Source organism: Stylophora pistillata, chromosome 7, assembly GCF_964205215.1.
Source record: "Stylophora pistillata chromosome 7, jaStyPist1.2, whole genome shotgun sequence".
In the NCBI taxonomy this organism is placed as follows: Eukaryota; Metazoa; Cnidaria; class Anthozoa; order Scleractinia; family Pocilloporidae; genus Stylophora; species Stylophora pistillata.
Window position 1 is genome coordinate 15,934,717 of NC_142525.1, and position 72,089 is coordinate 16,006,805.

General features: G+C 38.7%; 4 protein-coding genes, 1 long non-coding RNA gene and 2 pseudogenes across 5 annotated transcripts in view; 2 read left to right on the forward strand and 5 right to left on the reverse strand.

Annotated features, from left to right (window-relative positions):
* Positions 1-5,052: 5,052 nt before the first annotated feature.
* Positions 5,053-6,241, reverse strand: LOC148726835 (uncharacterized). The gene is made up of 3 exons (XM_088726381.1): positions 5,905-6,241; positions 5,457-5,632; positions 5,053-5,331 (listed from the first exon to the last, which is right to left on the reverse strand). Exons 1-3 carry the CDS (start codon positions 6,239-6,241, stop codon positions 5,053-5,055), a joined length of 792 nt encoding a protein of 263 aa, XP_088582507.1.
* Positions 6,242-8,961: 2,720 nt separating this feature from the next.
* On the reverse strand, positions 8,962-48,448 carry LOC111340177 (uncharacterized). The gene is made up of 22 exons (XM_088727622.1): positions 48,271-48,448; positions 43,910-44,263; positions 38,314-38,556; positions 36,294-36,563; positions 31,853-32,107; positions 31,157-31,423; positions 29,343-29,594; positions 29,015-29,109; positions 28,084-28,145; positions 27,466-27,686; positions 26,902-27,015; positions 26,795-26,816; positions 25,558-25,588; positions 25,027-25,333; positions 21,891-22,001; positions 19,951-20,141; positions 15,352-15,474; positions 11,595-11,665; positions 11,311-11,351; positions 10,673-10,769; positions 10,275-10,374; positions 8,962-9,937 (listed from the first exon to the last, which is right to left on the reverse strand). Exons 1-22 carry the CDS (start codon positions 48,326-48,328, stop codon positions 9,872-9,874), a joined length of 3,351 nt encoding a protein of 1,116 aa, XP_088583748.1. The 5' UTR covers positions 48,329-48,448; the 3' UTR covers positions 8,962-9,871.
* LOC148726836 (uncharacterized) lies at positions 16,716-17,310 on the forward strand (annotated as a pseudogene).
* Positions 23,143-23,595, forward strand: LOC148726837 (uncharacterized). The gene is made up of 2 exons (XR_015989796.1): positions 23,143-23,320; positions 23,550-23,595. It is a non-coding gene; the product is annotated as an uncharacterized LOC148726837 (long non-coding RNA).
* An 8,940-nt stretch (positions 48,449-57,388) lies between the features above and the next one.
* Positions 57,389-66,272, reverse strand: LOC111340178 (proto-oncogene tyrosine-protein kinase receptor Ret). The gene is made up of 12 exons (XM_088726382.1): positions 66,119-66,272; positions 65,518-65,536; positions 65,375-65,405; positions 63,518-63,821; positions 63,233-63,343; positions 62,687-62,877; positions 61,589-61,711; positions 61,282-61,352; positions 61,117-61,157; positions 60,809-60,905; positions 60,624-60,723; positions 57,389-58,187 (listed from the first exon to the last, which is right to left on the reverse strand). Exons 1-12 carry the CDS (start codon positions 66,270-66,272, stop codon positions 58,122-58,124), a joined length of 1,308 nt encoding a protein of 435 aa, XP_088582508.1. The 3' UTR covers positions 57,389-58,121.
* A 1,562-nt stretch (positions 66,273-67,834) lies between these two features.
* LOC148726838 (tyrosine-protein kinase receptor Tie-1-like) overlaps positions 67,835-72,089 on the reverse strand; it is a 4,543-nt pseudogene continuing 288 nt past the window's right edge.
* LOC148726839 (uncharacterized) overlaps positions 71,687-72,089 on the reverse strand; it is a 4,112-nt gene continuing 3,709 nt past the window's right edge. Inside the window, exon 4 of the mRNA XM_088728006.1 lies at positions 71,687-72,089. This exon is cut by the window's right edge and continues 655 nt beyond it. The gene's annotated coding sequence lies outside the window, so the exon portion shown is untranslated.

Consider the following 72,089-nt stretch of genomic DNA (forward strand, 5'->3'; position numbering starts at 1 on the left):
CACGTAGAGTAGTGAGAGCCGAGAAAACATTCTCATAATAGGGCGTCAAGATCTGTGTACTCGGGGTGGAGTTATCTCGAAGAGAGCTCCACTCCGAGCGACAGGAGGCAAGCCTAGAGCCTAGAAAATATCTGGCTAGATAAAGGGATTTTGAGAGAAACATGCGAAAGAAGCGCGAGATTAAAAGACGAAAATTTAAAACAAAGATGGCTGCGCGAGGAGTTTTTTTCTACTTATGTGAGAAGCTTACCTAAGAGCTTGTATTTGATGTGTTGAGCGGCTACCGTGAATGCAGGAGATAGAAACTAAGATAAAGAAGACGATTTTCGGGGAAGTAAAGGTTGCTTCACTTCACATTTAAAAGAGATATTCCACCGATATGAAATCTTGCGATGGCGAAGAAAGAAGAACTCATGTGAAGGATAATCTACCTGAAGTGGAAGAAGACTTTGAGACTTAAAGGAAAATAATGATATAGCCAGAAGTTGTGTGTAGCATTTTTAAGATGAGCCCGGGAGGCTTTCTTTGACATCGATTTTGTTGACTTTCACCAATGTCGTGTCTGCATATAAGGCGACGTCTCAATAGGTAGTTGCACGTACATTCTCGTACATTGGCTTTGGTACATCTGTTGAGAACCATGGCTCGACTTTACTGATGAAGTTCAAGGATCTCAGGACTTCGAAAAATAGGATCTTGAGGACATTGTTATGTATCTGTAAGTACTTGGTTTCCACAAAAGCACTGCAGCCATTGTTATTAATTATTATCATTATTATTATTATTATTATTATTATTAATATCATTATTTTTATCATTTATTATTTATTTCACTTTTTTTGCTGTTGTTGTAATCGCCTGTCCTGGCGGAAGGTGATTTCGCGCGCGCGCTCTTGGTTCTCGCTCGTTATCAAGTCTGTTTTGAATGAACACATTTAACGCCAGTCTGAAAGTTTCGAACACGAGATGAAGCTATAACCTTAATTCTTAGTTATTCTTGGGGGGAGAACAATACAATACAATACAATATTCTTTATTTAACAAAGGTTACGTAATTAACCCAATGAGTTATCTAACTTACGGCCTTCACAATAATACAAAATACACATATAAAACAATGCCTAATCAGCAATATACAACTTACTACAAGAGAAACTAAAACTATACAAATATTTGGTTCAACGTAGATATAAGGTGATAAAAACTAATTACCTTCTAATACAGTTACAGTAAAAAGAAAAACGACACCCATAACACATTAATTCTTCAAGATGAGAAACATTACTAACAAACTTGAAGAATAGTATAATAAGTTTATGCTTAAAATTATTTAATATAGATGAAAAAATAATAGAGGAAAGAGGAGATACACAAGCTATTTGTTTAAGATCATTTTCAAGGCAATTAAAAATGGTGGCAGCAGAGTAAGCAAATGAGCGCTTTCCAGAATTAGACCGCGGGTAGGGAAGTTGAAGATTAAAAGCGCAAGCTCTGGTGCGCAAACCAGTTGAACGAACGGAAGACAAGAAATTGAATTTGCGTTTAAGAAAAAAAGGAGCATCAGGATTATTGAGGATAGTAAATAAAAGCACAAGCTTTCCTGGTTTTATGAGGTCGAAGATAGGAAGCCATTTGAGTTGGAAAATAAGCTTACAGATGATTGAGTGAAGTCGGCATCAAAGAGCAATCTAGCTGCACGTTTTTGAAGACGAATAAGACGAGACAATAAATAACTCGAACAATTGCCCCATCCACTCGAACAATAGATCACTTTCATAAATGGCTGCCGCATTAATATTCTTTTGTTTAAATTAAATTAGCCTTTCTGGCCTCGTTTTTTAGTACAAAATTCAAAAGAATACATTATCTCCAGCGAGGCCAGAAAGGCTAATTTAAATTTAAACAAAAGAATATTAATCCGGCAGCCATTTAAGAAAGTGGTCAATAGATGAGGTGGTTATGAATACAAGAATTGAAGAAACGTAGAGCACAGTGATGACTGAGAATCGGTTTGATCCTTCTAAAGAGAGAGAGTCTACTGTTTACAATTGAACATATATTATCAATGCGTTTCTCCCATGAAAGATGGCAATCAAGAGTAATACCAAGTACTTTAGCATGCTGAACTTGTTCAATTAACTTCCCATTAATCATGACATTAATAGAATGTTCATTTAGACGATGAAATTTCTGTTGAGTCGAAATCATGATAGATTTAGTTTTAGACGTGTTGAGGGCCATGTCGTTGAAATTAGCCCATGCAAACACGCCAGAAGCGTCACGATTAAGGCGAGCATTTAACTCGTGGATAGTAGAACTAGATTGAGTTATTGAAGTATCATCAGCAAACATAGTAAGAGTAGTGTTCTGTGGGAGAAATAAAGGGAGGTCATTGATGAATAATAGAAAGAAAAGAGGACCAAGAATGCTTTCTTGTGGAACACCGATAGATACAGGCAGAGGGTCAGATAGTGTACTCTTAAAGTTAGTTTGTTGAAAACGGTCAGAGAGATAAGAAGCAAACCACTAAACAGTGGAGGATGAACAGCCATAGATTTCAAGTTTTGAAAGACGAACGCTATGATTTACGAGGTCGAACGCCTTTTTGAGACAGACTAGCAAGAGCCCATTTAGGACTCCGGTGTCCATATTGTTGAGGAGGCGATCGATAAGATCAGTAACAGCAAGCTCGCAGGAGCGAGACTTTCTGAAGCCAAACTGGGAATCAGAGAGCAGGTCATTTTCAGTAAGAAAGCTATAAATGAAATGTGGACATGGCGTTCAAGAATCTTAGAGAGAATAGCCAGAACAGAAATGGGTCGATAGTTAGAGCAGTCAAATAGACAGCCGTCTTTAAATAGAGGCGATACTTTAGCCTTTTTCCAAAGATCAGGAAAAGAACCGGATGAGAGGCTAAGATTAAAAATTATTGTTAAAGAAGACGGAATAGAAGGAGCCGATAATTTCAGAAAATATCCATCAGATCCATCTAACCCTACGGCTTTTCCAGTACGTAGATGACGAAGACTATCAAGAACAAAGACATGTAATTGGAGGTATGGTAAAAGAAACTCCCAGTGGAAGCCTGCACCTAACAAAGTCCTTCAGGTGACCCCAGTTAGGAGTCGTACTAGCGTTTTTGTTAAGTGCAACTGAGGAGGTAATATTGAGAAATGAGCATTGAACAAGTTCGCAATATCAATATGACTATCACAAATGATTCCATCAACCAACAGATGGCTTGGAAGATTGAAACATTGAGAAGGAGTCAAGTTGCGGATTATTCTCCATAAGTTTATAGGGTTACCAAGATTGCAGTTAATGGAGTTACGATAGAAATCACGTTCAGCTTCCTTATTAAATGGACAATTTGATTGCGTGCCAAACGATACTCTCGCCAATGTACTTCGCTATTATACCGAACTGCTTGTCTATGTAAATTATTACGCCGTTTGATCGCAGAACTTATTGACAGAGGCAGAAATGTGAAATGCGAGTAAGTACTGCTGTTCTCGCTTTTTTGAATAGGCGGCGTTTCACATGCTGACTCTTTGCAAGTTTCTTATTAGTGGTGGCTCAACCCGTGGTATTGACGCTGCAAAAACAAGCAACACCAGCCCGGACGATGAAGACAGCGAAATTGGCGGGAAGAAGCAACGAAAAATTACATTTATAATGTGGGCAGGTGTAGAAGCGGAAACTGAAGGGCGAATTCCTAAGGGCATTGATGACCTAAAGGTTTATTATATAAAGAGCTGCTGTAACTCAGGCACCCTCCAAGGTGGCAGGACATGGAAAAAATATTGCTCAACGGACTGGAAAGACCATGGACGTACCCGTTACGCCGACTGCAGTGGCTCCTATAAATTCACTAAGGAACTTTGTCATTTTAAGGGACAATATGGTGTAATAAACACAACCCAATTCGAAAAGAAGGGGTACGTAAATGTCGTAGAATGGACTTTCGTTTTCGCCTCAGATCCCATGACTCGTCTTTGTTAAAATCGGCACGTCATACCGGACGTCGATTTGCAAGGTATTCTGCAAGATGTTAATTAACGGCGTAAGTTTCTTCTATTGCCTATATATCGACTGTGAGATTTTATGCCTTTAAGTAACGGCATAATTTCTTTGAGTGGGTAATGTATATGCTGTAGGATTTTACGCCGTTAATTAACGGCATTATTTCCCTCAGGCGGTATATACTGCAGAATTTTACGCCGTTAGCGAAAGGAGTATTTTCTTCTAGTCGGTAATATACATACTGTAGGATTTTACGCCTTTAACTAGTGGAGTTAAATCGTACAGTATATACAGACTGAGTTAGTGGCGTCAAATCTTCCAGTTTATGGACTAAGATGACTGCATCATTCGCCGTCATCTGATCCTCATCATCATCATCATCATCATCATCATCATCAGGGCTAAATTCATTCCTGGCGGAGGAACCCCTCCACGGAATGATCCCACAGGTATCTGACTTTAGCCAATCTCGACCATGCAGGTCCCACCAGCTGTCTGGTGAGATCATCCCTTCATCGTGTTTTTGGACGACCCTCTTTTCTCGTCCAATCTCTTGGAGTCCACTCCGTTGCTCTAATGGTCCATCTATTATCTGACAGCCGTGCTATGTGACCTGCCCATCTGTGCTTTGCCATCCTGATAGCATTGACGATGTCGCTTACACCAGTTTCTTGTCGAATCCAGGTGTTTCGCTTTCGGTCTCGAAGGGTAATGTTCAGCACTATACGTTCCATTTTTCGCTGTGCGACCGCAAGCGTCTCTGCCATAACGTTGCTTAATGCCCATGTCTCGCACCTGTCAGTCATTACTGGTAGAAGGCTGATAGTTTCGAAAGAAACTGTTTGGGGCTGCGTCGGTGGGAGTAACGAAATAATTTGGATATATCAACAAAGTTGAAATGGTAAATTGGCCACCGTAATGATTACAAAAGCTGACGTTTCGAGCGTTAGCCCTTCGTTGGAGCGAAGGTACTGGTAGAATGTTCTCATCGTGTATCTTCCTCTTGATCTTCGTACTTGCCTTGCGGCCTCACATGATGTTGTCCACTTTTCCAAAGGCTGCCCAACCAACTGCAATCCTTCTCCTAATCTCAGGGAGTAGGTCACCATCTCGTGTCAATGTCTTTCCTAAGTAGACATAGCTGTCTGCCTCCTCAATGGTCTTACCAGCGACAGTTATTGTTGACTTGTTGACGTGGTCATTGAACATCACTTTAGTCTTGTCTAGATGCATGTTGAGGCCAACTGGTTTACTTGTCTTAGGGATGTCAATAATCATACTGTTTACTTCCTCTGGTGACTTGGCCAACTAGATGATATCGTCATGGGAGAGGTATTCTCCATCGAGGGAGAGGCCTCTGCCTTCCCAATCAATTCTCTTTATGATAGCATCCTGAAGACGCGATATAAAGAGTCCTGGGGATATGCTGTCACCCTGTCTAGCTCCCTCTCCAACGCTATTTCATCACTGTCCCTATGTAGTTTTAGAACCGAGGTGGCACCATTGCACAGGTCACGTAAGATAGTGTTATAATCCTGATCAACTCCCTGGTTTTCCAGTACCTTAAAAAGCGGTATAAATTCAATGGAGTCGAAGGCCTTCTCGTAGTCTATAAAGGCAAAACAGAGTGGAATTGTATGCTCGTTTTTCTTCTCTTGCAGCTGACTTACAACGTGAATATGGTCGACGGTAGAGAAACCCGCCCTGAAGCTTGCTTGCTATCTTGGTTGGTGTTGATCTAGGTAACCTAGCATCCTTCGAAACAGGATTTGTGAAAAGACTTTGTACGTTACTGGCAGAAGGCTGATCGGCCTGTACTTCTTAATATGTCTCAGCCATGTATGTATCCGCCGTGTCTCCTTTCTTATGGAGGATGATTACCGATGCGTTCTTCCAACAGCTGGGGACTTCGTATTCCATTGAACAGCTTTGTGAGTATGTTAACAATAGGCTCTCCCCCATCCTGTACAATGCCATCGGCGATGTTGTCCTCTTCAGGAGCCTTATCACGCTTCAGACGGTTGATTGCGTTTCTCACTTCTGATGGTAAGATGGGAGGGACTGGACCTGTTTCCATGTAGTGGCCATCAATGAAAGGTTGATCCTGTGGTCGCCTGGTGCTACAGAGTTCGGTGTAAAACTCCTCACACCTCCTCTTGATCTTCCTGATCATCCTCAAGTAGGTTGGTGACACACGATCTTCCAGTACAAAAACCATGTTGTTTAGGTGATATTACCAGGTAAAGCTGGTCCTTGATGCCATTCAACACAAAGTGCTCAAACACCTTGGACATTATTGGGAGTAGAGAGATATGGCGGTAATTTTCCTCGTGATCTTTTGCACCCTTTTTGTGGACAGGCACGACGTTAGCTAGTTTCCAGTGACTCGGGAAGACCCTAGTCGCAGTGATTTGTTGAAGATCTTACATGAGGAAGGAGCAATCGCTGAGGCAGTCTCTTTGAGCAATTTAGCAGGAATCTCGTCCGGCCCTGTGGCTTTACCGACTTCTAGTGCTTTGAGTGCAGCTAGAACCGTGGACTCATCGAGAGTTAGATCAGATAGAGTAGTGTCCGAACGTATTCACGCTGTCGTCTCCACTGCGCTGTCGATAGTGAATACAGAGGCAAAAAACCTGTTAAACAGGTCAGCTATACCCACAGGTGTATCAGCACTTGCTCTTGAAGGATTTTTTCTATTGGTCAGCGGAAGAGTCTGGGGCGGTTGCCATGGAGCCATGGACTGGGATGGGACGAGATGTAGAGTTAAACTTCAAAATTGACCATAAGCGCTTAGGATTGAATCTAAAGCCAAAGTCAATGAAGTTGTAAAAGTGATCTCGACTTTCGCGACGCAGTTTCTTTGACTTGTGCCAGCAGAGACTTGAATTTATCCGCCAGGCTGGCGTTCGGATGTGACTTAAGTGTTTGACCAAATGAGTTCATTTTCTTAATTAGTTTTAAAATGATACTATCTATCCAAGGAACCGGGTTACGGCCTTTCAATCTCTTAGATGGCACGAAGTCTTTGACAGCAGCTAGAAATAAGTCCTTCCAGCACCGCCAGTCATCATCTATATTGTTATGGCACACAATAGAAGAAAGATTGATCGCTGAGAGAGCCTCACTCAAAGCTTCAGAATCACCATTCGCGTAGTCCTAGACAAATTTGGGAGGGTGTAAGGACGCATTAACAAAAGCATTGTACTCAAACAGGACTACACAATGATCCGTAAAAACACCGGCTCTATCAGGTGACAATACCTCGGTCACTTTGGTGTGTTCTGGGGCACTTGTTATCACTAGATCGAGAATATTGCTACCGCGAGTGGGCGTGCTGTTAATTTGCGTCAAGACGTGGTCGTGTAGCGCCTCGATAAAAGGCAGTTCGTTAGCACCTGAAGCGCTATCCACGGAGTCCCAGGAGATGTTCGGCAAGTTAATGTCACCACAAATTACCATGTTTTGAAACTGATCGCAAACTTGATCTGGAAAAAGGTTAAATAGATGTACCCAACTAGGGTCTGAATCCGGAGGACAGTAACAAGAACAGAATAAAATCCTCTGATAAGAGACTGTTGTGACCACGACCGAGGCGATTTCTGGATCTTGAAATTCTCGGGCAAGAGGGTACTCGGTAACGGATTTGAAAACACAGGGTTTAACTGCAATCAAAACCCCACCATCTCGTCGTTTCTCCCGATCATGATAATTTCTGTAGATTAGGTAGCCACTATGAAGCAGCTCAGAACTTTCCACGTCTCTGTTAAGCCAGTTTTTATTAACTAGAACAATATCTAAGTCCTCCGTGTAGACCAAATCCTGGAAGCAGTGGAAATTATATCTTGCAGAGTTCGCGACTCCTTGAGAGTAGTGAATACTTTTTAATCTCCTGGCATTCATAACAAGGCATTTTACGCTTACCTTGCTCGAAAAGCTTACAGTGCTTGGCCCTGGATAGGTAGCAATGTCACGGCTCAGAAGAATCAACCCGACTAAGAGTCCATTAAGGCCTGTGAAGTCACGGGAAGAACGAAACTTAGATGTGCGCCCAGGAATAGAAAGCCGATCAGCTGTGTTAGGTTTAAAAATTTTCCAAGCAGAATGCTCAAAGTAAACTGCATGACCAGCTGCTTGCAAGTTCATCATTTTCTGGTAGAGGATAATTTTAGGAAGACGACTACGTTGATAAAATGGGCTTTGAATTTGAATATATAAAAATCATGTGTACGGCGGCTTTAAGAAATGTATGAAAGCCATCCTCACAGTAATGAACACTACTTAAGTAATAATGAAAATAAGGTTCAATACGAACCAACATGATGGCCAGCCTCCGGCTGGCTTGTTAGCTCAGTTGGTAGAGAAGTGTACCGGTATCACAGAGGTCATGGGTTCAAATCCTGTGCGGACCTAAATTTTTTTTTCAGATCTCATTTTCACAGCTACGTAAGTAGTGTTCATTACAGGAAGGATCGCTTTTATACAATTGTGCTTTCTTTGTCATAATCATGAGGGCGTTAAAAGGAGTTTTGAGGACTAAGGAAACGTGGATATTTGCTTTTAGGAACCAAGGGGCAAGGAAAGAGGGAGACGATTGAATTCCTCAGGGAAAGAAGAGTTCTTCGTTTAATTTGCCAGTTTTCTCTTTGTAAATACTCTTTACGATAATCTGGCGAAAATCGACTCGCTAGGGCCTGAATTAACGAAGAAATATTTTAAAGAAGAGGTCACAATAAAGGGTATCAATCGTGGATCAACGCAATTTGTCAAAGATCGAACGTGGAAAGGTAAGAAATTAAGGAGGAAAATTGAAATAATTTCTCGGTGACATGCTTAGGTAACACCAAACTGCTAAGTACTTGCGATGGATATTATCATCCATCCTCTGGAAATTCTATAACCGAGTTCTTCTTTAAAGCTACCATCAAAACGACGAAATCATTTATAAAATTTTATGCTTTTATAAGTGTTCTTTATTTAGTGTTTTAACAAATATACACCTAAAGGCCGACTTACACATTTACTTTGTTCTTTCGTAACACTTTAGGACATAGTTTGAAGCCCTAAGAGATGTCACTGCACCCGCATCAATGCTTCACCAAGAAACTCGCTCGATAGATTTTGCACATGAAATCAGAACTGTGGCTATTTCGATTGCGTTATTATGCAAACAAAATTACCAGAAAGCTTTTTGAATATATGGCTGTAATTAAGGATGCTAATACGTATGTATAGCTCCGATCAACAGAAGGTTCTGAAAGGAACCTCGAAATATTAAAACTACCCTCATGATAAAAGGAAAATGTGATTCATAAAAATTATGATAATTAGAAAAATTTGAACAATCATAATGACAACAATATTGATAATAACTATAATAAAAATAATAATGATAACAACGATAATAGTAGTGATACTAGTAACTTTAATACTACTAGTCATAATGATAATGATCATAATGAAGCTGATCGCTTCCAAAAGGAGAATATCTGTTTACAATACCCTTTAAAAGTCTTTTTGTACCAATTCTAATAAAGTTTGTCGCTCAAAGACATATCTAAGATAGAATAAATGAATACTACATATACATTCTTAAGCATACAAAATGTATTTACATCGCCAATCAACGGTGTAATAGGAACCTTGACATGTTTTGTTTTCCTAATGCAAAAGCCTGGTAAACACCAAAGTTAAAAGCAAAATTAATTAAACTAACTGCTACTAAAGGGTAAGTATTTTCTTAAAACTGACTTTCAAATTGATCGCCTTGTGATCTTATTTTTGTTAAGAACTTTAGCAAAAGAGAGGAGAACAAACTCTTCTTCCTTAATTGCTAACAGATTTTCATCGCCTACACGACCAAGTCCTCAACGTTTGCATACATCTGCTTGTCGTAGATTTTCATATTTATCAGCCTCTATTGAGGAAGGAAAAGTATAGAAAGATTACTCTGATGTCCATCACAAGTTCTTTGTTTATGACCTTATCGAAATGTTCAAACGTTTGGTATATAACTATGGTACCAAAGTCTGCAGTTGTACTTAGTTGGCTGACTAATCAACTTGATCAAGACTACAGGCACATAGTTTCTTCATTTTTTATCATTTGTATGGCGCAATTTCCACTTAGCCCAATAGTCGCTGAGTTTATCGAAGATATACCACTTCAATCTATGTTCTCAACAATTTTATGAAATAAATGACGACATATCTTTTGATGACTACTCATGAGATCACCGAATGTAACAAGTTTACCTTGTGTAATGTTTCCATAGCTTTGAGCTGGTTCCTTAGGTCAAAGAACGTTGGTCTTGCATCCGGGTCATCTTGCCAGCATCTCAACATTATGTCATACCTACGTTTCATGTAACACAGGTTGGTACTTGGTATACGCTGATGTATAGTGTATTACATTAAATTGAAACGAAACACGGGAGTCATTTTCATCGTTATCGCAGAAACTGTTAACTTATTGTTTCTAAAATGTCGCAAATAAGCTAATATTTGTCAAAGTTTAACCAATGAACATCTCCATAAAGTAAAGAATGAACTCAATTACATAAGCAGAAAACATGCAATAGATTGAGGCTTCCTATTCACTCCCTATATATATCTTAAAAAGACCTTGAATCGAAGGAGACTTTAAGGCTTACAGTTTATCATCCACATGTTGTGGCTTTGGCATTCTGTAGCCCTGCTGAAGTAAGTTTGCAATTTTCTTGCCATCCATCCGAGGATACGGTGAGCCACCTGATATAAAGAAACGTTTGGAAACTATTGCATAACGTGCACAAGTCTATAGCTATGCTTAGATATTTATCAAAAACGAAGAAATGATCAAAAATGATATGACATTCAACAGGTTCTCTCATCAGGGAGAAAGCCATTTAAATTAAATTATTTCCAGCAATTTCTATTGGCGAAACCAATGCATACCAGCGGTGAATCATACAAAAGAATGTTTTCTGGCATTGTTTAAATTTCCCCTTATTTTCATGGTATTGCATGACAAAAAGACAAATATGAAGATCCGAAGATCCACTGCTCCACTGATCGGGAAAATGACTCTGTGAAGCGTCTCTCTCGTGAGTCCACCTACGCAGAAAACCTCTCTTCCCAATTTCAACCCTTACCTCGTTAGTAAAATGGAAGGTCACCTTCAAAGGCTAGCCTTGGTCGCGCTTTAATGTTATTAAACATAAACCTCTGGGTAAAATATAACTGTAGACATAAGACCTTCTCTGTTGCTAACCTAATGTAATTCATTGAAAACGAAGAAAAAAAGTATTACCTATAGTAAAAATCTCATAAAGGACAACTCCATAGCTCCATCTACGAGGCAATAAAACAACGTAGAAAGTTTAGTAATTGTCGGGCATTTTAAAATAGTCGATATTCCTGTCCCTGATAGCAGTATAACTTTCAGCAATATCAATAATTTGTTCATACTAAGGACTTATGGAACATCAGCAAAATACATTTTTCAAAATATTCTGTAAAAATTGTTGCCACCAGTGAATCTTTATGGCTAAATGAAATAGAAAACGAAAACAAATTTCATTTCACAAGACTTACACATCACTTTTGGTTGTATAGTTTCCATATAACAGCGCCTCATAAGCAGTCCACTTTACTGGAAGACGACCCTTAGAATGTTGAATAGAAAATGAATCTAAGCAAAGGGTAACTTAAAAATTCCCAAATTCCTAACATTGACCAAATCATTTCTAATCCAAAACTTCTGTCTCAAAGTTAGCTAGGACCACAATCTTATATAACCAGTGTTTGGAAACGCTGTTTAAATATATTTCGCAAAACGGAATCAAGATCAGATAACCTCCACTATAGTTCGATGACTTGAAATGTCGAATTCTCAGAATTGCCTTTTAATGGTACTGATGCTTGCACCGCAACCCAAGCTGATCTTTGCTTACTCCCAATCTGGGACGTCCATTCGATCACTTTGAACTTACAGCAAATGGTACAGTCTGCTATTTTCGTTCTCGTCTCCAAGAATTGACATAATCAGTTAACCACGCGAGTACTGGAGGTCATCGATTGTATTTTATGTACTTAATTAAGCGCAACTGTTTGAATTGACCACGTGAAAATCGAAAAATGTGGCACATAATCGAAAAATTGAAAACCTTCTTATTTTACACAGAGATACCTTATAGTAAACTCAGAAACGTGGTAAGGTTTTTTTCCCCCGACTTGCTTCTTTATCCAAGAAAATTCACGAAAACTGAAACGAGCGTCGATAGCCGTAAAATGGCGGAAATCAGTGCCCCGAGTAGAGGCAAATGAACTTTGCTCATGAAAAGCGCAAAAGATAGCAAGCTCGTATCAACTTAACAAATTTGTAAAGGAGGGATTGAGGTATGGCTTAAGTCTAAAACGGGATCGTTTCATTTAATTTTGACATCACGGATCGCTTTTAAAAATCACCAATATTTCAAAATCCAAATATAGCATTTTTGTAACACATTTTCAATTATCATTTTCAACATGCGGTATAACTCAGAATCGGAACAGGTTAAGCTCATGATAAGTGGAAATAGTGTTGCTTTCGAGGATATAAAAATTAATTTGGGCCTTTTCATTTCCGCACGGAAAAACCAGGTTGAACTTTGTGAAAATCGCAACATCGTCATTTACGTCACGACTTAATCTAATCAGGCACCCCGTAGTTAAATCCGGAATTCCAAGCACATTTTAGAAGTTAGAACCGTGGTCGATCAGGAAATCAATACAGTAAGCCAGCCTTACATAACTAACCACGGCAGATTGGTTTTTACCTCTGCTTTCGTTTCAAATTCTCATCCATTTCCCTTGGCGGAATTGTTTACAATAACACATTCCTTAAGCTAGCGGAGGGCGTCTGTTTTTCTTTGGGTATTCGAACACCTAGAAGTCCTAAGAAAATTCTGAAGTGAACATAAGCTTCATTGTGGACTTGAAAGAGGACAATTCAATCCTTTATAACGGCAGGTCAATTGCTCTTCGCCGAAGACGTTGAAGACGAAAAGCAATCTGTGTGGAGATGTGACACACTCAAGCATTTGTCGCGCAAGGGTGAAATTATTGTAATCTTGTTCCCATCTTATAGTTTTACGGCCACGAATATCAATGAATAGCGTTTTTTAACAAACTTGTTTATATGATAATTTTTCTTATCGGTTAGTCATTGCTATGAAACTTGTTATAGTGACATTACCTAGAAGAACTAATAAGCAGAACACAAAACAACAAATAGCTATAGAAGATTAGGGAAAGGATCAAAGGTCAGAGTAAAGGCGAAACACAGGCAAAGTATGAAATGATTGGAATAGGAGAAGAATACCAAGTATGGAGCTGGAAACAGAAGGAAATAGATGGGGTGAACTACACCTGAGGATAAATGTATGATAAACAATGTGCTATTTGAAATCACTACTAAAAACAAAGAATCTTAGCTGAGTTAAGAACGTTCTTCCCAAATAAAGAGTTTTGCTTCCAAAACTCAAGGAAATTGGTTGGGCTGGAAACTGTTCTCAAATTAAAACAACTAAGTCGAGAAAAAGGTAAAAAAAACAGACGCCCTCCGCTAGCTTAAGGAATGTGTTATTGTGAGCAATTCCGCCATGAGAAATGGGTGAGAATTTAAAACGAAAGCAGAGGTAAAAACCAATCTGCCTTGGAAATGAAAAGCCCCAAATCAATTTTTATATCCTCAAAAGCAACACTATTTCCACTTATCGTGAGCTTAACCTGAACCGATTCTGAGTTATATCACATGGTGAAAACGATAATTAAAAATGTGTTACAAAATGCAATATTTGGATTTTGAAATTTTGGTGATTTTTAAAGCGTCCCTTGATGTCAAAATTAAATGAAACGGTCCCGTTTTAGACTTAAGCCGACCTCAATCCCTTCTTTACAAATTTGCTAAGTTGATACGAGCTTGCTTTCTTTTGCGCTTTTCATGAGCAAAGCTCATTTGCCTTTACTCGGGGCACTGATTTCCGCCACTTTACGCCTACCGACGCTCGTTTCAGTTTTCGTGGATTTTCTAGGATAAAGAAGCAAGTCTGGAGAAAAAAAAAACCTTACCACGTTTCTAAGTGCACTATAAGGCATCTTTGACTAAAAAATGAGGATAGTCATTCTTCGGTCGATGTGCCACCTCTGACGCGGTCTTCAAAAAAAGTCGCTCTTAACTGAGTTGGAGAGGCGAATAGGAAAATATTTGGCTCGTTCATACTCAGTCAATAAGCTTTTTATCACATGACTACTAAGTGTTGAAAATTTCAACCTAAATAGGATACGATAGACGAGCATACACAGCCACACGAACACAAAAAAGAAATGCATTTAAAATTTTCTTTTATTTTTCATGTCAGAACAAGGTACTCCCATTCCTTTCAGTTTTGCAACGACGTGAGGGCAGCAGGGCCGGACAGCTTTTTCCGGACTGGCTCACGTCAAACCGTCCGGCGCTGCACACATCAGCTTTCATTATGGTTTCCTATGGGATTGCGCGAGCGGGGCCGGAGGGGCCATATGATGATAAGGCATACTGGCTATCCTTGAAAAATGACAGGCACTTTTAGCAGTCTTGACAACAAGTAATTGGCCACATCATCACTTAGATCTTGCCCTAGTTTTCTAGAAAGTTTGATGAGTTGGCTAAAATTTTCCGACAGCTAAGCAAGTTTTGGAATGATGCAACTCATCTCTCACTCCCAATGTTATATGGCCAGCGGACAAAATGCTAAGAGGACATCCTGGGATAGATGCAGCGGCTTTAGCGCCTGGATGGATTTTGCGAAGAAAATTTCATTGGTAAAGATTTCGCGAAAAACAATTAGGTTTTTCCTTCGTAGGAAATGTGATCGGTCAATCGATTCGCAAAAAATTTCAACAGCATGGAAAGCAAGAATCGCTGAAAAAGTTCTATCAAGAAAGTTTATGACGTCAGATGATGTTAGATCTTTAGCTAGATAAGCAGTCGTGCTTGCAACAAACGCGCAACAAGAATTCATTTTTAGCAGAGGTTCAATCGTGAATAAGAAAGCGTCAACAACTACAGTTAGAAAGTGATTGCAAAGGAAATACTGTTTTTAAAAATTATCGTAAATAAAAATATCATTAGGTTTCGAAATAAATAACAGAAGTTTGCATGGTAATTTTGACCCTGGTAACGCGCGCCGATGCACTCCTTAATCACAGGTATCATGATTCATTAGAAAAAGTTTTTAGAAAGTGTCTCAAAAAACTCAAGACGTCAAATTTTTAGAAACATACAAATACATGTCATGCGATGGAGCAAAGCCTATTTCTTTCGTATTACCTTTGTCCTTCTCTCATAGATATTTTCCTCTTGCACATTTCTTGCCATTCCAAAATCTGTAACTTTACATGTTTCATCCTCCCCGACCAACACATTACGAGCTGCGAGGTCTCGGTGGATGATCTAACGGCAAGGAGAAAAAAATAGACAGTCTGAGATTGTGTGACTCCGGATGAAGCACAGTCTTCATAGCACTGAACAGCACAAGGGGTTGTATGATACCGCTAGAAGGTAGTGTTGCACAAGATTTGTGTCCACGTGCACAATAGAAAACCCGCCGCGTCCCACATATTTATGAGTACCCTGTTCCTCAAGAGAAAGATGACGCAAGAATGTAGTGACTAATTGACATTCAGTTAAATGGTGACAGTTAACAAATAAGGAAGCCTTGACTGCGTTTTGTTCTTTAGTAAAGCAAGCAGGAAGCGGCTAGAGCAAAAAATAAGTGTAGGAGGAAACATGAGATGTGTTGGCGGGATTTTCCCCTCTTCTTGAGGGGTTTAGCCGCTTCCAAGTGCTTTACGACAGAACAGAGCGCAACCAAGGCTTCTTTAGTTGTTCCATGATAAATAATTCGTCACATTGGCCACGCACCACCTACCACTTTCAAAACAAATCTTTATTTTTCGATGTGAAAACAGTGTTTTCAGTTCTATACTCTCATAAAACACTGTACCATAAGCAAATCAGAATCCTTGTTGGAATGGCTCAAATAATCTTACTGATTGAATGGGACTGAGGCTGTCAAAAACTCCAAACTATCAAAGATCCCAATCTTCAGTAGCTCACACACTAAAATAGTTCGGAAGGTCATATTAAACACTTTTGCTTGAGATTTTTTAGTCTTAATACAGAATCTAAGAACGAAACGTTCAGAAAGATGCGGCCGAATTGTGACTTACAAAACTAGGAAAGTTTTCTACGTGACAATCAGAAAACAAACTGCGCAAGGCGTGTGTTTTATGAATAAATGAAAGCCAAGATGAGGGCGCCGTAAAACTCGACAGTTTTGACTGATGTAGCCTTCCACTCAAGGGATCGGAAAGGATATCAGATCAAGCTCTCAGTTGTTTGCACGAAGGGCGAAAAATGTAATTTCTGAGGCTTGCTTAATTGTGATGACCGGAGATCGGCAGTCGCTCTGACAACATCATGATTTGTGTTAATTTAAACAGTTATGCCTGTTTGGTGATATATTCATCATTCCTTTTGTTCTGTTTTGTTTTTGAACAGGAAACTATATATGCTACACGAGTGTAAAATGTAAAAGTTTGTTAACTCGCAAAGTCCATTTCGTTTTTCCTTTAAGGATTTTCGCATTATATTGAATTACGTGCTTGGTAAGTTTGCAAATATCTGTTTGGTTAAATCAATGAATTTGAATATATGAAAATCATATATGTGTACTGCGGTTTCATGAAATGTATGAAAGCGATCCTCGCAGTAATGAGCTTGCAATCGAGTTCAAATCCAGCGCAGCGTTACCTTATGTTGAAGGTCTTTCCGAACAGCTTCGCCGCTACCTACAGCAGCAAGGTGTACGCGTTGTCTTCAAGTCGGAAGCTACACAAAGATCAGAGCTAGTAAGAGCGAAAGAGGCTGTTGACCCGGCCAAAGAATAGGGCATAGTTTACAGGATTCCCTGTAAACGCAGTAAAGTTTACGTCGGCGAGACTGAAAGACCGAGACATCCGACTAGCCCGTACCCAGACCTTCGCCGTTTCAGAGCACGCCCACAACACCGGACACCAGCCACTTTGGAACGAGGTTAAGTTTATTGATCGCGATCGTCACTGGTACACTCGCAAGGTCAAAGAAGCTATTCATATAACACTTCACCCCAACAGCATCAACAAGGAGTGTGGAATAGAAATTCCTGAAGCTTGAATGGACACAATCAAAAAACGCAACAACAGGAGTGCTGAACGAGAGCGGACTGCCAAGACAACAATTCTCTAACATCGAGGATCGAAACGCGCCAATCACAGCTGTGGAATACCAGCTTATTACAGCGGAGCATTCTGCTTTATAAGAAGACCCGAAACCAGTTGATCTTATCCCCTGATGAAGAGTAGCAGTATGCAGTCGAAACGTCGCGATTCACATCATACGTAACTATATCGAGAGACAAACGATAGTACTTTATCATTATTTGTTTGGTTCTTCTGTTGCTCCTTCCGGCTCGCTTATTCCGAAATTTCACTGTTAATGAACAAAAAATCAGCTAGAGAGAAGTCGGGTAAGTGGACGGACAAAGTATAAATTTGCAGATGGCGTGACAGTTTTAGCTCAGTTACGTATTTTACACTTGGATAGAAATATATATATATATTCGTTATTTTGGGCCGATTAGATCACTGCTGATCCAACGTACAAGAGTAGGATTATCAAACAACAACAAACATATGAAACATATGAGTGAACTGCGGTTATGAGACGTATATGAGCACGATCCTTCGCAGTAAAGCACTATTTGAGCAATAGTGAAAATCAGACCTGAAAAAAAAAAAAAAAATTTCAGGCCTGTACGGGATTCGAACCACTGACCTCTGCGATACTAGTGCAGCGCTCTACCAATTGAGCTAACAAGCCAATTGGGAACAGGCCATCAAATTAATTCGACATAAACCCGTAGATGATAAATCAAACAACAACAAACATACGAAACATATGAGTGAACTGCGGTTATGAGACGTATATGAGCACGATCCTTCGCAGTAAAGCACTATTTGAGCAATAGTGAAAATCAGACCTGAAAAAAATTTCAGGCCTGTACGGGATTCGTGCTCATATACGGATCGTGCTCATATACGTCTCATAACCGCAGTTCACTCATATGTTTCATATGTTTGTTGTTGTTTGATTTATCATCTACGGGTTTATGTCGAATTAATTTGATGGCCTGCTCCCAGTTGGCTTGTTAGCTCAATTGGTAGAGCGCTGCACTAGTATCGCAGAGGTCAGTGGTTCGAATCCCGTACAGGCCTGAAATTTTTTTCAGGTCTGATTTTCACTATTGCTCAAATAGTGCTTTACTGCGAAGGATCGTGCTCATATAAGTAGGATTATCGTCCACGGTTGCTTGCTGAACATTTCACTTTGATATAACACGTTCTTTCAACCAATGACAGTGCGCGTTACAGCTGAACTTCAGAATAAATAATCATAAAAATTTAATAATGATGATGATAAAAAGGCCAACGTTATGACAGAAGCGTAATGTGATTTTATCTCGAGGCCCGTCATATAGAGTTAAGTATTTAGATGTGCCTTTGCATGGGGCAAGGTGCGTTGTCAATCACAGATCTTAAGCCAATCAAATGAGGTCAGATCAAATAACACCAAGGCTATAGGCAAGGTCAGTTTCTCTCCTGGTCCTTCTCGCCTTCATTTCCATCGTGTTTACATCCTAACACAGATTTCGGTGCTGTAGAAGAATTTTCCCGCCCCCTCCCCATGCTCCGGCCCTCTCTTCAGGCTTTTGTTGCCTTTTTATACGTATTTGGCTCTTTGCCGATATTTAACCCCACCTTTGCTTAAGAGAATGCGTGATAAATGAGATACAATGAAATATATGAAGTTCATATATTTTGTACTGCGGTATTAGATACATATGAAGCAGGCCATACAGGCCTGATTTTTTTCAGGTCTGATTTTCGCTATTGCTTAAATAGCGCTATCTACTGCGAGGATCGTGCATCATATGTAAGAATGCGTGATGTTTATTATATCAATGTTCTTGATGTGGGGTGAAATAAAAGCGTCACTATTTTGGCCAATTTATCCCACATTAGTAGTTATTATTTTTAGCTCCCGTCAATCTCGTCTGCAAAGTAGCGCGACAGCACGCAGAGCTTCTGTCTTGTTTTAGCGGAGATACGCTGGTTTCGTGATAAAATATTAATAATGATAACAAAATTCAGTTGTTGAGTGAAGCTTGGCGTTCTATTGTTACTTACCATCACTCACTCAACTGAGTATAACCGCAGTTCAGATATATAAATTTCATATATTCGTTGTGTTTAATTTATCATCTTACGGATTTATGTCGGACTAATTTGATGACCTGCTCCCAGTTGGCTTGTTAGCTCAATTTGTAGAGCGCTGCACTAGTATCGCAGAGGTCAGTGGTTCGAATCTCGTACACGCCTGAATTTTTTCAGGTCTAATTTTCACTATTACTTAGTGTTCTTTACTGCGAGGATCGTGCACAGATACGTTTCTATAAACGCAGTTCAGATATTTGAATTTCATACATTCGTTGTGTTATCACTCCCTCACTCATTTCGACCAAGTGTGTAGCTTCACCTCTCATATAAGTAGCTACAAAAAATCAATGAATTCCGAAATTCCTACTGTAACAAACAAACAAAGGAACCAATTCTGATCATTTTCCCCAGCTCAGAAATATAAATGACATTTTTCATTGGCCCCTCAGGAGATATAAGGACCCAGAGGCACATGATCTCTCTGAAGAATAAACACTTAACTACTCGTCAGGTAAGAAATTCATCAGTTACATGTTATGTAAATGTTTAAAGAAGCAAAACTGTTATCTGATTTCATCTAACAAAAAGTTCCAAAAATTCTTAAACTTACAGATTTCGACGACAAGTAACTCATTCCATCAGCGATTTGCCAAGCGAACTTCATCAGCTGCTGTGACCTCAAGTTTGTTTGTGGTTTTATGTCCGGGTCTTTGTAGTAAGTGTCATTCAATCCTCGGCTCTTTCTCAAGTAACCCAGCAGGTCTCCAAAAGGAACATATTCTATTAACACCAGCAGTGGCTCTGTGAAAATACGTCAGAAATGATAAAGGTTCTAATTACGGCGGATGTGCATTTCTTAGATAAGCTATTGTGCCCAACTAAGAATCTACCTTATCTCCAGTAACCTCTTAACAAATATATTTTGTGGTCTCCCTTCCTCGATCAAGTGAAAATATCTTGAAGGATGAGGAAATTATCATATATTAAAGGTTTTTTTCGGTGGGTATAACAACGCTGTTTTTTTGCCTGTTGCCTACGGAACTTTGCCCAATGCGTGCGGAATACGTGATCAAATGCAAGTTGTTCAAGTTGTTGAAAAGGAAAGGACACGTGATGCGAGACACATAGCCTGATGCGGCGATCTGATAGGTACAACATACTTACCCTAATTCGGTGATTTCATTGGTGTGAGCAACGCACCATTCGATGTGCTTAACATAGTTATTTTACATATTTAAAATGACAATCAAGAAATCGGTACGATTGAATTAAATTGAAGTCTTCTAGAGCTTAGTTGCTTCTCTCCACCGCTAAGTAAAGAACTGCTATTTAAGTGTGCGTGTACTGCTTTCGATGATATTCACAACAAATGAATGCACAACGAAATCCACCGTCAAGTCTTAATAATAATCCTTATTGGGATGAATTTTTCATATAAATTATGGTTTTCAAAAAGGATCTCCAACAAAAAACAAAACATAAAAATACTTTCGCAATTAAAACTAAAAATATATAAAATATATAAAAAGAAACAACGTATTAAGTTAAAATTCATCTGGATATCACAGATTTCAAAATAACATGGTATGAAACTCATTAAGTGACAAGTTTAAAAGACTACGTTTAAAAATATTTAGATTAACGGATTGCCTGCTTGCTTGGCTAAGAGAGTTAAAATCCTTTATGGCATGAAATGCTGTCCGTTGTTTACCCCAGTTCCTCTTGACACTTGGAAGTCTGAGATTTACCTTAGTTCTGGTATTATAATCGTGTTGTTCATGCTGTCTTATAAAGTTCGTATCATACCCAACAAGTCCATTTAAACACTTATACACCTAAATACATCTTCTCTGAAAGCGCCTTTTTTTTAATGGAACCCACTTAAGAGTGGCAAGCGCATGCGTAGCAGATAAATAAAGAGGTCTGTCTAAAATTATTTTAGCAGCCTTATTCTGCAAGACTTGCAAACTGGTCATTAAGGTTACATTAATCTTTTCTCCCCAAACAAGGTCTGCACAATCAAATAAAGGCATGACAAGACTATTATAAAAAAGAAGGCGCGCATCGAAAGGTAATAAATGCTTAATGTGTTTAAGGAGACCAAGCCTTTGAATAATTTTGCTAGCAATGTACTCGACATGATTTGTCCATGTAAAATCAGATGATATAAAAATTCCAAGGTATTTGAAGCTGTTGACTTTATTTACATTGTGGTCGAAGATTGATAGAGACAGAGCTATTTTGCTTTCCAATTTCCTATTACTACCTAAAAGCATACATTAAGTTTTTTCAAGGTTCAGAGTAAGCTTGTGAGCATTCAACCAATTAGCTACGGCCAACAAGTCGCGATTTAGCTTATCACTGATCTCATGGGAAGATCAGCCGTAACGGTAAGTCTTCCGGGAAATCAATTTTGATGTGTTACACATCAAAAACTGACTTTAAGGTGGCAACTCTCTCCTAAAACCTCCTGAGCTCCGTTGCCTGTACTTTCAAAAGCTGTATGTCGAACACAAACTGAATGAATGGATCATGAGGTAGTCAGCTTACCAGATTCTGTAACACATCCCAGAAGTTTGATGACGTGGGGATGTGGTTTTAGCTGCTTCATTGTGTCAAGTTCCGTCATCAAATCTCTCTTGTCTGATTCTGCAGCGTTAACTACAAACAAAATCAGCTAAGATGAGAGGATTTAATTTTAACATTACCATCCATTAGTATGAGATGCTCTCGGTAAAATTTCATCTGAAAGAAGAAGCTGAGGAAGCCGCTCGCGTGTATGGCAGCACCTCACACGCGCATCAAGTGCGTGTAAATATACGTTATTGACCAAGCGTGAGGTCAAGATGACTGGATATTGGCCGAGTTCTATTTTAGCATTTTATGGACCGAGACTTCGTCTCGGTCCATAAAATGCGAAAAAAGAACGAGGCTAATATCCAACCATCTTGACTGAGCAAGCTTGGTTAATAAAGGATTTATTACATTGCTAAAATATTTCGCTTTATTAAGAATTAAGAATGACTTGTTTACATGTGAAGTGAAAAGTGAAAAGTGGAAACCTTTATTTTACTTCGAATTACAAATAGCAAACAACTATGTTAATATCTTGGAAGATACAAAAACTGAAAATTAAATAGACCAAACAATTGTGTTTAGAAATAAGATATTAAAGTTTTAAGCTAAATTACAAAAAGAACAACAATCACGATCAAATTTATTCCATTCACAGTTAGTTTAAACGCCTTCGTCGTAGGAGCGGTTCTGAGTGAGTTTGGTAACGAGTTCCAGAGAGCCGGGAAAGAAAGCTAACTGTGTTTGTAGCACAGCAAACCCACGAGAATCGTTTCCGTGTCTTTGTTTTGACTATCCTCTGCCGCATTTTACGTTTCCATCGCCGAAATTGTCCAAGAATTATCAATGTAGTTCTAATTAATTTTTTTTCCCGCGCGGGATCAATGCGGGCAATCCCGAGCGGGTAAGATGGGCCCATCTTGCCTGCTCGGGTAGCCAATCAGAAGACAGGATTCACTTCATCTCACGGGCGCTGCGAGTGATGTGCAGAAGAAAAACAAATGCCTGCAGTAGTATTTCAGCCACACTACTCAACAGACACTAATATAGTGAACCATTAGGTTTCGGCCGAGCACCAGCGTACAATAATGAAGAAACATATATAGAAAACCGTTGCATTTTCGGTAATCGTTACCAAAGCACACGACAAAAAGACATACCGAGAGCTTATCAACCACTAGCAAACATCGTGGTTAGAACGGCGGCCAGAAAAAACCTGCTGTAGCGTTACCCTTGCGTTACTTGGTTTTTTAGTCACGTCACAAGTCATGCGCACTAAGCATAGAGCAGACCTCGTGCTTTCATATTTCGACGGTGTTCCATTACAAACGATAGCACCCAAAGTTTTGTAGATTTATCGTTTCTGTTTTGTTTGTGCACGTTTTCGCCCCAAGATCGGGATAGAGGTACGCCCTTTATATTACTCAATGTAATCGCTCTAACGTTGTTTGTCATTTAATTCCTTTTATTTCTTAATTCATCGGTTCAGTCGCCGACATTCACTGATTTCGCGATATACTTATTTCTCCTTGTATAATGTTTATCATTCGGATCGGCTAGCGATTTTACTTATCGTGCCTTAAATCGATTAAGCTATAGTTAAGTTTGAGCTTGGTTATTGCATCCTTGTTTCAGTTTTTACGTGTTGGACCACATTAAAGAATAACATCATTTAACTCTACGTCGTGGTGTTTGTATTCAATGTGAGATTCGACTCAGTTCATCAACCTTTCGCCGCTAAACCTGCCATAAAAAACCCCGTAGGGAAGAAAGAGACAGGAAATCTGGGTAGGAACCAGGCCCAAGCTCACGTAACCTTCCTACTAGGCTATGTGCACACTTACAAAAAATATAAATAAATAAACTTAGCAATAGCTGAGAATTTGTCGGCCTAGAATGATTTCCCACGTGCAATCACAAGCTTTAATACTCGTATCGCTATACCCATAATGCATCTATACTCAAGGGTCCAGGCCCTTGTCCTGTTGCTCTCGTACCGCAGAAATATTTAATTTCCGGCTTATTCGTTGGCACTCAAACGCCAGAAATTCCATTTACGAAAAGGCGTGTTTTTAAACTCGTTTGACATTAACTTCATGCATGTTGTGTGTACTCTTTCACCCGGTTGCTATCAGTGTGGGATTTGTATTTCACTCAACGTGCGTGATAATTTTTTAAATGCGTTCCTGCGACGGACAATAATGCTAAGTTGAGCATTCACACATAATTCGCTTAAACAGTGCGCCCTTCGGATAATCTTACAATTGTGTCAGTAAATCGCACCTTCTACGTAAAACAAATTTAATGCATTATGTCAGAGAACTTAAGAATTGGCGTGCACTTTCATTTCGAGCAGAAACTACCGAAATCGAAACGCACGAAGGAACGGGAAATTCTGTGACTTTTGAATGTGTTATTTGCGAACAAAGACAAAATGGCGCCCCGAATGAAAAATCTGGTCACGTGTTAGGTAACGATTTCTAGAAAAAGATCAAGTTCCCTTTTTTATCGAAGAACTTAATTATGATTGTGTTGGTGGAGCGCTTCACGATTTGTTTTGTGTTTTGCTTTGTTTACGTTTTAGTTTTAGTTTTTTTCTTTAATTTCGAGTTAGTAGAAACCATTTGAAGAAGAGCGGAAGCCGTGCAAATTAATTTTTAAGTTTTGTCACACACGTTTTAAGTTCATAAGAATTCCGGTATATGCAGTGAGTCACTCATGTTCGTCAGTTATCTTCCAAAGAAGAACAAATCCAATCTTTTTGTCTTGCTACACGCTCGTTTGTCTCAGTACACACAGTTGATGAGTTTTACTTGACTGGCTTCGTGTAATTTACACGCATTTCACACTCTCACGCGTGAATTTTTAATTGCACGCAGGTGCGTGTAGTGACACACAGCTTCCCCGCTGCACCCGTCCAGAGCAGAGGGTTTGCACGGCCGTCAAGCGCGTGTACTGCTACAGTACACGCAAGCAGTACTACAAGTATCATCAATCTCAAAGTTATACCAAAAACAGACCAAAGTGTCGTAAAAGCATGGAGAATAAGAAACAATGCAAACATGACAATTCCAACAGAATATAAACAATTTTAAAATGAGTCAATTCATACTTTTTAACATTTTAATAGCCACTACAGTTGTCCCAGGCCTCCCTCGAAGTTGCTCAACTGTTCCCTTGGCGACCTGACCGAAAGCACCTTTACCAATGATTTTTTCAACAGACACGTGATCCCTTGGCACTTCCCAGGAGCGTGTTGATGGACGCAGAGGCTCGTAATCAACCACTTGGTGAGCACTTTGTTCTTTAGTATTGCGCTCTCTACTTATTTCTTTGAGATCCATGTACTCTGCGCGAGGCTGGGTGAAATTCCTTGAATATGAGCGATCGGCCTCCTCATCGTTCAACGATATTTCGTTCTAAAATGAATAAAAAGAAAGAAACAGTTTTCTTTAATTTTCTACATCTAAACTTCAAGATGTCCCAATTCTTAAGTCTGAACATATTAATGTTTGCCAGTAACATGACGCGGTCATATTTCCAGAAGGGTCCTTTTTTTAATGTTAATTCATCTTGTTTCTCCTAAAAGGGTCAATAAAAATCGTGATAATAGAAATTTATAAATAAACAAAACTTCTCTTACATCATATAGTTCTTTGCTCTCTTCATGTGGTCTAAAATGAACGAAAATGTAAGGGTAAAGTCTTTTTAGTGTTTATAACTGTTTTGTACCTCAGTTCAAGTACTAACTACTATTTTGTCACAAATGCTAATTTTGGCTAGTCCTTTATATGTTATTAACTCATTTGTACCATCTTAAAACTGCATTTTGATAAAAAAATGATAATAATAATAATTAATAAAAATCCTTTATTTACGATAATCACTAAAAATTTACAAAAATCATGTTAAAAGGCTTAAAATGTCTGATAAAAATCTAAGAAAAGCTATTGGATACGCGCTTCGGTTAGTAACGATGATGACAACAACAATAATAATTATAATAATTCGGTTCTCTAGGATAAGACTTGTATTAGACCCAAACTAACTTTGATAACAAAAAGAACCTACATATAAAAATCGCAAAAGCAACTACTAGTTCGTATTGAAAGAATTTCAGGAAACGTGCATCGAAATTATCCTTATAAAAGTAAATTACATTAAAAAATATATATATGAGAAGGGAATGACACTCTTACTCTAAAAAACTGTAAAAACAAATTTTAAAAATGTCTAGCCTATATTTGCCATAGCATTGTCAATTAAAAAATCTGTATCGAATGTCTCAAATGTTCTTTTCTTCTTTCTTGTACCTCGAGCATAAGATGGTGCATCGTCGTAAGAGCGCAAAGGAGATTTTGGCTCTAATCCAGGACATAGTGGTAGAGTATGTTTCACATTTCTTAATGGATATATTATTATAAATAATAATATTAATAATAATAATGATAAAAGCATTTATTTATATACAATAAAAATACAGCGTGGCTGATGTGCTCGTCTGTAAGTCAAGTCTAAGAAAGAGAAAACAAAATAACTGTCGCAATTAAAGTAACAAATACACGATTAAAACAAATTTAAGATTCTAGCGACATCACATGCTATAAAATCAATTGATTACTTAAAATTGTCTAACGAGCTGTCTATACCGATAGTGAAACTTATTCGATGTGCAAGTCGTTTTCTGTTTTTGGTGAGCATAGAGGTAGCATCGAGTCACACAGCATTAGCAAGAACCTAAAAGGTAATCCGGATCTCTACTTTCAGCAATTCAATTATCATTATGAACTGTAACAAATGCTTACTTCCAAAGAGAGCAATCCCTCGTCTTATTGGATGGAAACTCGTAACAAATCAATCCGAGTGACAATAAGACTCACCTTTGCTTTGCCGCTGCAGTTTCTATCAAAGAAAGAAGCAAAAGGTGAGAGCAAAACTACGAAACCAAAGTAAGATGGCACCTCAAGGAAAACCAAGAATTATTTACCTTTTTTGTGAGTCCACACCACATGGATACCGAGAATGATATTGAATAGAAGAAGAACTCCGATGATGGATCCAAGTAAAACGTGTTTACAAGAACATTCACAAGTTTTCATCACTGTAAAATAAAAGTTCGTAGACCAATTCACTTATATTCATTCGCTCAGACAGCTTCAAGTTATTTTATGACTTGCAAAATACTTAATTGAGTAAAAGAAAAATCAAGTAGCCTTGAGCCTGTTCATAACTGGCCTCCTGATCGTGAAAGATTTACGTGCTAAATGCATTTACGGAGGCGCTTGAGGATGGTAATGTTACTATGAAGCGTTCGTATACAATTTTCTGGTGAAAACAATTCTTCCAATTTACAAATTAATATACAAAACATGATTAACAGCAACAAAGATTTTACTGATATTAACCAAAACATGATGATGAGTTACCATAGCCGCCATGTTCATCTTGATGGTTGGTGTATAATCATGATGGTTACGTATAACCTAAGGTTGCAAAAAAAAAAATTCCTGGTAGTTAAGAATTTTCCTCACGACATGCTGCGCACCTTTACCTGTCGCGTCTTCTCTGGCAATAGCTGTTTTGGTCGCGCTGGAAGGTGCATCAGAAGGTATCTCATCATCAGAAATCGCCTGGACTGATCCCGGGTCAACTGAAAAGTCTCCGAGGCCTTTGCCTCCAGCTGCAGCTGCCTTGCTCAGAACTGACAAAACTTTACTTATCTCTTCATTTTGATTGAATTCCAATGAGAGATAGACAGTTATACTGCCGCACCTAGGGATAATAACGGAGCCACGACTTATCTTACAAAGAAAATTCCAGAAATGTTTCTATTGGTAAAGTACAAGAAGGTAACCGCAATAAAAATTATATTTATTTCTTTAAAGGATAAATACGAGTTGTAATTTTTAGCGGCCTCATGAGAGCTTTTGATAACCTTTTGTAACCTCTACAAAAGCTGTAAAGGACGCAAAGACTCATCATATGATTCAGTGTTTTTCCCAGGTTCATAAAACATTACAAACAGGAACATTCAAATGCAGCTGAAATTGGCGAACGCCGGTAAAACGATGATGCACCCAGTGGAACTTGCTGTAAATGACTCTCTTACAGCCTTCTATACAGAATCTAAAAATTACAGATGCATAATATTTTCAAGACAACATCATACTTGTACTTTGTAGCCTCTACTGCTTTCAAAGATGGAACTTCTTCTTTGAGCACTTCAGCAACCTAATCAGGTATTAAGTACAAAGTTATCGGTTAATAATCTAAAATATAGGAAGTTTCTTTGAAGCACATAGCATACCCAACCGCTTTGATATCCTCGTTCTTTTTAGGGTTCAAATTCCACTTCTCGTTCCCTATTTCAAGTTTCCGAGTTAGAATTTTTTAACAAACATTCTACGAGGTGCGTAGCGCCGAGTCTGCTATGATGATATTAAATTAGGCAAGCCTGAGTAGAATAATTTCATTAAGTAAAACCAACGCCAAAAATAACTCAACCAGCTAGCTATTATTTCCGTTTGATAGCCGCGAATGGGACGTAATTGTTTTCTTTAGGAAAGGCGATCAAAGGAAGCGGTCCATGGCTGCTGGATGAAATTGAACTTTCGCTCGTCGCAAATGTTTTCGCGAAATGTAAACAAATCGTATTACGCATTTAGAAAATAAAAACTGCTTATTTTTCCATTACACACGTTGAAGTATTTTCATACTGAATATAGTGCCTTTCATAAAGGATAATATTTGTGTACGTTATGAGTTTGGAGAAAGCTTACAAGCTCCTAACCTCGCTCCGTTCAGCCAATCAGAAAGCGAGAAATTTTCCTGATGTAAAATAACGAGTCTTTGTCCGTACCGAACCAGAGGAGGTACATTTTTTAAGCATTCAAGGCGTGCAAACTAGAGCGATGCAAAATAAAATTGTCACACTCAATTTATGGTTTTCGAAGTTTTTCATAGTTGTTGATTTCAACTGTGAGATTTTGTCCTGAATAATTTTATCCCACAGTTAACCCACTCGTAATATTAATAATCTGCTGTAACTGTTTCAATACTTCGATAGGTTGTTGTAGATCGCCTTTATTTCTTTTACTTACTTTGGACCGTAGCTGCTGAAGGGTTTCTTGAGGATTGTTGTTGCAATCTCTATTAGTGACGGTTAACTTAATGTTGAATTTGTCGTCAGTTACAACTTTAGAGAGAAAAAATTCAAATATTTACATTCGTATCATACACAGTATCATACACAAACATTATATGTGAATTTTTATACTTAATGAATTCTACTTTCATTTACAAAAGAGTTTATGCTTCAAAAATGCCAATAATTCTGTTACTTTATAGTGTCGCATCATTTAAAAAAATGAAACGCAAGAAACTTTTCAAAATCGCTACCTTGCATAACTTTAGATCAAATCTACTTACTGAGGTGAAACCATTTGTAAACCATGTTTAATCCATTTTCAACTTTGCAGCGATACAAACCATGACTGGACTCTTTCACATGAAAAGTAACTTTACTGGGATTATCTTCAGAATTCCGATTCATGATGACATCATCCTTTGTCCACGTAACTGTTGGTGTTGGATAACCGTCATAATAACAAGAAAAGCTAACCTCCTCTCCAGGTTTCTTACTGAATGTCTGATTTCCGGGATTAGTGATCGCCGCTGGATCTTTAAATAAAAAACAAAACAACTAACATGGAAAATTTATGTTTTTTATTCTGTTTAACAGGCATACTCACCAAGTGGAACTCCAGATGCACCAATCAATATGATGCATTATTGAAGAAGGTAGTTCATCCATGAAATTACATTGTATATCGTTAAAGTTAATTTTTACTTTACTGGAGTTAAAAAAGCTTTCGTGACAAATGCATTGTCATACCTATTGCAAAACTGATCTAAATTTAAATGCTCTTGTAACTTATCAGTAGAAACGTTTGAAACTTACAAAGTCACAAACTCATGTCTCTGGAAGTAGGAGTTCCACAGACCTAGAATCTTCAAATGTAGAATTTATTCCCATGCTTTGAGGATCAATATTATTAGCTTGTGATAAATTCTCAAATCCGGTCACAATTTTGAAGGTTATATTATCAACAGTGACAGGACCAAGATAACTTTAGATCTGCCGACAAATTTAAAGAAAAAAAAAAGAACGAGACAGAGGACAGATATAACTGGACGATACATGACGACAGTCAAGTTCTTAATTAAGGCGCTGCAGAAGAGGCACTCGTGCATGTACTATGTAAACAAAAGTTTACCACTTTCTCGAGATAGTATTTTAAGGCGTTGGCAATTTCAGCGTGGCAGTCATCGTCTCACACTTTAATTTGAGAGAATGGAGTGTAATTTATCAGAGTTCTTGCTTGGGAAAACATTTTCGGGCAGTTTTCCAGAATCGCTTTGGATTATCTATGTTCTCTTCTGAGAATTTTTTTTTGGTTACACACCTTTTCCTTTCCAAGCAAGACAAGCCTCATTAATATTTTGAAGCGTAATTAAGAAGTTCTTCCCACGGGGTATGTTCCAGATCGTCTCGAAGTAATGTGGGTTCTAAATTTGCATAGTTACAGTAGTAATAGTAATAGTAATCAAAGTCTAATGTCTTTTACGTGGAGAAAGGTTACCCATATTGCCCGAGCCAGAGGCTCATGTATGAAACGCAAGACAACGACCCACCCATCTCACCCCAGGGGAGGACATCCATCACACAGTAATCTCGTGCATGGGAAATTAACGTTTCCTATCCCTAACCCTGCAGGAGACGGGACCTCCATTTATTCGTCCCTATCCGAGAAGACTAGAATATCTAAACCATTTCTTGATGTTATAGAAAGGCAGCATATTCTTCTCAATTATCTTAAGACCTTGAGTGTTGGTCCGGCCGGGGCTCGAACCCTGGACCTCCCACACATCAGTCCAGTGCTCTATCCATTGAGCTTTTAAGTGTTGGTTTCCATTATTGGGCATCAATTTTACAAACAAAGGTAAGTTGAGGGAAGTTGGCATCGTAACAGCTTTGGAATCATTGTGTGGATAAATGCACAGAAAAAGAGCCAGCGAGGTGGAAGTGGTGCTGATAATCCTTGTGGGTTCTATTGAAAATTGCTAAAGGCTCATATTCCTTAAAAGGAGTCCCTTACAGTCAGGGGAAAAGTATTTAATGTGAAGTCGTAACCCACAGTGTATATCAAACAGACCAACAACTATTTCACCTGCATACTTACGGTTCACTATGATGATGGCTGTAGCTATGGTAGGTGTCCCCACTCCATTGCTAGCTCTGCATTGATACTGGATTTTGCTGTTTGCTGTCTTAGGTCTGGTTACATTCACAATGGTGAGTAGTAAGGCATTTGAGAGAACATCAGAACAGCCAACCTCAGTCCACTTAATGCTGGGTTTCGGTTTGCCAAACGTAGCACATGTCAAATTCAAGTTGCTCCCCTCGTCGACGGTTTTTACCTCCGGTGAAACTGTGACTACTGGAGCATCTGATAAGAGATGAACTTCCAAATGAATACCTGTATGCGAAGTTATGATTGTCATACTACCTATAGCCACATCAAAAGGCCTCTATTTTTTTCCATGAGATAGAAAAGCATGACATTGACAATTTCAATGGTATGATTAATTAGCATATCGAATTTGAGCTCTCGAAACGGACCACTTACGAGCCAGTTTTAACGGCTTTAAATTAAAGACTATGTTGGTACTTGCATTGGAAAACATCTAATGAGATGTGACACATCTCACCATTCCCATGAGAATAAATTAAAAAAGGCAGGGTCAGTTTTCTTTATCAAGAAGAAATTAACTCCTTCGTGAAAGTATCGGCATGCAAAGTATTTTAGCCATGTAACTTACAAAATAACAATGCTATACTATTCTCTTTCTGCAGAGATGTATCGAGGTAGACTCACCGACAGCCGTGACAATGACACTGGCATTCTTTCCTGCGCCAACTTTATTGATAGGAACACACGTGTAAGAACCATCAGACATCACAGTTACATGAAATATCCCGGAGCTGCTAATTTTGATGAAGCGACCATTAAAATACAATTTAAATTCAGCTTCAGGACTAGCATCAGCTTGGCATATTAAAGTGAAGAGACTATTGCGAAGCACTGTGGTGTTTCTGGGAATGGTAATGAGTTTTGCACCAGCGGGAGCATCTAAGAAAGGGAATAAAATCGTCAGATTGATAGAGGTTATCCTCTACTTCTTCTTTCAGTACTTTAGGTCTAATAGAACTGAAGTCCCAAGACTGTGATTTTATCCTCCTGCAGGGGAGAGAATAACTGTTTCATTTATTGCTTTTGTGAAAAATTAGCGTGAGAAAGTGTCTGGTTGTTTTGCAAACTAGCATTCTCTTGTTTGATGACAAAGAAAAAAAAAGATAACGAAATGATCATGGTAATATTAATTCTTTGAACATTTTGAATTTTTTTTGTTAAGATTTCACGTTATTCATCTTTTTTTTTTCTTTTGCTCTACTCCTGAACAAATTCAACGATTCTCTGGTAAGTGAATTCGACCAGAAAGCTTCGATATTAATGGTATAGCGGTTCGTAACAAGGCTTTGGGAAAAGTGAATTAGGCCAAAATATGGACAAAACAGATCGTCTCTCGGACCGAAGTAGCAGAATTTGAAAACTGTTGCTACTCGAACGAGCAAGTATTCTTTATTCGTTCTTGCTGGTGGCAATTGGACGGAAATGAGTTGACTTTTTCTGGAATTAATTGGTCTTGGAGTGACGGCAGTCGGCAATCAGGACTGGTTGAGCTGACCTGCCCTCCCTATTTTTCTTTGGTGCTCAACTTGCAGTCCAAAGAAATTCTATTTATAAGCGTTGAAAACAGCTAGAAGACACAAAGCACCTATCCATTAAAGGTAAGCTAGAAGACACAAAGCACCTATGCATTAAAGGTAAGGATGTTTAACAAGTTTTACTTCCTGCGGTTATTATCACTGCCTACGATCTGAGAATTCCAGTCAAGCAAAATACAAAGTATATGATGACACAAATATATCTCGTATGCTTGCCACAAATTTCAACTTAATTTTGACTTTGATAACGCGAATTTTGATTGGCTTATTTGTTATGAGATATGTGATTTGATTGGTTAGTAGTAAATACTAAAGTTCAGAGCGTGTATTAAGAAAACATATGCCAATCAGGAAATGACAGCTTTTTCCTTCATCTGTTGCATCAATTGAGAGAAATATCCTACAAAAGCAATAGAGGACTTTTTACGTGTTTAAATAGTCTCACTTAAGGTTATGCATACTCTCAACGGCCTCTCAGGGTTGCATAAAGTTCTCGAATCCGGCCACACTTCGTCTGGTTTAGATGAGGCTATGAAAACACGTTTAAATAGTAAATACTTTTATTTCTTAATCCTCACTGTTTTGGTTGTAATTAGAAATATAGAGTTTTAAGGGAAAAAGAAGTGATTTCTGTTTTTACACCAAGTGTCGGTAGATTGCCGGACTACAAATGAAATTTAAACCTGCCATAAAAAAAAACAACAAAAACAACAATAACAACAACTGACTTTCATCGCACTGTGCCCACTAATTAGGTGATAAATATCATCGCACGCAGCTAAAAGCAAAACATTCACCTGAGACCAGAATGGAGTTCTAGTGACCTTGAAACAGGAATCAGATAAATTTTTAGGGCGAGCGTCATTATCGCTTTACAGTTACTGCCTTTTCTATCTGATTAAGTTTATGAACCTGCCAGAAGGCATTCAACGATCTCGAGATCCAGTCAATTCAAGGCTCCTTTAAAAAATGAAGCCCAGAACAGCATGAACATAGGTGTTCGTTGAGGCGTCACTTTTTTGCTTCTCCTCTCGAAAGTGACAAATTAAACTTGATCCGCTAAGTTCAAACTTTAACCTGATTTAAAATGCGTTCCTCACTTGAAGCTAGACCGATCCAGTTTTCTACGCGTTTATCAGTATGATAAAAGAAGACAAAGTGGTCACTGTTATTGGAAAAGGGTTAATTTACAAAAATCCTTAATATATTGAAGCGAAGTATACTATAGGAAAATTTATTACCTGACGAGGCAATTCCGCGTTAAATTGCACGCGAAAACCGATATCGCACGAATCGCGAAGCGATGAGTGCAATATCAGTTTTCAAGTGCAATTTAACGCGGAATTTACGAGTCAGGTAATGAAATTTCCTTGAATCGCATAACTGAATGAAAAGAAAAAAACAAGAAATTATGTCAGCAAAATTATTGTTTGTTTTTCTCCCGCGAGCGCGTTCTCTAGAAAGCCATTTCTAAGCCAACTGTCAGAAGTGTCATTATGTTAGCGAATAGAAAGCAAGGTTAGTCGTGCACGTTTTAACCTTCGACAGTTTTATTTCTACCTCGCGCTTGATTTTACATTAATTTTCGAACTTTTTAAACAAGCTTCACACTATTTAAGGATAATAGTGGTATTTCACTGTATTTACAAGCCGTTTATCGTTAACATCTTTTTTTCAAAATTTCAAATAATTTGCTCGAGAAGGAAAGTAATTTACACCGTTTACCTCTGATGGCAACCTGAGAGAAATGAAGTGCGCAAGCGAAAGCACTGATTTCAAGTGCAATAACTTCGCGATTGATGGTAGGTGCCTTGAAATGTAAACACGTGTATTGATCGACACTTTATTTCTTTAACAACAAGAAGTGTTTCGTGAAAAGTCCAAATCGACGACGTCTCTACTCGATTTTATACGTCGGCGAGTTAGCGTTGGCGAGTTGAACAGTCGGCGACTTGACTGGATACCCAACTGTTCACGCGTGGAATGTTGAGGAAGAGAAATCAGCTGAAAGCGAGAGAAGTAAGAGAAAGGTGGGAAAAATTTACCAGATCAGGCTTTAGCGAAGGTTTCATCTCGTTGGAAACGTATAATATTGACTGAGATTGGATCGGAACGCCACTGCCTATGGCCTGGAATGACGTCACTAGCCCCAGTGTCTGGTTCACTCGGTCGTTCCAAAAATAAACCAGACTTTAAAAAATCATAAAAAATCGCAGTTTTAACCAAACACAAAAATTTTTAAGGCATTTTGCTCAGTGCAATAGAGAGATTTGATATGGCCAAAAACATTTTTTGGGGTTATAGGCACTTTAATCTTTTTATTTGTAGAAATTCACTACAGGCGACTGCCATTAGCTGAATCGTTGGGATGAGCATTCGACCGAAAGTTGATGGAGATATTCACTGGAGAACGATACATTGGTGTACAATCCACCTAGAACTCTTACTGCTAGATCATCAATGCCGTTATTCATTGATGTTGCGTTATTGCCAACTCCTGATGGAAGTGCAAGGCTGTTGACATAAATTTCTCCCAAAGCTTTAGTGCTTGGACCGTCGCTGGCGTTGGCAGCTGTGACAGTTGTAGTGGTACGACTGAAAACCCAGCCAACTTCCTTGACATCCTTTTTTGTTTTTCTAAAAGAGTATGGCTGCAGATGGATATTGAACCCGGGTTGGCGTGACCTGTTAGCTCGGAGATTGGTTTTTCTGGGCCGTGTTCACAGGATTTTCTCGCTTTCGGGTTGTCGCGAGCGAAAGAGGTTTTTCATGCTTCTCCAAGAATTTGAAGTTCAGTTCAAAACAACGAAGAACTTCAGGCTCATTTTGAAAACGCTTTGTTTGTTCTTGCTCTTTAGAAGGTGACAATGGTTTTGAAAACATTTTAAATTGACTTAGAATTTAAACTTTGTAACAATTTTGACGATAGTTATTGTGCTTAGTGACGTAGATGCGAAACAATTTCGCTTAGTCTCGTTTTCAACTCGCAGTTTCGCGCTGAATACCTCGCTTCGTTAACCAATCAGAATGCGAGATTTTACTCAATGACGCGATTCTAGTTGAAACTTCTCAAAACTAAACGAGGACCAATGAAGTCAGAAGTCAAATCAATGGCCTTCCACTCAACGCTTACAGACTGACATAGAAGCAAGTTCTAAATAGTTCAATGGAAGGGCGGACGTTTCTATCTCTGAGGATTGCTTCACTCCAAGTAGGCGGTGTGTGCACTCTGATTGCGTTACATTGCGGTAGCGATATTTTCAATATGGCGGTGAAAGCGGCAGAAATCGGCAGATTTTGACTGAACAATCCGTAAAAGTTAAGTCATTTCCTTTTCCTTTAAAGACTCAGAGAGTCTGTTTAATGTGTTTCTTTCTTCTCTGATCACTTTCTGATTTCGTCAATTTTCTCGTCCTCCTTGTTTCAACCAGTCAGAACACACGTTATTTCGAAACTTTCTAATAAATGTATAAATATTGTGTAACGCTGACTTTTTAAAAGCTACAGAGTTCACTCTATCAAATACTTACAGTACACAGTCACTGCTACCTCTCCTTTTGTTCCATTACCATAAACATTGAACGGGATGCAGCTGTAGTTCACCATTTTTACTTTTTCACTAGCTGAAGTAGTAATCATTGCATCATTGCCTGCATTATCTACATACTCATTTCCTTCATAGAATCGATACTTTGCAGGTGGGTTGGCCTGTGCGCTGCAGGTGATACTGAATGTTTCACTCACAACAACGGTGTTGTCAGTCAGATTTGTTGTCATAGTGGTCTTTACTGGGTGGTAGTCTAAAATAAATTCAAAAGATCAGCACTCTTCGGGTTGAGTTATAATATATAGCTTTTTTTTTTAAACTCCCATTTGACATATCGGTGCACTACCGTATCTTTTACCTTCATTTGTTAATTCCGACAACGAACAATATTTTACGCAACTGAACTTTTGTGTCAAATATGCTCAAGTTTTCACCGCTGTTGAATAGGTAAATAAAGCCTGTGATTGTTATTGTAGCCTCTAAAAATTGTTGAGTGAAGTGTTTCTACGCTACAGTACAGCGTTAGTGGTGCATTGAGGTTGAAAAAATTGTTTTTATGGTGTATTCTCAAACTGTGCTAATAACGTCATCCTGGACACCTAACTACAGTAGTAAGGTTTTAGAAACATCTCTGAGTTCTTTCTCTTACGAAGAAGAGAAAGAACTCTACGAAGATCTTGAAGATGCATATGGGCCCATCTTGCCCGCTCGAGATTGTCCGTATTGATCCCGTGCAAGGAAAAAGCGCTTGGAGCGGACTTCTACTGAGTTCGTATCTTTAGGAGAACGTCCGAAATGAAATCGCAAAAGCAGCAGAAGGTCAAAAGAAAGAAAAACTTCAACGACACTCTTGGGTTTATTGTGCTACAAACACGGTTGACTTTCTTTCCCAGCTCTCGAAATAAACAATTCATTCTTGATTCTTATCAAAGTGAAATATTTTTGCGATATAATAAAAAAAATTTTTTTAACAAAGCTTGTTCGGTCAAGATGGCTGGATATTAGTCTCCTTCTTCGATCGTCTCGGCCCATCAAAACTCAAAAGTAAGAGCTCGGCAATATCCAGCCATCTTGACCTCATGCTCGGTCACTAACGCACCATTTTACGCTAAAAATTATCGGCTTTGAAACGGATCGAGGCAAAAGTACAGCTACGCCATACATGTTAACACTCGTTCAGCACATCTTTAGGATACGCTTTATGTGCGAGGCAGAGGATAGAGAGATGGTGAATTGTGGCGCCGATCGTCAAACAGTATCATTGCCTTAATTGGAAATTTACACTGAAATCCGCGAACTTTAAACTTTAAACTTTCGTCCATCTTCAAATAAGTGACCTTTAGTCCAATGGAAACGACTGCAAGAAAAGAATCGAACTTAGTGCTCTCAAAGTCCACGGCATAGCAATTACGGAAAGTAAAAGTTTTTTAGGTCGCACCACGTCAAAACGCGCAAAAAAATTCACAACATGGCAATCATGTCCGTCTGTTTTTCATTTTGGACTATTTTTCGCTTTCGACTGTAGTTAATTCTAATTCACTTTCACTTCGGGAAAGCTTGAAGCATCCTATTACGAAGACTCCAAAAACAAAAAAAGGGAAACGACTTTGCTCCAAAAATACCACAGCGCTTTTTATTAGGGCCGAAACTCGTATTAACCATACTTCTTGTTACAGGCTTGACAGAGCCTGTTTGCGACAAAGCTCGGCACAGCTCACCCGAAGCACTCAGTCTCTCCTGTGCATGTTAGTCTTGTTTCTATGAGAACTGTGCGTCTTTTTAAACCAGGGTAGTTGGAACCAAACTCGCAAATTTGTATAAAGGGTGAAAGCTATTATCTGATTCCTTCGTGCAGGTTAAGAACTAGTTCCAAGCAGTTTTCCCTGGAGACCCAAGAATGAATGGTGGACGTTAACCTGGGTAAAATTTTCCCGCTGAGATGTTTTGTAACTCTGTGTAACGGGGAACAAGAAATGACGGCGAACAATTCAAAATCAACTTACTTTGTACAAAAACATAAAGAATCCTGCTATCAGGGCTTCCAACACCATTACTTGCAGTGCACCTGTAACCATCTTCTTCTTTTTTACCAATGACGAGGAGAGGGACAGACACGGTTTTGTTGTCAGAAACTCTTGTCCAAGTGATATTTGGTGTTGGATTACCATCAGCCACACATTTTGGATGAAATGTGTCACTTTCATTCAGGGTCTGATTATCAGAGGTGTGGTTGATCTTTGCTGGATCTATAATGTAACCGTCTTAGCAGAATTAGTTTGTTGAGACTTATACAATGTATGCCCAAGCAAATAACCTAAAACTGTATCTTCTTCCCAATTTTGGAGATCTGTTCAATCATGATGAGCTAAAACCCACAAAGGGTTCTTTTTTTTTTTTTTTTTTTACTTGAATGACTCAGCAGCGCTTCCGTTGGGTTTCCTTTTTTTTTTTTTTCTTTTTTTTTTTTTTTGCGTCATTCCAAAATCTGCAAAGTTATCACACTAGCTGCGTTTAGTAACTGAATAATATAATTCCGAATGAATTATATCATTGTAGTTTTTTTTTAGAGCGGTTGCCGTAAATTTTAAAGCGCTCGTTCATTCATTATCTCATACCATGCAGTTCATCCCCTGCAAACGACTAAAGCAAGATTAGAAACTATTATTCTCTACTCACTGACCAGCATTTTTTAAAAAAAAATTTTAAGAGCTTTAAATCACAATTGAAATGTAAACTCTAATTTTAAACATATCTTCAAAACTGTTGCTCAGCTTTTAATTTATAGAGCTTTTCTTTTCTGAGCAACTCGCTCACGAAAGAGAGCTCTTTACCCTTAAACTCCCCAATATCAAATATTTTTGAGATATGTGTATTTTAGCTACTGAAAAGACTTGACGCTTCCACTGAGTTTAAAATCCCAAACCACCCAGGCAACTTTTAAACTCCTCACCCCTTGGAAGGCATTTTGTCAAAATCAATTCTTCCCGGGCACGGATGACGGTCAAATGCCCGTGGGTTGCCCTTGTAGACGTTGAAGCTTTGAATTTATCAGCCTATGATATATCAAACCTCGACGATTTTATTTGTTTAACTCGAGTCATCGTATTTTTCACATTGCTCGTTTCGCCAATTTAGTGGTTATACTGGGCATAATTCACTCATTCAAACGCTAAAATTCTCTCTCTTAAAAACAAGATTTAACAGGTGAAATTTTTTCTATAAAAAAGGAGATACTTTTTGTGTTTCCCATGATGCGCTAACCACACTGATTGGATCCTTTTACAATGGAATTTTTTTTTATTAGTGAGCATGCCTATAATGAGAGGTGGTGATAAACTGAACATTAGATTGTATACTGGAAAATGTCATTTAACTGGCATGGGGCAAATCCTGATAAAATGATTTTCGAGACCACTCATTTTCTTTTCAGCTACTTAAGTAATAAGCCAGACTTTCTATCGGTTCACCGGCGTAATCAACCACGCGAGATGTTGGGAGAACACGCGATAAGTTTATAACTTACTCGCCTCTGGCTACAGACTTTTCTCGTTGCTCTTTTGACGAGGATTGAAATTTTTAGCAAGCTATATGACTTCTCCGACTGCCATGCTAAATATCCATTTCTTTGCAGTTATTTACATCTTCTGTTTAGACGGTACTTTGCTGATGTAATAATTAACGTGACTACTTTTTATCAGCCTATGATATATCAAACCTCGACGATGTTTTTAAGAGAGAGAATTTTAGCGTTTGAATGAGTAAATTATGCCCAGTATAACCACTAAATTGGCGAAACGAGCAATGTGAAAAATACGATGACTCGAGTTAAACAAATAAAGCGTGCGACCTCTTTCTTCGAAGCAACCAAGTTCACATCAATGTGTCTGTCGTCATAAATGGAGCGAAGGTAAACAACGGTAGCGTAAGCCTTGTCTGAAGCGTCACTAATTATAAAACGATGAAGTTCCACTGACTTTAGATTGCCTGAAGCGTGGTCAAAATACCATCTCGGTACGGACACATTGTGCAGAGTTTGAAGCTCGCAAATAAGCGAATTCCATTTCTACTCGTTCTTGTCGCTTAACTGGTCGTCCCAGTCGGCACGCCCATTGTAAAGTTCTTGAAATGAGATCCTCCATTGAATGGTAAACGGGCTTAACAGTCGCATAGGATCGGATATCTTACATGCGATCTTTAACAACGATCGCTTTGTAGCCCGGAGTACCCTTACTTGTTCTGAGAGATCTGCCAAATTGAATGTAAACTGATCGGTAGCAGTATTCCAAATCGAGCTCAACACCTTAAAATTAGTGTTGTCGTATGCCTGATCAGAATCAAGTGAAGTTCCGTTTTACGTTTGTAGTCTTAGCGTAGGATTTGTCCTCTTCGATAACAGTTTTCTTGCTTCCCCGTACAATGTTTGACTTCACCTGGACGTTAGATCAATTAATCGCTTCTTGTACAATCTTCGAATTCATTTTCCATTTTCTCAAGTTTACTCCTCCCGTTGCTCCCGTTTGCTTCACCAGTGACAAGGTCGTATACATACGAAGAATTCTTCAAGAGATGAATGAAGTCCAGTCTGACTCCTTTGAAACCTGTCCATCTAAATGATATCGAACTAGCGAAGCTAAAATAGCGAATAATGGTCTCAGTTCAAATACGAGACGGGTGAACCTCAAATGCACAATTCCAGAGTTCCGATCATCAGGATCCTTGAGCCACGGGAATTTTTCTGTTAACTTCGTCGATTCCAACCATTAATGTTGACTGTCGGATCAATCTTGTGTGTGGTAGGTAGTGCACATTTTCGCTTTATTTCTCGTTTCGATCCCCCACGGGCATCTTTTCTACGATTTCTTTGTTCAATTGCTCATTTATTATTTCATTATATTCCCTGATAAGTTCCGAATCTCTTAACAATTTTCGTTGAAGACTCTGGAGGCGTTGGAAGCATGGTTTATAATCAATAGACACAGTTGGGTGACTTTCCTTCGAAGGTAGTTGCACCTCTTATCGTTGCCCATTAAAGGGAAAGTACAGTCTAGAAAAAGTTTACTTATATCGAAAGTCACTTGCATTGTCCTAACTCGCTATGCATTGGAGCTAAAAGCGTTTTAGTTGTGAACAATTACGTTCAAAAGATCAGCATTTTCAAATTGAAAACCGCCATATGTGTTATGACGTAGCAACAGAAGTCTAGCAAGCTCATTTTAATCCCTGCTGGGATGAATGTAAGCAAGGAAAACATTGGCGGGGAGGGCGCTATTGATTAAATTCTCGACTTGGATGTAATACATCTATATATGTTTCAAACGAAACATGGCTCCTTTTCAGAGAAAGGAGATACCGCTGTTTCGGAGAAAGAGAGAGAGAAAGTCAGGAAAATTACTTTCAAGAAGAAACGTCGACCCGCTCATTCGCTCGCGTCTTGGAAATCGGGAGTGTTTCTTTCGCGGCAACTGTCGAGAGAAACCTACGGAAAACCAGAATGTATGCTCCCAAGAATTAACTGTACTAGGATATTAACTCAATTAGAAAGGGAAATGTTTTTTCCCTCCAAAAAATCCTAGCCCTGGAGAGATAATTACTTTATTAAAGGAGACCGCAGTGCTCGCGACGGACTTATTATACATGCATTGCTAGCTCGGAATGAAATGACTTATTTTTGCAGCTTCAGGAGCCCAGCTTTGGTGTATGACTGATCACGAGCCACTTGGGTCTGAGAACAGCCCCAGTTGGCATGCAATAAGTTAGAAATGATGGACTTTAAGATCATTCTTCCTGTGCATAGACACCGACAAAATTGATTAGAAACATTTAGTTGCCAAAATTAACGCAGAAAAAAATCAGAAGTTAATTTTTTTAGTAGTAAATTCTGCTTGTGTCAACTTTTACATTTAAGTTGGTTTTTTTACTCTATGGCTTAGAATTAGCTTTACCGCAATATTTTTCATTCTAATGTGTTTAAAATGTCGCGACTCATGAGAAGCGGAGCTTCGTTATTTACGAAACGAGCCAGAAAGTCGCCTCTGTCATATAGTGTTTACCATGACTAGAAATTACCTCAATATAGAAGTTTAAAAAATGAAACTTCCGATTCCTTTCGACAGCATCAGCGCTTCATATTTACGTCAGGTAGTTGTTTGGAAGGCATAAATTATTGTAATTATTTCTATTGAGTCCAGTCGATAGTGAACTATGGGCACCTGCTTAGGGAAGGACAATTTGTACTTGATGCAAATGTGTCTGTTTTATTAGCCGAAAATGCACTGAGTGCACTTTAGTTTTTTTTTTTTTTTTTTTTTTCCGTCGGATTATGCGACTGGCGGAATAGAGAACCTTTTACTTTGCGGACTCATAACAGACATAGGAGAGTCAAGATATATCTAGACACTGCTTGGAAAAGCGCAGGACGTTGAAAATCGCCTTTGGTTAAGGGTGGCGACTGAGAGTTTACTACACGTTGTGTATCACCATTTCGAGCTTTTATAGAAGAAATAAGTGGAACTGGTGTTAAAAATGGAAGCGAAGATCAACAACGACAACTTTCATGCTTGTAATTCTCGCTGTAAGTCTTCGTTTTGGAAGTTCTGCCGGTTTTGCAGGGCTCTGCAAGCCGTCCTCGAGGGTTATCTTTGAAAGCTAAATTTTCTTTAATACTTCACTTTCCAGTAGCTTATGGAGGCTTACACGTTTTCCTTTTGAATATTTAGTATGGATTTTGACATTCAGCTACAAGACAGTTCACCATAGTTCAACTATTAGAAATTGTTTTCATAAAGGCCAAAGTACAGGTCGACAAGGACAAAGTTTCGAACAAAGTTTAACTATTGCTACATCATAACTGACGTCCAAGATGGCGTGTTTCTTAACTCGAAAGTTATATATATAGGCAACCTCAAAGTGCTCACTAATAAGGGTCACTCACTAATAAGAGAATATTGTTGTGACTCATTTTCTTGTTTCTCCGTTACTCATTACTGCATTAATCTTGTTAAAGAGAAGCCTATAGTCAAGATCACTGCGGTCTCTTGTTCTAAATCGTATATTCCTTGCATTTTTGGATGATACCCGTTTGGCAGTGGCGGCCAGCAGCCTACTGTCAACCACAGGAACAGAAAGGTTTTTAGTTAAGAGATACAGAAAGTGAAATGTCTTCAGTACCACCCAAGAAATCTGAAAAACAACTATGATCAAATTCGTTATTGAACGAAAAGAAGATATAGTGCACGTATACCAAATCTGCTGGGATGGTGTCATTTCATCTCAATTCAGTCTACTTTCTTTACAGTACAGTATTGTTAAGAATTTTGTCACTTACTAATTTTGTTTGCACCAGCATTTCACACAGCTGTCCATGATATACACACACGCACACACACACACACACACACACACACACACACACACACGCGCGCGCGCGCACACACACACGCGCGCACACACACACGCACACACACACACACAATAATTTGATCACAGACTAGCTGGTACCATAAATAACAGTAGGAGATGTTATAGATTAAATGTTCTAAACACATCAATCATTTATAATCATTTTAGTGTTAGAGCTGTTTGTTAAGTTCCTGTACTTACACAGCACTGAGAGTTCAACAGAACTTGTAACCAATTGGAAGTCGCTTGGAGAAATCCGATACTGATATTTTCCACTGTCGGATCTTGGTATTCCAGTTATTGCCACTGATGTTTGATTCTCTGACATTATTTGCAAATGAAATCTATCGCCGAATTCATTGTTAAATTGTGGGTTGTTGTTTGGGTATTTAATGACAATTATGTTTCGGTAACCATTGGCCAAAACTTTCCAAATTTGAAGTGAAGTCTGCCGGAAGGTCTCATCAAGGTTGTAACTCCAGCTAAGTGTAATATTGTCACCTTCCGTAGCACTTTGTGGGCTTGCTGGTTCCTGAATAAAATATGGCTTGGACTCTGAAAGATATCATGAAGACATAAATTACTGATAATGGTTAGCTTTAATTCATGCACATCATTTGTTTGAATACCATCATAATGTCACCTTCTGTAAAATTCTGTTTAAACAACAATAAAAGATGGCAATTAGAAATTTGCTCTGTATAAATTCAAGCTCTTCAACCGTGATTCGAACAAATAATAAACGTTTGCCGAGTGAAATTTGATAAGAAATCTGCACCTCTTCGCCTTCGATAGTATTTCAGCGAATATTGATTCGAGCTCAAGTGCTCACAGGAAACCCCGCAGAATATTCATGTTTGGTGCGTTGTTTAACTGTGTTAGTGTCATCCCGCTGTCTGATTGGTTGGTCAGGACAGCCGATTAAAGCGAGGTGTTACTGTAGGGATGGAGTAAGTATTGTGCAAAATCCACCGTACCACTCTCAGTAGAGAAAAAAAATTGACTTTAAGCCCAAGCCTCTTGCGCGCCGTGTTCAGTCTGCAAATAGGCAGAAAGAAACGAACCTGGAAATGATGGTAAAACGCTCGTTTTCAGCGTACTACGCACACAGTTTTGGAGTTGAGACACCGTTTCAGGGTGCGATGATCTTAGATCTTATGGACAACGATCGAAATCGTGGTGTGCAGCCCTGACTTCGTCTTATAACGGGAAAAACGGTGATAGCAAAGCAAGTACTCATCTGCGACGTCCACGTTGTGAAATTTTAAACAACCGCGCAGCTGTTTGCATTTGTTTCTGGTCTTTTAAACATATATTTTAAAGGCGCGTTGGATATGAGATTTCTAATCAACTCTAACCAAGTTTGAATGAAATCACATTTTTGTTGTTGAATTCTTCACTTTTGCTGTGTGAGATACTTAATTTGTCTACACACTCAAAATGTTTAAAATAGAAACGACTGGAAGTCAATACTACTTCCGACCGCCAAAACAGCAAAATTTTCAGCTGACATTTGAATCGCTTTTCAACCGCAGGTAAATGAACTTCCAGCACTATAACGCAATTTACTTAGCGGGATCTGAATATTTACACGAAATACAGCATTTTCAAATCCAAGAAAAGTTCAAGGCTACGAGGACAAATTCATCCAAGGGATCTGTTGAACTATGTTTGAGTTCCAGCTCAAAGACAGGCGAAAAAAAAAAGTTGTCCACAGTTTGATAGAGAATCTCGTTTTTTGAAACGATGGGATGGAAGTGATCTTGGACAGCTTGCATTTAACTGTCCTACATTCAATTTCTTGCTCCAAGTCACGAGTTGAAAACTTACAAAGGCTCCGCTTCAACTTTTAAATCTTCAAGCTTACCCAGAAGCGTTTCGTACATTCACGATTATTTGCTATGTGGTAGCGAACGGAGGAAATACTATGGCATCTATAATGAATTTCATAAAGGAGCTTTTGGTCCTGGGAGGGCGGAGAAATTTCAAGGAAAAAATTGCCAGTCATCCTAAAGGTAACCGACTGTTCTTTTTGTTTTGGGTGTACGTTTTCGAGACCATTAGAAAACCGCGAGTCATAGACACGGTTTGACTTAGGTTTTGCTCGTTATTCGTAATCCTTAACTGCTGAATCTCATTTGGAAGATCAGTTGAACATAAAAAGGACAATTGATAATTGAGAGCTAAAGGCCTGTTCTCACTACGCAAAATTTTGTTTGTTTTGCAAAAAGATCTGTCAACGCGAAACCATTTTCGGTGCGAACGATTTTTTGACCCACCAAAACTTTCGCAAGTACCACCAAACTTCAAAGATGCCGTGAACTATTTTTTGTTGGGCGAGAAAATCTATTGTTGTTTGACAGATACCCTTCAACTAGCATCACATTTCGTTATTGAACGTAGCTTTAGTAAGTTGTCGAACGACTCTCCCCAATTTCAAATGTCTACGGAAAAAGACTTCAGGGAAGTTACGACTTCGTATCAGGATTCTACAGGTCGACGGCGGCGTCGACGTCTGTTGGCTCCGGTTGAGTTCAAGTCTCCAACAGTAAAAGCCGAATCCTTCCCAACAAAACCTGAAGTAATTGTTCACTAGCCACAATCAGGTTTTGTGTGGTAAGCAAACATCAAACAAAGGCGATTAAAACATTTTGCGGAGGCATTTTGCTTTGCGATCAGTCCTTCACGAAAAAAGACATAAAAGAAAACGCACTGTCACGAAATCTCAGCATCTATTTCAATTGATTGACATTTCTGGTTACAAAAATAATTCGCACTTCTCAAGTGCAAACGCTATTACGAAAACAAAAACTTCGTCGTTACAAAATTTTCCATTCTTTTTCCAAATACCAAACCAAATTTTTTGCGCGCTAATATCGCTATAATCCTAGTAAACTCTATACATCAGAAAAAAGCTTAATAAATGCAGTTTACGATAAAATTATTATTTAAGCAAGGTTTAGAAAGTGTCAGGACCTGATAAGGAGCGGAACGACCGAAGGTTCTCCCATTGAATTTATCGGGTATCGGATGCCGCAGCACAAGCAAAATGGCAGCGCAATCTTCATTTCAGATCGTAATGCGACTGCAGACCACAGACTGGGTACAAAACGCAGACTAGGTACAAAATGCAGACTGTAGACTGCATACTGTAGACTGAGTAAAAAATGCAGACTGAGAATTTTAAATGCTTTCCACATTTCGTATCCGATGTGGTTTTCGGTTTTTCCTATTTGGCTTCCGGTTCCTCTTCGATCTGACTGAGCAGCAATTATGCGCCTCCGCTAATCTCAAATAGCCGCGAAAAGCAAATGTAAAGAAGTATGCGTGAAAAACCAAATGTCACCAAATAATTTATTTTAGGTGAAATATCATGGGGATCCGTAAGGGGTCATTCGTCTTGAAAGTTGACTTCGTATATTACCACAGTAAACGTCTCAGCAAGTTTCTGCTGACTCAATCATGTGCTGATTGCGACGAGTATTAATCAAATTACCTCGAAGAAGAGGCGAATTACATTTCACTGTCGCGGCATTACTTCGGAAAGTCTATAGAGGCGTTCTGGTATTATTCCGAAGAGTCGATATGAGTTGGTCTGCCGTTGACATAACGATTTGTTTACATCTGAAGGAGTGACAAATTTGCATATTCTAACCCTTACAGTGCTTGTTCCACGCTTTGCGTATTCACGGATAATAGAAACTAACCACATCATAATTCGCAACCAAAATTTACAAAATTTCCGTAAATTTCGTTTACTCTGATTCGATAAGCTTGGATTTGATATTTAAATACCTTATGATGGGAAGTGTAATGAACAAGTTTTATGACTCGCTGACTTCAAATGAATCGCACATGAAAAATAGTTTTGTAATTTTTTTCCCTCGTCAAAAGAAAATGCAGTATTCTCCTCAATAAGTAAAAAAGCAGAGGATATCACATATGGACAAAAAGCGCTATATTTAATCGATGTAAATACTAGGTATTTGTATGGAAAAGTTGAACCACCTTGATGCTGCTCTTAGTTTCTTTAGCTTGTTCATCTATGTAATAACTGAGTAGATCTTTGGCAGTTAATTGACCCGCCTTGACTTTCAAATTTGCTAAGTGTGGGTCAACTTATTCTCAAATTTTGTCATGAAATGGCCAAAGTATTAGTTTCAGAATATCTACTTACGCCGTCTAGACAGACTACGAGAAGGACAATACTGAGGAGACAGAGCGTTTGCTCCTGCTGCACTAGCCCTTCTAAATGCTTTAACAGCCAACTCTAGGGCGGAGAAGGATGAAAGCTCAATTTGATAATGGAAATAGGTTCGCGATGGTTTACTCTCGGAAGAAAATGTTTCATGGGAAGTGATATTAGACTACTTCACCCAGTTTAGACAAGAGGTCACGTTGTGGTTTAAATTTCTATATACACCGTACGTTTCAAATGTTTTCCCCCATGAAGCCTTCGCCAATTTGCTCTTTCTATTTCGTAAATGAAATATATCTCTGCATAGTTTTGGTGCTTCAACAATCCACTTAAAGAGATAGGAATATTGAAAGTTGTCACCTACCTGAGTAATGGACTACACCAAGCAGTACAAGGAATCGACAAACGAGGACAAACCTCATAATGGATGTCTCATTTTACCAAGAGAATATAAAAGTCTTGAGCCAAAATGTCTGTTTTCCAGCTATAGTTTCAGCTTATTTTCTCCTACGCGACATAAGAAAGACTACGTAATTAAAGTTACCCATAGTTCTCTTCGCCTTTCATGGTACGATAGTTTTATCACCGAGGATTATCCCATTTGATCCGTGCCTGGGTTCTGCTGAGTGCCGATAAATAAGCAAGGGTTAACGCAACAAAAGGGTGGTTTTTACACAAAATGAAGAACACAATGGCCTTGATCGAGTTAAAAGGAACTGAGAATAAAGAGCCTAGTCGTCAAGTGTTTGATTTTTCCCAAGTGATATTCCCGGAGTTTAAGACTTTATCTCAGTTGTAACATGAATAACGTCGTCGTTTAGGTTACAAAGAAAGATAGAAGCTTACTTGTTTCAAATACTTGTGCAAAAGAGTAAAAGAGTGAAAATCGCACCTAGCAAAAAAGTTTTGAGCTCTCTGTGAACATTTCGATCGGCTGGAATGTTCGTCCGGGTGAGCGAATAGTCCTGAGAAAAACTGCTGTCGTTGAGGATTTGTGACGTTTCGACAACCTTTGCCGATGGTATCACCCCAGTGGATTGAATAATTGTTGTAAGTTGAGTTTACAATGTCCAGTTTATTTCAAATGAGTGGTTAGTTTTACCGTGATGTTGCTGCTGCACATGTACCTCCGGCATGGGAGAGAAACATGTACACGAATAAATGATGCCACAGGGTTCAGTATTTGGTCCGCCGCTGTCCAACCTTATATCTATGATCTTTTGCCGTTTTCAAGAGACTCGGCATGTCAAATCGTTTGGATGACAACCAGCTATACTTTACAAGCGAGAGGTTTGAGAGTATCAGTGAACAACTGACAACTTAGTGCCTTAAAAAGGAAGAGAAACGAGAGTATAATTGTCGAGAAAGGAGACATTTATTACATTAATCCACCGTTTCAGACAATAAAAATCAATCAAATTAAAAATTAATAAGATTAACCGTCTAGCGCAACATGGCTTGCTCTACCCAAAAAGCGTTTAACGCAAAGATAATTTTCCTGGATTCCTTAAACTTGTTGAAACAAAGTGTTCAAATACTTAGCAAACTTGCGGCATCGCAGCTCAGTTGCTTGACGTTCGAAACTACAATAACTGGGAGGCACAGGTTCAAATCCCATCAAAGCCTGATATTTCTCAGGCTGTTTTTCTGCAATGCTTAGATTGCTGCTTGCCAGTGAGGACCATAGCTTTATTTGAAACACCAGTTGGATTCACTCAATATTCAATTAAATATTTCAGTCATATGATAAAGCGACGTGAAATACACCCATACCAGATAGAGACAAACTATTTTTCAAGGTAATTTTTCAGTGCATTTTTAATCACATCGTGGTAATTTAAAAACGGTTACGTCAATGATTAAAGGAACATTTTAAGACCAAAATAACAATTATTTACTTAGCTGCTAAAGGAGTGAAACAAATAGCAGTTACAAAGTACTCATGAGGAGGCTGGACTTTCTACATCATAGACGGCAGTCCTAATTCATTCCACCGCACGTTTCTCTATGATCCGACTGCATTTAAGAGATTCTTTGGGAAAAAAGAAGTTATCGAAAAATTGTTTTCTTAACTTTCCTTAAATGTTCCTTACCAGTGGCTGTTTCGAAAATGCGATAAAAAAGATTGATTACCTTGCTTGTTTACAAGATATGATGGGCAAAACTTACCCCATTGATGCCTGTACTGGCACTAATCACGCGCGATAGATAGAAACTCGGGCGCGTATGGAACAATTTTATGTATGATTTGTAATAAAATTCAAGGTGGCTCGTACCAGTTTCCTTGCACGGGGAACAGGTCACTCTTGCGTGACGCGCGCGAGACAAACGTGCGAAAGAAGCGCGAGATCAAAAGATGAAAATTCAAAACAAAGATGGCAACGCGTACAATTTTTTCTACTTTTGTGAGAAGTTTACCTAAGAGCTTGTATTTGATGTGTTGAGCGACTACTGTGAATGCAGGAGATAGGAACTAAGATAAAGAAGACGAGTTTTGGAGAAGTAAAGGTTGCTTCACTTCACATTTAAAAGAAATATTCAACCGATATGAAATCTTGCGACGGCGTAAAAAGAAGAACTCAAGTGAAGGATAATCTACCTGAGGTGGAAGAAGACTTTGAAACTTAAAGGAGAATAATATGATTTATTAAAAACTGGATCATTGGATAATGCAATTCAAGACTTTTTATTGGCTTAGCCATTATGGTGTATCAGCCAATATACCATAATCTATAAATATGGTAAGCGTACGCATCAGCTTAAAATCAAAAGGGAGCTAAAAAATCCAGTTTCTTCTTACAAAATAATAATTTCTTGGGGGCGTTTTTAATAAAACAATTATTCCACTCGCGCTTGTTGGATATGAGATGACTATAGCCAACTCGGCGCTACGCGCCTCGTTGGCTATCTATCATCTCATATCCAACGCGCGCTCGTGGAATAATTGTTAAATAGCCAGAAGTCGTGTGTAGGATTTTTAAGAAGAGCCCGGGAGGCTATCTTTGACAGCTGTTTAATGATTTTCTTAATTAGCAGTAAACGTCTGTAAACATCAGATCGTAGGCGTGTGCGCGAGCACAGGCAATTGTCAGCGGTAGCTATAACAGATCATGAGCAAATGTCGATCTTACAGAATCCAGATTTTTAAATACGCGAGAACGCGCGTGGAAATTGCTAAACTCACGAAAGCTATTGAATGAAAACAAGTCCGGTGACCCCTTCTTTTTATAGTTCCAATATGTTAATAACGTCGAAAGGAATCATCAGAAAAAAAAACTAGAAAATTCTACGGAAGGAAATTTGCGGTGTCAGGAAATTGCCTTTTTTCTAAATTTTCTGAAATTCCGCTCCGTAGAATTTTTTAAAAATCTTTGTGTATTTTCCTTTTCAAGTGCCAAAAGCAATCACTGAAAAAAATCATGGGGTCACCGGGTTAGTTTTCGAATTATTTAAGCCACAAGCTAAAAAAAATGCGTCTGAATAAGCCTATGAAAGCGTTGCCATGGAAACTGCTAGTGACGAAATGACACCTATTTTTGGATAACCCATGATTATATAATTCAACCCCGTAAAAGTGTTCAACTGGCCTTGGTCAGTCTTTCTGTTGTATTCTTTCAAAGTTACAAATCATCAAAAAGACGAAAACCGGTACGAGCCACCTTTAGGAGGCTCGAAAGGGTTTATTTGACCGCGCGTAGAATGGATTCCAAGATGCACGCAAGTAAATTACTCGCGAGAGAAATAAGCGATGGCGCGCGCGATCAGATCCGCGGGCGAGTCATAAACAAACTTGACCGCCATAGGCGTTTCTAAATTGCTAGGTATCTCTACTGCTTCCAGAGGAAGTGCTGGTTTTAGAAACATAAATGGAAAGTTTACTTTTTGAAAGCAGGTAGGAAAATGTTTGGATGGCAGGAATCTTGCTAAAAATGGTCGAAAAAAGTTTATTTAAAGAGCTAAAGGAGGATGATGAAGTTAACATCGCATCAGCAAAGTCGCGAAGAGTGCGCTCGGTAGGTCTTAATTTGTACCGCGAAAAATCTATCTCGTGAAAATTTTTTTTCAGGTTGTGACAGCATTTTCCTAAATAACTCAAGCTCTACTTGACAGTTTTTTTTTTTTTTATCACGTGTACAGATAGAGAAGGTGATGATTAAGAAATTTGAAAAATTATGCAATAAAAAATATGGGTCACCGTGGTCGCTCAAGAACTGAAGACCATTCCCCTCTCTTTGTCTGGTCCATTGACTGAAAAGCAAAATATGGACGCGCTTAATCACCTGCTTACGTGTTTTTTATGCGCAGTACAAGTTGCACAGCGCTATTCTGAGTAATCATCTTAAAGGTCAAACCCCCTCTCCAAAATGGAACAAAATCACGACTGTTCTATTTTTCAATGAATATGATGGAAAAAAATCTCAATCTCTTGTGACCTCATATCTGCACGACTAAATCATGATCCTCAAAGCGTGTGTATCGCTTCACGTCTTACGTCTTCATGTTCATCAGTTTCTGCTAAAGGACAATTTAAGGGAGACGACTACGTTAACGAAGTGTGCTCTCTTTATTATAGTCATGAAGGCGTTAAAAGAGGTTTTGAGGACTAATGAAACGTGAACATTCAGTTTTAGGGACCAAGAGACTCAGTGGAAACAGGGAGAGGGTTGGATTCTTCAGAGAAAGAATTGTTCGTTTTATTTGCCAGGTTCTCTTTGTAAATACCCTACAAGAATGAAAGGCACTGCCATTTATGACTGTTCAAACAGTATATGCCAAAAACTTTTGAGATGGAACGTCTGTTAATGAGTTTTTAACAATTTGCTGGCCCACACAGAGATGTTAAAGAGGCTTTTAAAAAAAGAGAACAAGAAAATAAATTTCGGATTCAGCTGAATCATATGAGATTAAGTAGTTTTTGGACACTTGCTTAGCTGAGTCTCGTTCTTGGGTTCACCCCGCAGAAAGCACTCTATACAACACTCGAGCTCAAGTTCAGATATTTCAATTTTATCTTCACACACTTGAATCAAAACATAAAACTCATTATTTTTGGGCACTTTAGGAGGGAAATTAAAGGTTAAATGTGACAGAAAAAGAAACTCATCACAACAAAATAAAGCAGAAGCATTTGACGTAGTACATACATGTAATTAATGTTTCCAAATACAGCCATAAAAATGGGGTCTGCTACATTGTTTACATAATGTGAACTGGAATGAGCAAAATACGGCCGCATGTCAAGAAATTTCAGACTATCCTGCCCCTTAACGAAGACCCTTTGTATCAAATATATTAAGTTCAGAACCTTCACAGTGATATACTGTCCGAAATGTGGATTATTTGTGGTGCAGATACGAATTTATTGATCATGATATTAGCTATGGAATTCCGAGGGTGTAACTCAATCAACTGAACAGAATATATCCAGGCCAGTTACCGAAACGGATCCATGGATTATATTCAGATCAAGTGAAAAAAGGTTGTTTAATATGAAAACTGTAAACCACATTATGTTTATACCCTAACCTTGCGGCTACTAGTCTCCTTCCCAGCCGTTTTCTTGGGCTGTCACGCAACGCTCCCTCCAAAGAGAGCGTTGCGTGATAGCCCAAAAAGCCGGCTGCGAAGGAGACTATGCGGTTACCAGCTTGTGAACACAATCCAAAGAAATATATGAACTTATATACTTATATATGAAAATATATGAATATATAAAAATATATGAACTTCATATATTCATTGTATCTCACAATCCAAAGACTCTGTTTCGATACGTAAAAACAGCTCAGACGTTTCTTATAAACTGCGATGACTGTCAATTTCAGCGACTAATTCTCAAGTTTCCAGCGTTAGAAGAAGTATTAACGTATCACAAGCATGTTCATTAAAACCCGAGCATCATTTTACATAGAAGAGATGTTTAGTGAAGAGAAAGGGTCTGTTCGCACTACGCGAAATTTTGTTTTTACGCAAAAAAGATCCGTCAACGCGAAACCATTTTAAGTGCGAACGATTTTTTGACCACACCAAAATTTTCGCAAGTGCCACCAAAGTTCAAAGATTCCGTCAACTGGCTTTGGAGGCCTACAATTTTTTGTCGGGCGAGAAAATCTATTGTTCCTTAAGAGATACCGTTCAACTGGTGAACAAATTTCGTAATGGCGCTGCGCGCCAGGTCTAAAAATAGATATGTCATCTTTGAACCCGCCGCTGGTTTAGGACAGACACTCGGAGTCTTTACAAGGACTTGTATGCGAAACGTGTTAGAAGCAAGACTATTTTCGCTTAGAAAAGTACTCTAACTTTCTAAAATGGTTGCAACTAGGCATTGCTGTCGGGGTACATGTAAAAATGACTCAAGATATCCAGAAAGATTGCCAGATTCGCTTAAAGAAATGCTTCAAAACGGTCGGAAAACCTTCATACCGTTCCCAAAGCCGAGGCATGACTTGGAACATTGTCAACCCCGGGTAAATGTGCGTTCTAGAAAGAAATTCTCAGTTGATAGTGTTAACTACAATACTTATATTTGTGCTTTACACTGAAATCCTTGACAAAAGCCTTTTCAAACCGCTCGTTTGGAAACGTTACATAGACGACATCTCCTCACTATGGAGTACAAACAAAGCAACAATAGAACGTTTCATTGAAAAAGCAAACAATCATCATCCAACAATAAAATTTACGGCTGAAATTTCCGCTAAGGAAACAACCTTCCTGGACACCTACATCTATAAAGGCGAACGATTCGAAAAGGACGCAATCCTTGATGTGCGTCCTCCTTTTAAACAAACTGAGACATCTCAGTATACACACTATAGTTCCTGTCGCCCTCAAGGAGTTAAGAAAGGCTTAATAAAAAGAGAGGCCCTTAGACTTCTCAGAACAAACTCCTCTCAAACAATATTCGAGGAGAAAATTCCAAATTTCAAAGCGCATTTGCTAAAGAGAGGCTACCCAGAGGTCCTCATTAACACAACCCTCTTAGAGGTGAATTTCAAAAACAGTAAACAAGCTCTTCAACAGAAACCGAAGACGAACCAGCGAATGTTGCCTTTTTATTACGCAATACCAACCATCAGTGCCAAACCTAAAGCAAATTCTCATGAGACACTGGCATTTAATAGAAATACAACCAGTACTGAGCAAACTATACAGAACTTCGCCACTCGGTCGTCCAGGGACTCACAGTCTTAAAAAAGAGGGCAATCGCTCAAAGACATACTCGTGAGGGCCAAACTTTGAATAGGCTATTCTAAACACGACGAAGGGGTAACGCTCGAAACGTCAACTTTTGTGATCGTTACGGTGGCCAATTTACCATTTCAACTTTGTTGATACATCCAAATTATTTCGTTACCCCCACCGACGCAGCCCTGAATACGCGCTGGGGAGTCGTGCAACCCCCTTTTTCCATTGAACTGTTAGATCCTTAAGTTTCACGCGATCGACTTTACTTTCCTTTAGTAGCTTCCGCCTGAAGCCATTTTCCATCATCTATACTTAAATCAAGTACATGTTTTCCCGACATGAGGCAGTCACGAACACGTGCGATGAGGTCTGCTCGTTTTCCGCTTAACTTCAAGCCTCTACACTTTAACTAACGCTTCATTTGTGTGTTTGTATAGTTCTCTTGGTCTTGCTCGAACTTTGAGCCAGGAACACCGTCGTTTTGATTTAGAATACGAGCTTTAGAGGCGTTTGAACTGGAGACGGGTGCATCATCGCCCATATTCATTTACTCGAGAACCCTGTTTGTTTGTTCTAATCGCTCTAGGGGGTCAAAATTTCGCGACGTGACAAACGCGCAGCGCTATTGAACGTAGTCGCGTTAATGAAGGTGTCGAATGGCTCTTTCCCCATTCTCAAATGTCTACGGGAAAAGGCTTAGGGAAGTTACGATTTCAAACCGTGATTCTACAAGTCGACGGCGGCGTCGACGTGTGTTGAGCAGCTGAGCTAAAGACTCCATGATTTTGTATTTCGCCTCAAGTAATTTCGCAATTTCACTACCATCCATTCGTGGATGCGGTGAACCACTTAAACATGATGTAATTATTATTGTTTTATTGTTGAAAAGAAAAAAGATTTCAAATGAATCCTGTTCGTCGTCTTTTAATCTGTTAATATATATTGATCTTCATAGTCAATAATCATACTCTATCATCGATATCCCTCTTCAATCAATTTAACCTGGGAAAAATATCATTCGTCAATTTTTTCTACATGCCTCTAGAGGTTCCAATTCTCTTTGCTCTGAAATTAAGAGTTTCCAATTTATTACTGCCACGGGCGACTGATTATCTTTATTGGTAAGGAGAAACTGTAACTGCACAATTTTCAACACGAAACGAAACGACACGACACGACACGGTTAAAAACTGGAAACTAAACTAAATACACAAGGAAAGCTACAACGAAAACAACGATGAAAACTACATAATACAAAACTTACATTTGCAAGAGTTCCATATATATAACCCCATACATTAATTATGCATGCATTCCATTTCATAAAGACTAAATATAAAGGTTTCTTTGCAACAGTCTCTGCATAATTGATGATGGGGTTATATGGAAATCTTGCCCTTACTTTTGTTGCGATGTTTTGGATTTCCTGCCTAGAGGCGAAATACTTGCAAGAAGCGAGTGACCAGAAAAAATCGAACACTAAACAAAATACTGGACAAAACTGAACAAAGTACGATGAACAATACGGTTTAAATACATGCTACGTTACGTAACGTTACGTAATGACACAAAGAAAGCGCACACAAAATTTAAATGCAATTAGCACCACTTGCACAAGAACAATAAACAAAAAATAATTCGTTAGCGATCTACAGAATTTTTTTATCGGCGAAAGTGTACTTTTTTGACAGAACTGATCATATGTAACTTTACGAAAGACTGTATGAAAGCGTTCGTCGCAGTAATAGACCCTACTTATCTGGTAGGTAGAAAATAGGGCCTGAAAAAAGTTCAGGCCCGTACAGGATTTGAACCCATGACCTCCACGATACCAGTACAGAGCATTACCAGCTGAGCCAACAAACCCATCCAAGGGATATAAATTAATGAATTTTTGAATATATGAAAATCATGTGTGTACTGCGGTTTCATGAAATGTGTGAAAGCGTTCCTCGCAGTAATAAACCCACTTATCTAGTAGGTAGAAAATAAGGCCTGCGACTCTTATGTTTTTGGTTCTACGATGGCCCCTAAGCCTCATACCCATGCTGCGGTATGAGTCATAATATTTCCATTTTGCATATATCTCAGTATCTGAACGCCATTGTTTTTAAAATCGCACAATAGGAATGCTCTCTCAGTACAAAAGGAAATAGCTTTACCACGCATTTCTACAGAAACTTCAGTGAGACAAAAAAATTAAGAAATAAGCTTACACTAGATTGATGTCTTTAAAGTGAAAAATGTCTTGAACTTCTGTTTAGCGTCATCATGCAGACAGGGTCATCTCCCAAATTTCAAACTTTTTTATTATAAAAACATTTTAAAACTACCAAATTAGCATCGTGTCCTAGAAAAAAAAGGCTTAAACTCGTATCTAGGACCAGAAGATAAGTAGTATCTGGTATGCTAAAACTACCGGGCTTTTTGGCCAAATAACATACTATCGTGCAGAAGTAACGTGCCAAAGATAGTTTTAAAAAGAATTCTGCTTATTTTACTAATACTTCTAATAATTTCAGTGTAAAAGTATTTCGAGTGGGTATCACAAACAAATATAGGCTTAGAAAGCAATAATATGCGCACGACAGCTTTCCTCCAAACAGGTGGGTGTCGCGGAAAAACAGTTTCTCAAACTAAAAAATTTACACAATTAAGGCCTTCCGAGCGAGATCAATCTGGTAAATGCGATTCTTTCTGGGAAGGTACGGTTACAGTACAAAGATATCAAAACGCTTCATTTGATGTCAGAACGCTTTCCTGCCTTTCGGAATTTAGCTTGAAATAAACCGATCACAAACGCTTAATTAAATCAACCATACGTGTAAGTGCTTAACAAGATAACGAGAAATACGAAAGTATACCTCATCGGTAAAGCGACTGAAAAAATATCATAGCGGCTCACCGTTTAAGAATATAAAAAGAACAACGTTATCGTTCAATGCAAAGATGATTAGTCCCTGAAACTTGTTGCGGCAAGGTGTTCAAATCGTTATCGATCTTACACCGTGGACGTGCATCAAACTACACTGTTAAATCCTCGACGTTTACATACAATTGCTTGTCGTACATACTCATGTTGATTAGCCTCTGCAGAGAAAAAAAAAATTAATAATCAGTGTCAAATAAAGACGGGGTTCATCATTTATTTTAAATAGTTATCCTCGCGAGCGTTAAGCTTTCAAAAAAATTCAAGAAGAATGGTGTAATACAGCCAGAAGAATAACTGGTAGAAAGACGCAAGGTACACCTGTTAGCTCGGTGATTTCCCCTGACGTCATCAACACATACTTCCAAACCATCTACAGTGATGACGCATATGAGTCTCCTACGCGTCTGCAACTACCAGAAGGAACGCATCTCCCAACTGTGAATAAATGTGATGTAGGGAACTTACTGAGACATGAGAAACGAACCGCTTTGGGGCCTGGTGAGTTTCCTTACTGGCCTTGGCGCAATTACTCTCCCCATCTGCACCAGTGATCACCAAAATGTTCAATTGCTCACTCAAGCATCAAAATTTTCCATTCTTGTTGAAACAAGCAAATGTCTCGCCCATCCCCAAGGAATCTCTGACTGAATGCGATCAACTTAGACCTATCTCATTAACCAACATTACAGTGAGAATCTATGAACGTCTTGTCTGCAAACAAGAACTATCTCCTATCCTTAAGTCAGCGATTGGACCGGACCAATTCGCTAATAAAAAGGGACACAACACAACTATAGCCATCATTTTTGGCTTAAGCTACTTGACACGGGTGCGGATTTTGTTACAGCCTTTTCATTTGATTTTAGGAAGGCTTTTGACTCAGTCTCCCATCGCGCTCTGTGCAAACAAGATGATGTCGTATGACATTAAAAACTGGATAATTAGCTTCCTGTGTGATCGCTGACAGAGCGTCAGGGGTTGATGGAGTGGTTACCAGTTCCCTCAAGAACAATAGAGGGGTTCCCCAAGAGACTGTGCTTGGACCCTTATTGTTGTCTTTCATGGTTAAATGACATCAAACCTATAATCCCCCAAACCCTACTGATCAAATATGATATCACAATTGGCCTCAATCGCACTGATTCATCACATCAGGAAGTAGCAACATCAAAGTTTGGACTGATGATAATCAGATGAAGCCGAACATGAAAAAGACCTTTGAGATGGTTGTTAGAGGCAAAACCAGGATGCCCCTCCCAAAGTCCATGGATGGAATAGCTAGGAGTTAACTAAAGCTGTTTGGAGTTACAGTAAGTGGAGATCCATGTAATTGGGACACTCAATTCGAAAATATGCTTAGCAAAGCGAGTTCTAGATTGTACATCCTTAGAGTTTGTAAATACTATGGCTACTCACTAAAAGAGCCTACACTGCAATTTGACAGCCTTAGAATGCCACTTTTCACCTTTGCGATTGAGGTGTGGGCTTGTGCCCACTATAGTAAATATCTCTTCCAAATTGATAGGTTTTGTAAGCGGGCTCCACCTTATGGATATACCAGCAAATATACACTCATAACCGATTTAATTAGAATAAAAGGTAGGCTAGTATGGGAGAAGATAACTACTGATAGTATTCATCCCCTTCATACACTGCTTCCACCCCGAAGAACAAGGAGCCGTAGGAAAAGGTGACACCGTATATCCTGCCACGTGTCAGAACTGAACATCATAAACGCTGTTTTGTGAACAGATACCTTTTCAATTTTATCTAATTGTTATTGTTATTGTAAATAGTTTGTAATTAGGTTTTTTTTTAATTGTAAGTCCAGACGTATGACTCTGGGCATGTTTCTTTTGGTATTTATAATTATAACTATTCATGAATAAACAATTTCACTACTTTATGCCGTCGTCGTTTGTTACTCTTTGTTGCGTCTTAATGCGGTTTTGCAATCATGTTATGATCTATTAATTTCAATATATGAAAATCACATGTGTATTGCGGTTTAATAAATGTTTGAAAACGATCCTCGAACTGATAAACACTACTTATGTAGTAGTACCAACTGAGCTAACAAGCCAGCTGGGAGCTTCACGGGTTTAATACGAACCAACTTTATGACCAGCTTCTAGTTGGCTTGTTAGCTCAGTTGGTACCACTACATAAGTAGTGTTTATTACTGCGAGGATGGTTTTCATACATTTAAAACCGCAGCATCGCATGGTTTCAAATCCCGTTCGGACTTGATACTTTTTTATTTCAGGTCTTATTTTCACAATACATAAGTAGTGTTCATCAAGCAAGGATCGCTTTCATGCATATCTTATGACCTTTGAAACAATAACCATAAAGCATCGTTTGTAACTGGAACATTTTTGTTTGCTCCTTCGCTTTTTTTTTTTTTTTCGCGGAACGCTAACTTCGGTGACATAAAAAAAAAGATGGAATCGAAACTTGTAAAAATTAAAGACATGAGAATATATTACTAAGCTATCCAGGTAAATGGTGTTAAGGTTAAAAACCGTAACTAACTGGGCCTAAGCCAATCACTCGTATAAAAAAGAACCGCTTTTGTTGATCACAATTCTCACCTTATGTCGGGTTTCCATGTCCTTAAGCTGATTTTTTAATTCAGTGAATGTTGGTCTTGCATCCGGGTCATTTTTCCAGCATTTTATCATGATCTGATACCTGGTATATTTCAAATGATCTGTTAAAGACTTAAAGAACTTTTTCTTGTCCGATGAGAAAGAATGAGTTGAAAAAGAAAACTTACAATTTTTCATCGACGTGTTGTGGTCTAGGCATCCTGTATCCCTCCTGATGTAAGTTTGCAATTTTTCTTTCATCCATTCTTGTGTAAGGTGAACCGCCTGGAAGAACCACATAACCATCGAATAATGGTTGTACCGCTGTAACACTACCCTGTGTCACAAAGGTTGCATAGGGAAGCTCATTGCGCTTGTCCCACTGAACAGACAGCATTGTTTAATGAAATATATTAAAGAGCAAAAAACATTTGTTAATTAAATATAGTAATGAGCAAATACATCTACAGTCTCATAAACTTCCATTCGATAATACCTATGGTGAAAATCTCGTAAAGCACAACTCGATAACTCCATCTGCGGAAAGACAAATCAAACGAATATGAATTAAGTGAATGAAGACATTGACGGTATATACGACAACGAAGATATATTCTTTCACAAAGCATAAGCATGCTGGGTAATTATCACTTATACTTACACATCACTTTTGGTGGTATACTTTCCGTACAACAAGGCCTCATAAGCAGTCCACTTCACGGGAAGACGGCCCTAAATATTTCAAATATCACTTTGTGAAAAGCTCAAAAAGTAAAGGAAGCAACTAGCCAAAGACAGTTTTATTTCAAGTTATACTTGTATAAGTTTCGTTAGGGTCCCATCCAAGGACCTCGTGATCGAAACCTGGAATATATCAGCTATACCACAACAATGATTATGAAGGATAATAAGATGGAACGATATGTAAATGAGTAGCGCCGCCCCCATCTCCTCTCCTTCTTGATTACCTTAGTCTTTCGTTTATAAATATTTTCCTCCTGCACATCTCTGGCCATTCCAAAGTCTGTTACTTTGCACGTTTCCTTTTGTCCAACCAACACATTATGCGCTGCGAGGTCTCGATGGATGATCTAAGAAAGAATTGATGCCTCAGCAAAAATTTGTGAATGCAGAAGAAAAGAACTGCACTGAATCGGCTCAGATAGGAAAAGAAGGAATTTCTAGCAAATACAATATGGTGTACGTATTTCATAGAATGCTCATATTAAGATTTTAATGCAAATAGAATTCTGTAATATGGCAGTTTTTGAGACCAACAAGAGATTTTGAAAATGTCAAGTCTTGATTTCTTTTATTCCTTGACACTTAAATGGCTATTTGTTGTGCTTTCATTTTAGGCTAAATATCTTAAAAGATCTTTTCCATTCCCGTCTCCACCTTTGCCTACACAAAAGAAACCCACATATTTCCATTTGATGGGGTGTTCTGGGAACGATGCAAAAAAATCGCCATTTACACATTGGAATAAAACTAAGATTATAGCATTAAAATTGGGAGGGTCCCCTTAAAGAAAATTAAAGCTTTTACTAAACGGTCAGAATAAGTTTGCCTTATCCGGCCTTGATTTCGTAGAGACATGATATTAGGGAGCTTTAGCAACGACGACGGCGACGGCAACGAGAACGGCAGAAAACAATAGGCTTAAGGAGCAAAAACAATCGCCCTGCACGTGCGTTTAACATTTTGGTACATTTCTTTGCCGTCCTCGGCAAAACAACAACGTGAAATAACCAAACTTTAGGTTTTCTCGAGAACGTGAGCGCATGACGGTTAATTTTTCTTTCTTTCTCTTTACTTTAACGCCGTTCGTAGTGATATAGTCCCTGAATAGTTCGCCAGCATTTTCCAAGTGAAACACATCGGAATAACCTCGAAAGAGTTACAAAAACGAAAATTTAGATTCCGACACGACGTTTTCGTTGCCATCGCCGCCGCCGTTGCTAAAGTTCCCTATTCTATGAAGGACAGAGCTTAACTTCGCGATACACCTAACAAACAACGATCCCGAATTAAGATTTTTTCCTTTGTGTTTTTTAATAACATACAGATTTTGAGGACAAATAACTCATTCCATCTGCTATTTGCCAGGCAAACTTCATTAGCTGCTGTGACGTCAGATTTTTTTGTAGTTTGATATTTGGGTCTTTGTAGTATGTGTCCTTTAATCCACGGCTCTTTCTCAGGTAACCCAGCAGATCCCCAAAAGGCGCATATTCAATCAAAAGCAGCATAGGCTCTGAAGAGATTTAACAAACAATACGATAAACTCCTCTCTAAAAAAAAATAAAAAACAAAAGAACTTGAGAAATTAATAATCCAGTCATTGCCAGTACTTATGAACTAATCTTAAAAAAACAAGATGTAGTTTTAAAAAGAAAATCCGGAAGACCAAATATTTCCCTATAAAACACGTTTTTGCCTATACAGCAAAATGGTCGGGTCGGTAGCAAATATTCGGTCTTAGACAATCATTATGTCCAGGAGCGTCTATATTGACTTAAAAAGAAAAAAAAAATAACCAGACACTGTTGTAAAGTAAATCAACAGGAAATTGTGTACAGAAAAATTAGACCCGCATAACCAAAGCATACCAGACTCCGTAACACAACCCAGAAGTTTAATGGCGTAAGGATGTGGTTTCAGATGCTTCATTGTTTGAAGTTCTTTCATCAAATCTCTCTTTTCTGATTCAGCAACGTTAGCTGGAGGGTTAAAAACAAGGAAAGAATTTGGTCAATGGGAATAATATGCGAAAAATCGAAATGACAACATAAGTTATGAAATGGCAAATAGCTAAAAAATTTCGGTAACACGGCAACATTTCCTGAATGACTGTATGCCAAGACGCTCATTCAATTTACAATACAAGAGCTCACATTTAAGCATCTTAATAGCCACTGTGGTCGTTTCAGGCCTCCCACGAAGTCCTACTGCTGTTCCCTTGGCAACCTGACCAAAAGCACCATTACCAATGATTTTTTCTAAGGTCACGTTATGTCTTGGAACTTCCCAAGAGCTTGTTAATGGATGAAGAGGTGCGTAATCAGCTCTTGGAGCGGCACTTTGTGCCTTTCTTTTATCTCTGCTGACTTCTTTTAGATCCATATATTTTGCAGGAGGCTGTGCGAGTTTTCCTGAATCGAGCTGACTTGGTATGCTATCTTCTAATCCTATTTCATTCTATTAAACCAACATACCCGTTAACGTAATCACAGATAAATCTGTGATCAATCTCAGTAAAAAGTCATACCTGGCTACAAAATAAAACAATTTACCCATTTCCATCATTTAGATAAACAGTTTATATCCTCTTGTCTTTTATTATTGCAAAAAGAATACTTAGGGCCTGTTTAGATGGAGGTGGGAAAACCAGGTTGTTGACGTAACTCTCCTGTCCATACAATCTCTTAAGTTATCTTCATCGCGTCTACACAATAGGTGGGGTGACCCACCTAGGCGGGTTTCCCGGTCTTCTTAGCACGAAAACCTCGACAGCATTTAAGTCACGCTTTTACTTTGAACTCAACACTACATTTACCTGTAGTGTTGAAGTGAAGACATTGTACAGTTAGAAACAGTTGACGCATCGAGCTACTAGCAAAAATCTTAGAGGGGGAAAAAAAGCTCCGTTTTTTTCGGCAATGTGTTACCACACGTCGCCGTAGTGAAATCTTAAACTCCCTAACTACAGTCGCTACAACAGCCTCGAGAAACCTCACCCGGAATGCCGACGGCACTGTAAGGTTGTATGCAAACGCGTGCTATTTTTCGATTACGGCTTGGCAGGTTACCTCACCTAGCTGGGGTACTTCACCTCCCTAAAATCAAGCCCTAATAACTTGTTCTCTGCCATCCAAATAACTTTCGTGTCCACTGGAGTGGCATATTCGCCGAAGCTACTAATTGCATCGAGGGATCGTCTATCTGTATTGCAGTTCTTTGAATAATACACAGGAGGAAAAATACTTGACGCACTCAGCTCCCTTCCCACATCAGAAAATAAGGCTTTGAGAAAATAAGACGACAAAATGAGCGCGAAGATAATTATTTAGAAAGCAAATATTTACAGAGCTGTCAGCCATCTATGAAATGAACCAGGGAAAATCGATCACAGACTCATGGAGTGGCTTGGTAAAGGACCTGATCCCAGACCAAAGACTCTATCGAGTCCAGCTTCTTCCCCTATTTCATTGTATCTGCCACCAATGCAAAATGCGTTTTTAAGCATTTTTAAGTTCCTCCTCTTTTTCTATTTATTGCTAACCGCCTCACGGTTAGCTCAATGGGTAGAGCGCTGGACTGTTGTGCGGGAGGTCGAGGGTTCAAGCCTCAGCCGGACCAACACTCAAGGTCTTAAAATAATTGAGAAGAATATGCTACCTACCTATAACATCAAGAAATGGTTAGATATTCTAGTCTTCTCGGATAGAGACGCATAAATGGAGGTCCCGTCTTCTACAGGGTTAGGGGTAGGAGACATTAATTTCCCATGCAAGAGATTACTGTGTGATGGATGTCCTCCTTTGGGGTGGGATGGGTGGGATTGGTGGGATTTAACGGGTGGACTACTCGCATGGATCGTATATGTTCCGTTCTAGTCCTACCCTACTACGGTAATGCAGTGAAAATGGATTAGATTAGATTAGAAGTGTTTATTTTCCTACAAAGAAGAAGTAAAATGAAAAAAACAATTTCCGGCAACACAGGACCTCAATTTCTTTGATGTAACTTACGTCGTAAACAACCCTTTCATCTTCATTCTTCCTACAATCGATAAAAGATTCAAATATTTATAAACAGAATGAAGTGATATTTTTTTTTAAGCCTAATGCCATGCCTGGTGCTTTACATCGACACAATCTAAGCAAATACTTACCTCTGTTTCCTTGCAGCGCCTGAAAAAAAAAGAATAGAGTAAAACACAAATGATGTTGATGTGGGTCAAAAAATCTTTTTTTTTTTAATTAATGAAACTTGCAACCAAGCCGCCTAATTTTTACATACCTTTCCTGTGTAACCAGATTATGTAAATCATTAGAAGAAGGATATTATGAAGGCAAGAACCCCAATTACGGCTAGTAAGACGTTGTTAGATGGGCACTTACATTCCTCAGGACCTGTAATGATTGGTTTTATAAAGCTTAATGAAGTAATCGATTCATACAACATTTTTATTGAACGTGGTCGATATACTGCTCTTATTACATGGCTTCAGCTTGTGACCGTAAAAACGTTAACTCTGATTGGCTAGGTACTAGGGAAAAGTAAGGCGTTACACTAACCATAAAATGTTTAAAACAAGATTTTGTTTAATTGAACCCAAACAGAAACATCGTCAACAACAACAACTTACTACTGAGATATTCATTTCTCACAGAAATGAGTAGATTAACAAAATAGATGTAGAATAAAATAAGAAAAGTCCATTTTTGGAAGAATACTTGTAAACCTCTCACTCAATAAATTAAAATATTTACTTTTTGTTGTGCTTTCCGAGCCTTCTGAGGGTATTAGAACTTGTTTAATTGAGTCTGGATCGACTTTAAAAACTCCAAATTGGTCTTGCCTTACAGCATCCGACAGAAGAGTCAAAACGTTTCTTACGACAACAGTTTGATTGAACCTCATCATGATGCTAAGAACAACACTGCCACACCTACATAAAGGGGGAGGGGAAAGAGTGCTACTACACTTTTAACATACTTGTACTTTGATGACTTTTAAGAGTTAAGATACATTAAGATTTAAACTAAGAAGTCAACTTGATGTATTCAACCAAGCTAGATAAAATTAATTTGATGTCATTCTTTGTCTATTTATTGCTATTTATATACAAAATTTTCGTGGAATGTCGATTGTTTTGCATTAACTAAGACGTGTTAGAGCATGAAAACCAGTTTAAGTATTGTAATATGTCAATTTAGGCTCAAGTTCCCCCCAGAACACAAAATGTTCGTAAGCTTTTGTTGGTTCAATTTAAGCGTCTCCTTGAAGCACTTGGCTATGGAATGCCAGTTTGGAAAAGCTGTGACAACCGAGCTACTTCGTGACAGATTAGTTTCTGGCATTCAACTCAACGTTTATTGTAATCAGACATGACATGACACTTAACATAATGACGCACTACCCACAAATAGCAGAGCTAGTCTCGGCGGGCAGTGTGTGGACGCTGAGACATCTTAGATAAATTTTGGCTCAACGATGATTACTGAGTTATTGGAAGTGTTTGTCAATAGAACAAGCTAGTATTGATGTTCAAGAGCTCTAAGGAGAACAATAGCCAGACACATCAGTAAATAGACTCGACTCTGTCAAGGTTTTGAAGGACCAAGCTCCACCCAAGTCGTCAAAACAGGCTTAAGGTTCCCGAGGTAAGGACACAAGACAGCCAAGCCTTGTTAAGAACTGAGGTACAGGATAACGTAACTCTTAAAATGCCCGTTTATCAAAGAGCGCCATCACCACTGTGACATTATTGGACACACACAGCAGTTACGTACGAAGGAGTGACTGACGCAAGGGTTTAAGTCATGGAGGGCGGTGACTCCGAAGAAAGTTATGGAGAAATCGGGGACCTTAACAATATCTATGATGTGAAGGTATAGTCTGATCGTCCGGGTGAGTGTAGTCCTGAGAAGGACTGTTGTCGGTGGCAGTGACTGACGTTTCGACAACCTGTGCGGAAGTCATCATCAGAGTCAAGTAAGAAAATAAGAAACCCATTACTCTGCTGTGTCAGTTATACGTGAAGGAGTGTATCAAAATAACCTGCGTCATGTTACCTTGAAGGACACACCCTTGAATCTGTGTACCTGGACAGGCGAGTATGTAAAACCTATTGGGTTTTGCAATGTAACTGTTTTTTTATGAGATGATGGGGCCCACCCTCTTTGGCCGAGAATAGTTAGAGTCTATTCAGGCGGATAGGCCCTGATTTCAGTGTTACTGATTGTAACTGGTTTCTGGCAGTTACGAAGAAATGTTTTGGTATAGCCATTTTCCTTTAAGACATCGAATACATATTTCTCTCCTCAACCTTAGAATCAAGTGAAGACGAACATGCTATTGTTTTCTCTGAAGATTTTGCAAGATGCAGAATATTCGAGCACATATTCAGCTAAAACAAGTAGCTCGGCTTCGATTGTAGAGAGCCCCCCTCCCCTTCCCCCTCCCCCCGTCCTGTTTGAGCGCATGGGACTTCATGATCAGACTGCACCCGACAATGGAACTCAGTTCACATCGGAAACTTTTAGGAAGTTTTCAACTGCTAATGGTATTAAGCATGTCACCGGCTCGCCCCATCACCCCTTAACAAATGGTCAGGCGGAGAGAATAGTACAGAGTTTCAAGAAACGAATAGAGGCTGACAAGTCTGGGAGCCTCTCCGACACAAACTTGATAGGTTCCTGCTAGCATCTCGATCAGCTACACAAGCAACAACTGATCTCAGTCCTGCGCTCCTATTCCCAGGACGAAATGTCAAGGCCGTTTCCACTCGGTTTGTGAGAAAAAGTATTGAGTTCCCGGATGATAACAACGGCGTGCAAAACACACTGGATGAGCCTGGCTCTTTAACGTTTTTTATCCAATTAATATCAGATAGAGAAATTTCAATTGAGTGTCGAAAAACCGAAACCAAAATAATCCCAACTTCCAATAAAACAAAACTTAATATCGTCATTAACCATTGAGGACTCCAAGTAAAATCAGGCAACCTACCTGAGGCGCGGGAAATCGCCAATAATCAATTGGACTTAGTTCTATTTTTGCATTTGATTGGTTTAGATGAAGTCACAAGTTTTCGGAACCAATCACAGAGCGCAGAAAAGCAAACTCGGAGCAACCCAGGGTCACTTTCGATGCTCAATTGAAAACTGCTCTAAATGCAAATTATATTGAAACCTCAAACTAATTTTCAAATACTTTATGGTGACGCTGTTATCAAGTAAAGTTGACGGTGGTGGTTTCAACAATCAAACTTTTAAAAGGAAAGTAGAAACAGAGAGTCTCTTTGTAAACTCTTAAATTCTACCTTATGCTGGTTTTCCATTTCTTTAAGTTCGTTTCTTAAATTCTCGAAAGATGGTCTCAAGTTAGGGTCGTCTTTCCAGCAGTTTGTCATTATGTCATACCTAAAAACCAGACACGTCATGATTATCTAAATATGTCATTGCTCACTTCCCACCTTCGTGGATGTCGGCTCCGAAATATAAATTCGTTTGTGCGCTAGTTTCACCACAATCCTAGTAAATTATGCAATCAGACGAAAGCCTAATAAATACAGTTTAGGGAAAAAATATCATTTAGGCGAGTTTTCCTTTAAAGAAGCGTCAGAATCCGATAAGGCGTAAAACGACTGAAGATTCTTCTAATTAATTTATTTGGTATCCAATGTCGCAGCACAAGCAAAATGACGGCATAGTCTCATTTACAAGGCGTCAACCAACAAAAGAAAAAGTAACGCATCGCAGACACGTTTTTTTATCCCGATCGCTTAGTGGAGTGTCGAGGAGGACGAGTGGACGACACAATAATGGGCAAAGTTGCCAAAGGCAAAGGAAAATCCCACCGACAGCTAAAATGAAAAACTGGAAAATCTACTGAGAAGCAAGACAACGAATCGACAGACAGCTTTCAAAATTACAATACGAGGCGATTGTACATGTTTTTGTATCGAGGCTGGTACTTGGATAAACAAAAGCAAACCTCGTGTTAAACTTTATGCATGCCAAATTTTGGTATGAAGGCGACTTCTTTGTTCGAAACTGGAAGCCAGCATGGAGTGGAGTACCAGTGGCTTTCACCAAGGATTTTTTCTTTTCTTGACAGAACGGTACGTACCCTTCTTTTCTTCTTTGGGTCTGTTTTTTTTTTTTTACCTAAGGACTTTTTATTTTTCCATGAGCAAAGATTTTTTCCAACAGCAAAGGGCGTCCACGTGTGAATTTTGTTTAGTGCGTGATATGAATAAAATATGCAAAGAACATGGAAATGAGCGGTTGCCGCGAAAGTTCTCCCACTGTATTCGCTCAGGTACGAGATTATGGCACCTTCCTGATTTATTAACTTTATTTGAAAATCATTTTTTCTAAATGAGTAGAAGCTTTTGCAGATTTTAATTTTTTTGTTCGGAAACGTTACGTAAAATGTTTGACTTCAATTCAGTCAAATAAAAGGAAAAACGACTTTAACACGTCATACGTGGCTTACGTTAGAGAGTCACTGTCGCAGAAATTGTTTGCTGTTTGTTTCTTTATGCAAAGAAAATTAAAGGAAAATGTAGATGATGATAAAAAAAATTTTTCAGCTATAAAATTTCATCGTTTTGAAATAAAAGGTAAAAGATAAAAGATATCGAACCACAGAGATCATTAAACTCGAGATAAAGTACTCTTTCTTTCGTTTTCATTGAGTGGGCTGGTTCAACAAGTAAAAATGGTGTAATCTTAAGGCTTCCATGCAACTCGAGCAAAATCTATCAAAAGCAGGAGAAATATTACTGTGCGAGAAAATGAATCATGCAGAGATAAAAAACAAAGACAATTATGATAACAACACGATATTATCGTATAACTTATCATTCACATGTTGTGGTTTAGGCATTCTGCATCCCTCTTGAAGTAGGTTTGCAATTTTTCTTGTACCTATCCGTGGATACGGTGAACCACCTAAAAGAGAGTATCTAAGCTGACATAAATAATAAATAAATATAAATAATAAAATTGTGAATTTATAGTGCGCAGTTTCCATGACGGGATGATCAACATACTCTAAAACTAAAGGCTCCACATAGGTAAAAATATTTTCACACAACACTATCATTTTTGTATCATCGTTATTTTTTTTTCTGGCCAAGTCCAGCGACTGTGGCAATCTGAAGAACCTTGGCAATTCTGAAACAAGTGACCAAAACCAAACTACCCAGAAAGGGGTGACTTACCAATCGTGAAAATCTCATAGAGGAAAACTCCGTAGCTCTATCTGTAGAACGAAAGAGATGATTTTAAAAGAAGTGAGCTTCTTGCTTGCTAAAAAAAAAGGAATTTGAACATCTTCGAGAGAGGGAGGGGTGTGTTGATGTTGGGAAGGGCTACAGGAAACAGACCATAGGAGTTAATCCTTGGTCAGTACCCATAATAAAATGCAAAAATGACTCCAGACATTCCTTACGGTATTGAATTTACCTTATATGGACAAAATAAAAACGACAATTAAACAGAACTAATCTGGTAACCTTTCCCAGACAAGAAAACATTTTGAACAAAACCCATCTAATTAAGGGCTTAGATTAGTGTTCATGTTATCCTTGTACTCACACATCACTCTTTGTACAATATTTTCCGTAGAGCAACGCCTCAATCGCAGTCCATTTGACAGGAAGGCGTCCTTAAATAGGAGGAAAAAAGTCAAGTTGACGAAGTCCTTTGAAAGCACAAATGCTTCTAATTACGAGAACAAAGTAACGAGAAGTTCTGAAATGGATTCATTGAGCCTGTTTACTCAAATTGACGCGAGATACGAGATACGAGAAAGAATGTTCTACGGGAACCTGTACAGTAGAGTGATGACGTCTGCCGCGGGCTCTCGTCCGGGATCTCGATAAGCACATTTTGTTTACATCGCATCTTGCACTGCACATCCAATGGGAATTTCTGCACTGCACAATAAAAAGGAATTTCGACCACATTTTGCAAAACTTTGAGAAATAGGAGTCTTCATTAAACGGCCGAAAAGAGAATAGCCAAAAATACATCGAAGTTAAGTTTTTCTTTTTCGCTTGCTTGCTTTGCCCACTTTTCCGTTTGCTTTTTCCGACGAGTTTTGGATTTCGTTTAATTCGCGTTCTCCGTTTCGCGAAATGACCTTTCCCGCAAATTTTGAAGGAGTTCTTTGTCACGAGACTTGGCAGGGGCGTCGATGTTGCATTTCATTGGTCGGTGGCATGACCGCGTTGACACGCGGATAAATGAGGTGCGAGAACTGTGAATTTCTTACAAGACTGAAAAATCCAAGTTTGTCTTTTTGCGAGTTACTTCAACTTTATTTATTTATTTATTTATAACAACTTTATTGTAATAATCAATACAAAAGGCTGCCATCAGAGAGGACCTGAATCCTCATGTAAGATGACCCCCAAAAATATCTACAAAGCTATGAAGGAAATACAAATCGGATAAAAAGTATTTGTAAGGAAAAATGTAAAAAATATCACTAAAATGTATCTATCACAATGGAGTTATTAAAATCATCTAGTCATCTAATTAAATATGCAATCGCAACAATTTTATATTCATCACACACTAGTTAAAAAGTATTCCCTTAGGCCCTTTTAAATTTTGACAATGAATCGGCACATATAAGAGCATCTGGTAACGAGTTTCATTTATCTATATATCTATGCCAGAAAGAGAATTTTAAGATATTAGTTCTTGAAAAAGGTTTCCAAAG

Coding starts and splice junctions, on each gene's coding strand:
- LOC111340177 (XM_088727622.1), bottom strand. CDS start 48,328: ATGAGGTTTGTCCTCGTTTGTCGATTCCTTGTACTGCTTGGTGTAGTC. Junction 44,264..48,270: donor TGGTGTAGTCCATTACTCAG/GTAGGTGACAAC, acceptor GATATCTTTCAG/AGTCCAAGCCATATTTTATT. Junction 29,110..29,342: donor TTACAAATGGTTTCACCTCA/GTAAGTAGATTT, acceptor TTCTCTCTAAAG/TTGTAACTGACGACAAATTC.
- LOC148726835 (XM_088726381.1), bottom strand. CDS start 6,241: ATGGTTTTTGTACTGGAAGATCGTGTGTCACCAACCTACTTGAGGATG. Junction 5,633..5,904: donor GCTGTTGGAAGAACGCATCG/GTAATCATCCTC, acceptor TTGCCTTTATAG/ACTACGAGAAGGCCTTCGAC. Junction 5,332..5,456: donor TGGAGAGGGAGCTAGACAGG/GTGACAGCATAT, acceptor GATATCATCTAG/TTGGCCAAGTCACCAGAGGA.
- LOC111340178 (XM_088726382.1), bottom strand. CDS start 66,272: ATGATGAGGTTCAATCAAACTGTTGTCGTAAGAAACGTTTTGACTCTT. Junction 62,878..63,232: donor GGGTTGTGTTACGGAGTCTG/GTATGCTTTGGT, acceptor AAATCTCTTCAG/AGCCTATGCTGCTTTTGATT. Junction 61,353..61,588: donor TTTATAAACGAAAGACTAAG/GTAATCAAGAAG, acceptor TGAAATATTTAG/GGCCGTCTTCCCGTGAAGTG.